The sequence below is a fragment of the Rhinichthys klamathensis genome, unplaced genomic scaffold, assembly GCF_029890125.1.
Source record: "Rhinichthys klamathensis goyatoka isolate OS25496 unplaced genomic scaffold, OSU_Roscu_1.1 h1tg000004l_1, whole genome shotgun sequence".
Taxonomy (NCBI): domain Eukaryota; kingdom Metazoa; phylum Chordata; class Actinopteri; order Cypriniformes; family Leuciscidae; genus Rhinichthys; species Rhinichthys klamathensis.
The window spans coordinates 7,118,423-7,190,511 of record NW_026606557.1 but is presented as its reverse complement, the minus strand read 5'-3'; the positions used below and the strand labels follow the sequence as shown (position 1 = coordinate 7,190,511).

The 72,089-nt window shown below is 39.3% G+C and overlaps 1 protein-coding gene across 1 annotated transcript; it reads right to left on the bottom strand.

Moving 5' to 3' along the window:
* Positions 1-20,747: 20,747 nt before the first annotated feature.
* Positions 20,748-61,510, bottom strand: shisa9b (shisa family member 9b). The gene is given in 5 exon segments (XM_056253295.1): positions 20,748-21,681; positions 25,701-25,853; positions 57,425-57,546; positions 60,647-61,176; positions 61,179-61,510. Coding segments are annotated over 5 exon segments (1,302 nt in total). The 5' UTR covers positions 61,278-61,510; the 3' UTR covers positions 20,748-21,283.
* Positions 61,511-72,089: the final 10,579 nt, after the last annotated feature.

The window sequence follows — 72,089 nt, the reverse complement described above, 5'->3', positions numbered from 1 at the left end:
TCGATCCACCTTGTTTTGCAACACGAAAGTAAGCTATTTTGTGTGAATGTGCAAGACTTCCGATTCATTTGGCGGTAAATAACCAAGAATAAAGTGCACTTGTAATGTTTTTTTTATGTATTTGTTCTCTGTTCATGTTTCATGCCCTTAGTTCATGTTTATTATGCCCTGTCTTATATTTTGAAGTTCATGTTTATTAGTCGTAGTCATGTTTTCTGTTTTTGTCATGTGATTCCCTGCTCCCCTCGTGATCCTGTCATTCGATCTTGTCATGTGTTTCCTTGGTTCACTTTGTTGATTTTATACATATATATATATATATATATATAGAGAGAGAGAGAGAGAGAGAGAGAGAGAGAGAGAGAGAGAGAGAGAGAGAGAGAGAGAGAGAGAGAGAGAGAGAGAGAGAGAGAGAGAGAGAGAGAGAGAGAGAGAATTTGAATTTTAAACACCTTTTATTACAAATAACCTAATACTAATACATTCAGTTCCTACCTACAAGAGTACAAAAAAACATACACATTCAATATATCAAATATAAAACTCATTCCAAAATATGTGCAAACTGTAAACTCTCATTAATTATTTCACACAGAGCCCCCTTATAACACCAAATCAATTCAAAAGACATAAGATCCCCCATAGCCTTATAAAACCGAAAGTCAATTAAAATTCTAGATTTTACTAGGTTAAGAAACACAATCTGCAAATTAACACTTGAATTGCGTTCAATTCTTATTTTTCTAGTGTCATATATCGCCTTCTTTGCTAGACCCAGCAAAAAATTCAATAATTGACAACAAAATCGACATCTCCGGATGTATTTAAACCCACAAATAAACGTTTCCAAAGAAAAAGTCTCATCAAAACAACCAAATAAACTCTCTAAAACCTGAAACAATGGTAAAAGCCTGTTACAATACACAAAAGCATGAAATATGTTCTCCTTCTGAAAACAGAAAGGGCATTCATCGCTAGTATCATGGTTTATGACTGAAACAAGTGCATTCACGGCAATCGCTCCATGAAGAATCCTCCACTGTAAGTCACCCACTTTTTTTGGCAAAGGTGACTTGTATAACGCTCGCCATTCCGGCTTGACATCCTCTCCTAAATGGAGGACAGAACGCCAAGGCGTATCAACTCTTTTATGCAAACACTTCTTATTCAGAGTTTTGACACAGTTTTTGTACAAAAATTTTCCAGACACTGGATTAGGACCCATTAACATCAACAAGTTAGGTTGTAAAAAAACACCTTCACATTCTTCGAAATCAGTCAACAGACACAAATCAGGAAAAGGGTCATTGCAGTCTGGAGTAATTAACCCTTCAGTATAATCTTCCAGCAGTTTAACTTCTTCTGACGTAAGTGCTGACTTCCATTCTCCAAGTAATTTGGCCGTTATGCGTTTCGATTTCAACCCCAACTGTCTGACGACCGCATCAACATTCTCAAAGTCCAGTCCAGCCAGTTTAAATAATTGTCCAAGCGTCAAAACTCCAGCATCAAGAAGAATATCACAAATTGCAGGGAGTGTCTTTCCATTTGACAAGTCCAAGCGCGATCCATGAACCAGCGGTTCTTTTAGCAACCAATGCAGTGAGGTCATAGAGCTGGGTCTCTGCACCTTAAACAATGACCAAACTTTAAACAGATTCCGATAAAAAATGGGCAACTTAGAAAAGTCCATCCTTTGCGGATTCAACCAAAACAAAGATCTCTCAAAGTCCAGACCTCTGAAATTTCGCAAAATAACACAAGCAGCATGTTTCCAGTTTGAGTCTATTGGCCCAGTCAACAGCCTTTGGGCAAACTGAAGCCTAAAGGCCGCTATTCTGCTCTGTATATGCATTAAACCATGTCCGCCTTCTTCTTTGGGTAAATACAGAACGGCTTTCAGCACCCAATGCATCTTGTCCCAAAAAAAATCAACTAAAATAGATTGTAATCTTGGCAATAAATCTCGTGGAGGATCTACACAATAAAATCGATGCCATAGAGCAGATGCAATTAAATTGTTTATAATCAATACTCGACCTTTATATGACATTTTAGGGAGCAAAAATTTCCATTTGTTAAGGCGACCTTTAAACTTCTCCACAATCCCTTCAAAATTCTTTTTCATAAACATTTCATCCCCTAAAAACACTCCCAAATATTTTAAGCCTTCCTTGGTCCAGGATAACCCTTCTGGAAGTGTTGGTTCCATATTGTCCCAACTTCCAACCAAAATTGCTTCGCTCTTGGACCAATTTACTTTTGTGGCAGAAATTTTTTGAAAATTTTTCAAGATCTCCAACAACACATTTACATCTCTCTGTCCATTAATTAGAATGACAATGTCGTCAGCATATGCCGATAACTTAAAAACATTTGTACAGCATGGGACACGTACTCCAGACACTTGTGCTCTTAATTTATTTAAGAGAGGCTCTATAGCCAAAGTATACAGCATTCCAGACAATGCACAGCCTTGTCTGATACCTCTAAATACTTTGAAAGGGGCACACAAATTTCCATTAATTTTTAAAATACTTTCGACATCATTGTACAACACTTTAATCAAGGAAATAAAACCATTGCTAAAACCAAAAGCTGTTAAAACATTCCATAAATACAAGTGCTCCACTCTGTCAAAAGCTTTTTCTTGGTCAATTGACACAAGGCCAAAGTCCAGTTTTAAGTTTTTACCTATCTCTAAAATATCTCTAATAAAGGAAATGTTATGAAAAATTTGTCTCCCTGGAACACAATATGTCTGATCGGGATGAATAATTTGACCTAAAACTTCACTTAATCTACTCGCCAAAACTTTGGAAAGTAATTTGTAATCTGTACACAGCAAGCTCACAGGTCTCCAATTTTTTATCTCATTTAGATCACCTTTCTTTGGCAATAATGTAAGAACACTTCTTCTACAACTTAAAGGTAGTTGTCCATTAATCAAACTTTCATTTATTACTTGCAATAAATCTGGGCTCACTTCTGTCCAAAACGTCCTATAAAATTCAACTGGTAGCCCATCTATTCCAGGTACTTTACCACCTTCCATACTTTGAAGTGCCTTTTCTAATTCCTCTAAAGTGACAGCTTTACTAAGTTCAGCATTTACTTCTTCAGATACTTGAGGCAGATTTTCAAAAAAACTCTCATCCTGCATTTCATCAAGCGTTAATTCACTCTCATATAATTTTTCATAAAAACTAACTGCCCTGTTTCTGATTTCAAAAGCATCTGACAACACATCTCCAGTCTCAGAACGTAAAGTGTGTATAAACCTTTTTTGCCCATTTTTTTTCTCTAAATTAAAGAAGAATTTAGAAGGTGCATCCATTAACTCTATATTCTGGAATCTTGACCTGACGAGAGCTCCTTGTGCAGTTACATCTAACAGGTCATTTAAAAAATTCTTTTTCTCTTTAAAACTCTTGATAACAGTTAACTCTCCAGTGACTTCAGCAAGTTCTTGCAATTCTTTTAATTCTTTTTCTAACATTTCAATTGCACCTTTTCTTTCTCTTGTGGCATTAAAGGTATAATATTGACATAACTGTCTCACTTGTGTTTTCGCAAAATCCCACCACTGCTGTACAGATTGAAAGGAAGACTTTTTTGATCTAAATTCAATCCAAAAATCTTTAAAAATACCTCTAAAAAAAAGATCACATAACAGATTATTATTCAAGTGCCAATAAGCACTTCTTGGCTTAATAGAAACCGCTGTCACATCACATTTTACTAGACTATGGTCAGAAAAACCAACTGGGATAATAGAACACCCCCTAAAAAAATTAAGTTGATGTTTATATCCAAAGAATCTATCCAACCTCGCTAGAGATATCAGATTATCTTGAACATGAGTCCAAGTATACTGCCTTTGGTTGAAATTAAAATTTTTCCACACATCAGCAATCTCATTAGACTTCATCAACTCAATGAGTCTCTTTCGTGATGGCATATGAGGCTCGACATGATTCCTGTCTGTTAAGTTCTCCGTACAATTAAAATCCCCCCCTAAAATTAAAACATCCTCTGTGTTACAATTTGCTAATACATGACTCAGCGTATCTAAAAAACACATTCTTTCAATTGCTCTGGTAGGAACATACACAGAAATAAATACAAAAAAACTATTCTCGAACTGGGCTCTGACTTTTAGCAGTCTACCCTTTAAAATCTCTTCCACTTGATATGAACAAGGAACAAAACTCTTAGAAAATAATATAGCAACACCTCCACTGGTGGAACTCAAATGACTTAAAATAGACAATCCATCAAACTCTCTTGCCCAATCACTCGCATTTATCTCATCACTATGAGTCTCTTGAGCAAATAAGACATGCACTTTTTTCTGTCTAATTGTTTCAAAAAGACGAAACCGCTTTTTACCTTCTCTTGCCCCATTCATATTCAGAGAAGCAATGCATATTTCTTCCATAAATGAGGAAAGAAAAAAGCAAATTAGACTCAACAAACACAACTCCACATACATGTGTTTTTCATTTTTCATTACAACTATTGGACTCTGGTTGGGCATTAAGCTTAGCAAGTATTTTCTTCAGACGATATACTTCTTGATTACTAAAACACCCTTCACTCCTATATATTCTTGCTTTATCAATGAACTGCAGTACATCAGGAAAAAACTCTTCGATACGAACTTTTCTCACATTCTTAGTTGCCTTCAAAAAAGATTTAATGTCGTCCGAACTATAACTCCTATTCGAAAAACCACTTAGCGGCAAACTGCACTCCACACTGCATTCCGAAAAATCACTTTCACTTTCTGTGTCTGTTTGGCTTAAATCGCGAACCGATCCTTTTTTTGCTTTCTGATCTGAAGAACGCTGTTCTAGCCTTCGCTTCAGTGGCGTTTTAAAAGCACAATCGTCCAACTCGGGCTCCATCACACTTTCAAGATTAACAGAAGGTTTGTCTACCGTGTCCGCAACACAGTCTCTATTCTCCACCTCCTTATCTTCACCCACAGTGACCACCATTCCTTCATCCTCCTCAGAACGATCCGCCCGCTGTACATCCACTGTCACTGTGACAGCCGCCGGCGCCGCTATCTGCACTGAACTCGGTCCAGGCACCTCATCATCTGCGACTATCGCAGCGACATTTCGATCTACATTTACAATGTTTCCATCTTCTAAAACCTGTAAAGGTCTCTCATTACTCTTATCCTGTCTACCTGGACACGCACGGATCATATGCCCTAATTCACCACAATTAAAACACTTCATGTTGTTTGTAGTGGCAAAAATTACGTAATTAAATTCCTCGTGTCGAAAATTTAAGGACAAATCCAGTTCATCAATATTATCTTGTAGGATCATATAAACATAACGCCTAAAAGACACTACATGTTTCAAGAGAGGAGATTTGGTGCCAATCGGAATCATCTTTATAGGCGAGACTGTTTTTCCATAACGGGCAAGCAATCCGATCAACACTTCATTTGGGATAAATGGTGGCACATTCGATAAAGTGACTTTTTTAGAAGGTGTAGACAAGGGAAGCACTGGTGTAAAAATACCGTTAATCACTATGCCGCTTTGTACTAACTGATTTGCTAAATCCACTGTTTTCATAAATACAACAACAGCGCTGTTCATACGGGACGCTGATACAATATTCTCATATCCGACCGCTTCTCCCACCGCTAAACTGCATCCCTCCACACCAGCACCTGAGTCTATTTTTACACCATGACGCCTTGTCAAAGAATTGAAACTCCCGCCGCTGCCTGGGGTAGCCATGCTCCCAACACGTGGGAGCCGACACCCCGTCTGACACAACACTCACTTCCCTACTTCACAACTTAAATCTACAAAAAACAAAACCAATAAACAACTAACCAAAAAATAAATAAATAAATAAGATAGAGAAGTATAGACCACTCGTACCTCACACAGCAGCCAAACGCTCGCTCACACTCACTCCGCCCACTCACCCGCACATGCGCACAGAGAGAGAGAGAGAGAGAGAGAGAGAGAGAGAGAGAGAGAGAGAGAGAGAGAGAGAGAGAGAGAGAGAGAGAGAGAGAGAGAGAGAGAGAGAGAGAGAGAGAGAGAGAGAGAGAGAGAGAGAGAGAGATACTTAGTAGGGATTCGGGAGCATGCATAACTCAACAGACATCTGTGATTGCTATAATGCTCAGAAAAAAAGAAACCTTTGCAAATAGAAAACGTTGATTATCTTTACAGAGTACACACACAAATACACACGTATTTTGCATTTAAAAACAGCTGTCTATCAGTGGGAAGTGAAAAATATAAGTATCGACCAAGCGGCAAACCTTCCGGTCTCTCTCTTGAATCCAACATTGAAGTGACTTAAACTGCAATTCATCGACTGGCCGTTAGAGACAGGCTCCAAAAGAAAGTCAATACCATGTTAAAACTTTATAGCAGAAAAAAAAATTTTACAGCCCGGTACAAAAAGTGGTTTTGGTCTATATAGCTAATTTTGCCCTTCATGAAAACTTTGAGGGGGGTGAATTTTTTTATAACTCATCCGTTTAAATTATATTGAGCCTTAAGGTTCTGTATAATTAAGGGCATGGCCCCTTGAGTGACAGGTGGATTGCCGCTGCTGTCACTACTAGCCGTTTGTCTGCAGTCTGTTAGTCGTCAAGGCCCTTCAGCTAATCCCACCTCTTTGCCAATTTTCATTTATCCACGAGTGGCGCACTCCTCCCACTTTGGGCTTCAAAAATGCTCTTCAGAAACCTACGGGTGACATCACGGACACTATACGGGCCCTATTTTAACAATCTAAGCGCATGGTCTAAAGCACAAGGCGCAATTGCACTTAGGGCGTGTCCGAATGCACTTTTGCTAGTTTAACGATGGGAAAATGGTTTGCGAGCTTGGCGCATGGTCCAAAAGGATTGTCCCTATTCATATAGAGTAATGGGTGTGTTTGGGGCGTAGCGTGAAATAAACCAACCAGAGTTTCATCTCCCATTTCCTTTAAAAACCAGTGGTATCGCCATGGCGGATTGCTATTTACATGGTGGAATTTGCAAGCAGAAAGACTGAACGCGTCTCCAGAGCGCAAACGGATCGACTCGTGCGCGAGGTTAAAGCGTGCAAGCAGATCATCTATAGGACAAGCTAGATTCCACATAATCTTTATGTCCACAATATTGATCTTTTACATTGTGATTCTTTTATTTTTAATATTTGGCTAGTTTGTGTGCTGCTGCCCTGTGTGTGTAATAGGCTGAATGTACCACGTTGTGGACCCGCCTATAGGTGCACATTACTAACGCGCTCTTTAAATAACAAAAAAAAATATTGCGCCAATTGACTTTAGACCAGGTTTTTGTTGGTCAATGGCACAGTCTATTTCAGTTGCCTCGAAAGGGGATCATTTTGACGACGTGGTTGTCTGTACGCGAAACACAGAGGAAAAGCTTTTCCGTTTTTTAGTACATCGTTTTCTTGAATGTACTGAAAGACCTCAACTGAATAACTTTTTTGAGAGCTCATGCTTTGAATCAGCGTGTCACATCGTAGGTTGATTCCAGGTCGCTGTAATTCTGGAGTGTTAATCAATTAAATGGCCCTTTAGATATGCTACAGTAACCCTTCATCCGCTCAGGTCTCTACATAACTCCATTAACTGTTGATTACTGTCTTACTTCAATATGCCAGAGAGTATTTTCGACCTGATAGGTCACAGATGGACAGTGTTACTTATTCTGTATACTCTGTATAAGCAATATTACCATAACAAAAGTGATGTTGCTTTTATACAACAGTTCTATTAACAAATAGTTGATGTTCCCAATCAGACAACTAACTGCTGTGTAATTAAAATAAACATTTCGATCAGAGCATTGCTCCACCAAAAATCAATGTTTTCGCTCTTGCTTTCCATCCCAGGAGCTTAAGCTTGCAAGGTTACCACAATGAGACGCCAGCAAAACCACAATCCATGACTCCCAGATGTGAACAGAACCATGAAATAACCTTAAATGCCAGAAACAACCTTGTGGCAGTCATGTATAATTATGAATAATTGCAGTACGCATTCACCAGCACACACTGACACATAAAGCAGACAAATTATCATAATTATAATAATTTACCGGCACACAGAGACACATAAAACAGAGTTCAATGGATGTTATTAAATGACCTTTGGTCACCTAGTGTCATAGTTTTATTTGTAGTTTGCTATTGCTTTGTTCATCTGTAGCATGTGAACCATATTTCTGCATGATTGGAAGTCAGTAGACCTGACATACAATGACGACCCTAATCCCCGCTTATGACTGAGAGACCATGTGGGATGGCTAGGACAAACTACCAATTGATGCAACAGAGGAGACAGAGAAGGAAAAGGAAATGCCCGTTCACATGTAGCATTTATTATAGTCCCGAATACATTACTGTTTCGCAAAAGCTGTTAAAGTTGTTCACCTCCAAGCACTCACAGGAAAAAAATATCTGATGTTAATGATAACGTACTGTACTACATAATGATATTCATTCAGCCTTTTTTTAGCCATGACAGCAAAAGCCTCAGTGCTCAGTATATACTCTTATATACTGCATATCAATGTAAATCATCATTCGCAAACCATACTTATACAGTCTGACAAAAAAATTTTTAGGACTTGATTTTATCCACCATAAACTGATTAAGGAAAAGAGGAACATTTTTGGAAAAATAATTGAAGAACATTGTAATAATTGTGAAAGTAAATACGATCCGTTTTGATGTCGTGTTGACTTTTCAAAATGTATTAACACGATAAAGCCGTATCATATTTGGGTTTCACTTTATTTGGATGGTCCCTTTAACGCATTCAGTTGACTATAAATAATGTTGCACCTACATTTCTACTAACTCTCACTAGTGTTTGTAGAGTATTAGTAGACTGGTAGGGTTAGGGATAGAACAAGATAGAAAAAGTTTATACTTTTTATCAAGTAAAAGGCCTTTTAGTATAATTGTAAAAATGTCCACCCTCAGGGCGTGATACATGTGTATTTTTGCTGTGAAATCATTACTGATTTGTATAAAATAAACGAAAGAGTAACTTTTATATTAGTAATATTTCAAGATGAACACTTACTGGACTAAAGCAACTTAGGTTTACTTGATTATGCATACATCACTTTTTTATTAAAAAAAAATCCTGTTAATATTATCAAATTCATCAATCTTTCTAGGAACATTTATTTGTATCTCTGAATCATCATTGTATTGGGTTCCATTATATATTTCTTGAACCCCGACAATGGAAACTCTGATTATAAAACAAAGCATTTAAATGTCATCTGAATAAGACATATTATTTGGAGTCATAGAGTAACAATGTATGTATATGCATTTTATGTACTAAGTTATACTGTTATAAAGATCTCACTGATTTACATTAGAAGCTATCAAAATCTTATTATTTGGCCATATGAATGTCAGAAACTGCACCAATTTGCATACTTTTGCTCAGGTTGGGCTTCTGAGTAAAAGTGGGGTGGTTTTTTTCCCCTTCTAATTCTCACCATATATAACTATATCAAACAGGCCATAAAAACAATAAATAAATAATGTATATTTTTTCTAGTGTTCAAATAAACTGTTACATTTAAAAATAATCCCCCATAAAATGCAATCCCGTCGAATGCAATTAATGTCTGTCGGTGGTAAGGCAAACTCTTTCCGTGTAAACTCACTTAAAGTGGAATATTGCCACAATTAATTAGTTCCATTATCCACTTTATAATTACCATGAGCTGCATGTGTGAAACATTTTAGGCAATCCTGAGAGTGCTGCAGATGGAGTGTGAAAAAAAAGCCCTGTCAAAAAGTCTCCAGAGTAAATGTAAACCTAGCAAAACATGACCAATGGCCTCCAAATGAATTCACATTTCATTTAATAAAGGAGTAGCAGTTTGTGCTTCCACCCACCCATCTGCTAGCGGGACCGGTGCCTGAGGGACCGGTCCACCATCACCATTAAGATGACATTATACCCAACTGGACGCTATCTGACCACAGAACAACACTTCTGTTCAGGGTTTTCAGAAGATAAATGGTGACAAAAGTAGACGCATTTCAGATGTATTGTTAAAGGTATGACTGGAGGCCATTTAAACAGTGAGAGACATGATAAAATGATGACAGATGTGATGATAGATGTGTTATTACAGCCTAGAGAGAAGTTCAGCTTTGCATCACATGAATAAATTACATTTAAAAAAAAGATTCAAATAGAAAACAGAAATTTTAAATTGCAATAATATCTCACAATATTTCTGTATCTTTGATCAAATAAATGCAGCATTGGTGAATATAAGAGACTTGTTTAAAAAAAAAATTAAATTATATTATGTAATTGGTTGAACTACTCATGTAAGTTAATATAAACAAAAAAAAAAACTTTCTTATTCCTCTCCTCATGCAGATTTTAGTCTAATCATGAATGGATTGGTAACACAGATATTTGTCATCCTTTATAGTAAAAAAAAATGGTCTTTGCCCATTTATGTGAAAACAGCATATCAGGAGACATCAAAATCGTATTGCATTATCGCACCCTCATGTTGAGAGTCTGTCACCAGAACATCCACTTTCCTTTTCTGAGACACATGGAGCAGGAGATGTATGATGTCTAAGGGAATACTTTTACCTGCTGTTAAAGAAGGATGAGAACAGTGCAGAAAGACCAATGGCAAGTCTGGCCTGCCCTAAATCACAACCTTCATTTATTACTCTAGAAGTTTGGTGTCTGTTTTATTCTATTACTGTAGTTTGGATTTAGTTCCAATCACACAACGGGTAGTAGTTCAAAGTAGATGAAAAACAAAAAGACAACTCAGATGTCTCAAAGGAAAGATGTCCTATTTAAGTCAAACTGTTTCCGTCACACCTCCCGTGATCAGAAACATAGATCGTACCATGGATCAAACACAAGGGTTGTTTCTAATTTTAGGGTTTGTTATGTTTGAATAAATCATGCTTGTCAATTCGCAAACAAACAATAACATACCGTTACAAAGCATTTTTTTTTTTTTTTACTTGTATGTTTCAGTATTGTTCACTTTGGCAAAAAGTTTGAATGTGTATTTCCCCCAATCACTGTGAGAGATCACTGCAGGACTCTGCATTAGGGCAAGATCTCTTGTATGTGTCAATTGCAAACCAACAAAAGTAGGTTAACAGCTGGAGATAAATGCGATAAATGCCCTTTTCCCAATTGTTTGAAAAGGAAAGTGTTCAAATGAGTGGCACTGGCCCATTTAAACGCACACCAAACATGGACATATTCTGAAGTTTTGGTGCTACTCTATCTAAAATAGTGTATGACCCATTTACTGACACAAAAGAAGAGTAAATGTCTGTCCGTATGTTGCCATTGTCATTTAGGGCATCTTTTTTGTGTGTCTCATAGTGGAAGAAATATCTGGATCAGATTTTCTGGTTTATTGTACCTAGACTTCTTGGTAGGTTACATCTTTGCATTCTGGGGCCCTGTCCCAAATGGCACACTCCGGACTTGTGGACTTCCTCAGAGTCCACACTTCGGTGACGTCATGTAGTGCAGACCTATAGGGCCCTTAGCGCGTGTCCGCATTGAGAGGTATTTTTGGGACAGACTCGATCGTCACGCCGGAAACAGGAAGACGGTCTGATTGTTGTTATGGACAGGAGCTACAGGTTCGGGGAAATATGCTGCCTATTGTTGTTGTGTTTACATATGACTCAGTAAAGCCCTGACATTCAGTTCTATTTATTTAATAAATCATAATACGATCGTATTATTCAGCTCGCTATTATTAGCCTATGTTTGAGACATCAACCACTGGTCGATGATCATAATGTTTGTATAATGTTCTCCTCCCATCCATTGTCTGATTGGCCTTTCGCAAGGATTCCTGGGTAGTTAAAGTGCGTGCATCTATGCGGGCTTCGCGGAACACCGCTTCAAGGGTACAAAGGGGGCGGTGCTGAGCACACTTCAGAACGTTAAAATGCTAAATGGGACGGCCTAAGGACTCGTAGACTCGGCGAGCACACGCAATTTAAGTCCGCATGAAGTGCGCCATTTGGGACAGGGCCTGGTTCATATATTTTGTGACTTTTTTTATATTTTATAGCTAGGATTGATAAATGAGGAATGAGGATTGGGCATAACACATTTCAGACTCAAACTGGGGTTGCTTGCCAGTATTTTTATCTGGTCGACCACAACATTCTGTCTACACACTCTTTCTCTATGCTTTCTTAATTTCAACTCAACTCAAACATACATTTATTGACCTACTGGTACATGATTATTAACAAGTTTCAGGTTGGTATGATTTTTCAATGTTTTTTTTTTTGTTAAGAAATCTGTTTTGCTCACCAAGGCTGCATTTATTTGATCAAAAATATAGAAAAACTAATATTGAGAAATAGTACAGTAAAACAGTTCTCAGTTGTTTTAAATTGTAATATATATTGTAATATATTTTAAAATGTAATTTATTCCTGTAATTTCAGCATAATTTCTCCAGTCTTCAGTGTCACATGATCCTTCAGAAATCATTATAATATGATGGTTTGCTGCTCAAGAAACATTTCTTATTATTAACATTATTGAAAAAAAAGTTGTGCTGCTTTTTTCCAGGATTCTTTGATAAATAGGAAGGTCAAACAAACCGCATTTATTTGAAATAGAAATATTTTGTAACATTATAAATGTCTTTACTGTTCTTCTGTAATCTGTAATCTTCAGGGTCACATTATGTTTCCCTGTGTTTCCTGTTTTTACTTTCAGTTTAGTTCTCGTCTCCCTATTTACTAATTCTTCTTACCCAGGTTACTGATTATTCCCACCTGTGTCTAGTTTAGTTGTCTGTGTATAAGTACTCCCCGTTTAGTTTAGTTCACTTTCGGTTATTGTCTGTTTTATAGTTTTGTGTGCGTTGTGGATTCTCCATGTATCTTGGGCTCTATAATATTAAAGTATCTACCCGAGTCATTCCAGTTTGGATTGCACTTAGTCTCGTGCAACCAGACCTTCAGACTGACGGCAGAAGGTCTGGACTCATCGCAGCTTTCATTGACCAAGAACCGCCCAAGGAGATGCCTGACCGACATGTAAAGCAACCAATCGCAGTTCGCTTTGTTCCGCGTCATGTTTAGGGGCGTGAAAATGTAAAGTCGATGTCCCTACAATAACAGACCGGTGTGCATATAATAAATGATTAATTCAAGAACGTTGTGCAAGTTTACTGCAACAATAAAGGTGTGAATTTCTCATACTTTTGAAAACCTGGCGCTCATTGTCACAGTTGTAAACACTATGGCCTTCTTCTTCCATGAGGGGGCTTGGCTTCATGATGGCTTTGTTTCCAGATGGAACGTTGAATAACGCAACACACACGTCTCTTGGAAATCCTGTAGAATTCAACCAAATTACGGCTTTGAAACTCATTAAGTGTTTCCCATTCCCTGTACCATATGCATCAGACGTTCAGCCAATGGTCTGTGGCAGTTAGATTGCACCTAACACTGTCACTTTTAGTCATTTTAAAATATCCTTGCTGAATAAAATTATTCATTTGACCAGTATATCATTGCAATTTGGAACAGTATAAAACTTTAATACTATAATACTTTTTCTGGGGTTGTTTTATCAGTGCAAATACTTTACGAACGCAGGCACACCAAAAGGTTTTGTCAAGCAACAAAAATGCATTTGTCATTTGGATTTTATCAAGAGTTGCATTTCCATTCGCCTTTCATCCAGGTTCAGTAGCCCAAGTCTCTTTCTTCTCCCATAAATGGACTAGACAGCTGAGACAGATGCCAAACAACAGAAGGCGCTTTCTTCTCTGACATGAAAATGCAGCTGTGGTATCGTGTACCTGTGGATCACGAGATCAATTAAACCTTCTGCTGGCAGAGGTAGAAAATGTGAGACCCCCTCCTTCCCTTCCGCCATTGAATCGTGGATTCGTTCTGCTTCGTTTTCAAGCACAGGGATACTTTGTCTTCCGAAAGTCAAGCGTTCAAGCAGAGGCATTCGCATGTGCCCTATTCCATTCTCTAATGCTATTCTGTACTGGAATCGCTGCTGCACAGGGAGACCCTGTCTGCAAGAGGGCTGGAAAATTAGCATAATTTCTAAACAGCGGTACCCTGGCCTTAATTACTGAAGGGTTTAATCAGCCATGATAATGAGGCCACACTTTAAGCAGGTGAAAGACACTTTTACACCTGAAACAGCATGTGTCATGGGAGAAACAGGACGCTGTTATGTCCTTGTCACTTTCGATAGGAACTTTAAAAATTACAACAGGCAGTCGCACTGTTGATACACAATTTTACCTCGGTTTCTGGGTTAATACTCAAGCGTCTGAAGCAAAAAATAGCATTGCTTTAGGACAAAACCTTTTTTATGCATTCAAAATTAGAATATATGTGCAGACGCTCACTTTCTCATGTCATTTGTTGCCCGCGAATTGAGTCGCGCCAGCTAATTCCTTCCTGAAAGGCTTTTTCGTCTCAAAGTTTTGAGGCGGGAGATAAGCCGTTATTGACCACCTCCTCAGAAAGGGATGGTTTGCGTAAGGTTTGTGTTAGCAGCGGGAGTCTGTCTGCTCTGAGGCCACACTCGGCATGTCAATATTTTAATCCCTGCATAGCTTCTCTCTCTGTCTATCTTGCTTTTGCTACCAAGTTAAATAGAACTCTCTCCTTTCAGTAAAGATTTGATTGCTGGGCTCTTCCACCAGGAAATATGGCCTAATAATTAATGAATTAAATCATTTAGATTCATTAAATCATTCTGATTCAAGTACTTCAGCAAACTTTTAAATAGAGTACTTATGGAAATAATGTACTTAAGTTTGAACTCTTAAAAATAAAGGTTCTTTATCGGCATCCATGGTTCTATGAAGAACCTTAAACATCCATGGAACCTTTCCATTCCACAAAAGGTTCTTTATATTGGGAAAATGTACTTTACACTAAGAAAAAAAAGGTTCTTATAGACCTGTTCACTGAAAGGTGTTTTGGGGGAACCCAAAATGATTCTTCGATGGCGTCGCTGTAAAAAGCTTCCTTATAAACCTTTATTTGAAAGAGTGAATGTAAAGTTTTTGGGCACTTTTAAAAAAAATCTATATTTTTTAGGATTATATGCATTCAATTCAAGCGCACTTCATTTTCACAAGCACATAATGAAATACTTTGTCTTACAATCTACTAGATTTTGTTCAGACTCAAGAGACTTTTATCTATTGTAGATAGAGTTGAAAAAAAGAGTATTGATGTAATTATTATAAATGAATTATCTTTGCACATTTTTTATTTTTTATTAATGTGTCCTCCTAAATGTTACTGTAATCAAAATATATTCCACTCCCTCTTGCAGTGACATGTCTTCTCTTCTCTGATGATGTGTTTACTGGCGTGAGGGCGGGACAACCTGTCACTCACATTACATCACCGCAAGAGCAAACCACAATCATCCAATCAATTCCCCATGGACAAAATCAAGTCCTAGCCTAAATTTTTTTCTTGTTTGAGAAGCCATTTCACTGGGATATACATCTCAATTGAGAACAAAAGACTGTCACAACTTCCGTTTGATGCCGACTTTAGACATCTATCCACTTCCATTCACAGATCCTCTCCTATGGCCTCATGGGATAGTAAAGTGTCCATCGAATGCACATTTCAGTCAGCGAGTGTACTTTTCACCAATACTGTGTTAATGAATAGTATGAATTTGGACATAATACTTGGCTCACATACTGTTTTTCGCTTACTATATAGTATGGAAGGAGGCATATTCAAACTCAGGAAATTACTTCTTTAAATGAGTTAAAGGAGACGGATCATTTTCTATTAAAGGTCAGTGAGGTATTTCTTCATAAAATGGCCAGGAGCACATTAGACAATAATTAAAGGCCTTTATTTCTGTGGATAAAGGGCCCGTACTCCTACAGTGAAGCAGCTGACAGTCATGTTAATGGTTATTATTGAAGATGAGCTGATTAACTATCATTTGGGAGAAGTCATGATTGAAAGTGTGCTTTTGTACACTTACTGTGATCACAGTTGGCTACAGCAAAGCCTTCAACAAAATCCAGATTAGTGCTAGTTCTGTTCAAGACATCAATGATGCAGATCTAAACCCTCACACTGTCTCGATCGTTTCCCCAAAAGAACAATTCTGGCAAGGTTTTCTGAATACCTCCTAAATTCCCTCATCCTTATCAGATGTACATGTCCTATTTCAAGAACATTTAAAGTAATACATTTATGTCCCTATTTAAAGGAATAGGTCACCTTGGATTGAAAATGCTGCCATGGTTTCCTCAGCCAACCAAATTACTTTCTTTTTGCATGAAAGCTGGAAAATGTTAGTCCTTGGGAAGGAGAGTCCAGTTAAACTCAACTCAGTTCAAAATATATGTTTTTTTGTTTTGTTTTTAAGTTTCACAGCAGAAAGTGAGTCGTTCAGGTTGGAACGACATGAGGGAGAGTAAATGATGACATACCGGTAATCTTCCTTTTTGGGTCTAAGAGGGTGATCTTCGCCAGAATCAGCTGGGTCTATATTACATGGAGAAAGCTATTTGTTAGCGCTTTCATTCATCTCGATCAGGTCAAAGCCATAGTGACTGTTCTGGTCTCTGTGACATCCAAGGCAGCACACAGCGTCCATTTCACACTTTTAGGACCCTTTCAAAAAAAGATATTGTCAGAATGTCCAGCTTATTTTCAATAAGGAAGCCAACAGAGCCATGCTAACAAGCTAAATCTTTACCCCTTGGCCAGATACAATATATTTATCCTTATATTCAAATGACACATTCTGTGCCTAATAGCCCAAATCAGAATGCTATGCCTCATCTTCATTGTAGGATAATACACATCTTCCCAGATGACAAAATATTCCGTGTTTGTCTAATATCATTTGATGTGTCTACATGTTAAACATAACCTGCATCAGCACAGCTAACACTTTCAATTCCTTAACTCAAAAATACACAGAATGTATAGAGAAGAGACATTTATTGTAAATAAGTTTTGTGATGTGAATGGTACAACAGTGCTTAAACTTTCAACTTCCACATAGAAATGTTACACAGAATACGTCGTTTGAAAAATGTACCTTAGTGTATTTAATGTGATCCACGGGCAGTATGTGACAAAGTTGTCTCTGTTTCCCAGATGCTTTGTGCATCGCCAATAAAGAGAACATTGAACAGTATTATGATGGACTGAATACTATATTGATACATTTTTAAATAAACCTGGATCACAAAATAACCCTTCAATAAATGACACTCAGGTTTCTCAGAGTAATTTGAGCTTGTGCAGGTATTAGTTTGGCGGGTATCATTTTAACCCTCAATGCTTCATCTATGTGATTCACAATATAAACCACTGAACTGGACAACTTGGTCTGATCAGCAACTGCTATGCTACTACTTACAAATATAAAGTTATTGTGTAACTATTCCGGCGTTATGTGAAGAATATGCCAATATCATATCATAAAAGATTAGTATTCCATTGGCATAGCTATTCCCAGAATAAATAACAAATAGTTAAATTAATAAAACAGTGGGTTTCTACTTGTCAAAACTATTTGAGGTATTACTTTTAATCGCATCTGTGTGCTTAAAATGAACCAGTTACAGATACAAATACACAAACTAACATCAATATCAACTGCAGTGGGAGTTTTTTAGACATTAAATAAAGGGCAAAATCATTTTATAACATCTGCCTGTACATTTCAATGTGTTTTCAGTGAGGGTTCACTCAACATCTAACCTTCATGATCACAGCATTAAAGTTGTTCTGCTAAGATTCAGCCCTTTTTGTTATGTATAATGTACAGATGACTGTTCAAGACTGCATCTGTTATGTACTAGTTCATCATGTCTCTATCTAAAATGACCTTGTGCTGATGGCAAATGATAAAAACATCTAGGACAGGTGTTCTTTCTATGCATTCATCTGAAGCCAACCCCAATCCTCTATAAAACTGATTAAAGGAAACAAATGTATGAATTGAAACATAAAAATGAGACCTAGTGTCTGTTAACGAACAGCAAGGCACAATGAGAGGTGGAAACAGCAATCAGTGATTAGACTACCCCCTATGTAGTCTCAAAGTAACATGCGGTTTCATACATTTCAATATGCTGAAAGCTGAATTCACTAAACAGTTGAGGCAGACTTTTCAACTACATGTCAACTTACTCTACTACCCTGACCCCTAACATTTAACCAACCTAACACCCTACTAATACTCTAATGAGAGTTAGTTGACATCTAGTTGCAAAGTTACTTATTTCTAAAGTGGATCATCGAAATAAAGTGTTACCGTCTGCTGTATATTGTGCAAATTGTGTTTACCACTAGTATCTTGGTCATATATTAGGATAACTCCTAAACTTGGGTGCTAAAACAATGCTAATTGATTAATCAGCGGGTGCAATAAATTCTTAGTAAATTATCTCCCGACTGCCATCCTCGATTATTTCACACATATCTGATTTCTATATCCCGATTTCATATGTTAGATTGTGCAGAATCCAGCTGTGAAGGTCTTTTTAGCAACACGGCGGATCTTGACATTATCTGTGCTAATCCATTTCTGTAGTGTTCAGAGATTTCAATGGAAAAGATATTCACTACGTGAATTAATTCCAAGAAATGTTGAGTGATCCTGTAGTGCGATCTGAGTCATGAGGTGACCTGCAGTGAAACACTCAGGTTTAATAGATGTTGAGTGGACTCAGAGACTGACAGACCAGCGGCAATTACGGGAGTATTCTTAAGTACTGGTTTGTCACAAGCTGTTTGGCAGTGACGCACATAGACAGTATTCAATGGTGTGAAGAAGAAAATCGGTTAAACTGGAGGAAGGGCTTGTATTATTTGCTGGAGTGTTTTTCTTTTAGAGGGAATTCTCAGGAAAGCAGAGGCCAAAATTGGACATAATACTGACCATTGCTACAATTTTTATTTCTCCTCCTAAATAATCAGCCCAAAATTTACATACCATTTACATTTACATGGAATCAAACTCTATTATCTGCGGATGTTACAATGTTTTATGTGGCTTGGGTGGTCGCACTAGATTTAAGAATTATTTTAGACCTGCGATGCACATGGGCAAAAGGATATTACGCAACACTCCAGGGCTTCTGTTTTGAATCAATTAAAAAAGAATATATTTATTTTTAACATTTCAAACTGTTAATTTAAAATTTAAATTGTGTTATTTAACGCTGACTTGCTGCTGCAGTGCTCCAATATTGTACAAATGATTCATTAATTGGTGTTATGCTTTGATGATATTTAAATGTGCTGTAAAATACTTTTTTTTAATATCACACATACAGAGTTGCTATTAGCTGACAGATAACACAATGTAGCATGTTAATATGACATTTTCTGTATTGATATTTTTACAGGTGTTTTAACTGTATTTTCAATTACGCATTACATTGTGCTGTGCTTTAAGGTAGAAGGAAATGTCTGTAAATGTTACAGAAAAGGTACTGGCAATTTTCTGAGAACATTTTTCATACAGTGTAGACTCTGTAAACAAATGTAACTGACTGTTAATCGAATTAACTCTTTAATAGCATTAAGAGAAATTAACCCCAATTTTGTTAACCCCATGTGTTGTTAACTTTGATAGCCGTAATAATAATACATTAAAAATTCAAGTCCTGTGTCCATAGCTTAACTTAAAGTTGAATTTAGATCCTCTAATGGTCAAACATCACTATACGAATTTGCAGGCTAGAAAGAGTTCACCAAACTTAAAAACAGCATAACGCGAACACAAAATCTAGTGTTACCACCCCTTAAGTTTACTACTTAGGCCTACTGTAAATACTGAGAATGAGTTTTCTACTTGCGAAATTAGAGAGCGTGACACTGCAGAAAGCTGTACTACTAGATATGTAAATGTCTTTTTATTTTCAGCATGAGTTAGCCTGCTAATTTTCCAGCTCGATTAGGGTAAGAGTAAATGACGTAGGTCAACAACATTGTAAGTGCACTGAGATAAAGCCACTTGTTTCAGAGCAATTAAAGTTTATGTGACCCACTTTATTCACAACCAGATACAGGGTACTTGGGATCATTTGGATGTAGGTGACAAAACACTAAGTTTTCGAAATTGAATGCAGCCTTTTGCCCTTATGCTAATTGAAATGGTTCACATTATGATGCTAAAAACAAAAGAAACTACTGAATCGGTTTTCAATAGCAAAACTGGGAATCCAACAATGGCAGTGTTTTGACAATCTTGTTCGGTATCATAATTAACCATTCATTTTTATCATATCTAACATTGAAAGATAATGAATGTCTATCATTAACCCTACAACACTTCCTTTTTCTACAGTCTACAGTTGCACTAAAATATTGGTTAGTACAGTGTGTGAACAGATCAGAGGAAAAATGGCGTAACAGAAAGGAGAAATACACTGACATTCAACATTTTCTACTGAAATATGACAGCCGTAAACAAGAGATTTGTTTATATTTTATGCATCTTTGTTTTTGAAGAAACACCATGTGCTTATATAATGAGTTCTTCTGTTGGAAAGGCACAAGCCCAGTGTTTTGTCAGGATATAGCGTGTTGCATTGCTACAGGATGCTTTTGGTGCACACGCTCTGGAAAGTCTCGATAGTTGAGATGAGAAGAACTAGAGACACGATTGTCCTCACATCGACAAGACCGATGTTCTGTGATTATCCGAGGAAGCTTATGACGTTATACTTCCTTGGTAACGTTCTGTTATGTACAAGATTCTGAGAAAAAAAAAAATATGTGTGTTGAGGACTATCTCACAAGCTTTCAAGTTGTTGGGAGTCATGACGGGGGTCCCATCTAGAACGTTTGATTGCATTGATTGTTTCGTGTTTGAACATGTCCTCATCATATTGACGGATGGCCTTGTAACAAACTCATCACTACAAGGCAGATTATCCATTTGCATTGTGACGGAATGGACACAGAAAGAGTTCATTTGAGTAATGTTACGCTTTCCCTTTCAAATGAGGCTGAAGTCCAATGCATGCCTTTTCCATGCACAACCGCTCAAAGACAAACAGCACACATACAGCCATGCAGATCTCAAGCCAGACCGTTCGGTCAATCCTTCCAGCAGGACGGGCTCCTAATCCACACTTCTTCCCCGGTCAGGCTTCCTTTGTTATCCTCGTTCCACGCATCCACTCAAGACCTGGGCTCGATAAGCCCGCTGTTGCGGCCCCGTTCACACGGTCACCTCAGTCTTGCTGTTGGTGACAAAGTACGGATGTGGAGGCAGGTAGTGCTGGCTCTGGGCGGACGTCAACTCGTTCACTTGCTCCACGGTGGCGCTGTGCCTCTTGGGGCCGTACGTCTGCCGGCGGCCCAGCGTTTCTGTCCCCTCCCAGCTCTTCAGCATGCCGGGGTTGGCGATAGTGTTCGAGCCAAAAGCCAGCGGGTGGGAACTGTGGACCTTGGTGCTTTTGGACTTGTGTCCGTTCTGCTTTTGGCAGGGCAGCTCTGGGCTGTAAGGGTTGGTGGGCTCCTGCTCCAGACTCACCGAGTGCATGGGAAGAGCGCCTTTCGCTGCCAGGTCGGCTAAGTGCCGTCTGTTAGTGTAGAAGTTTTCATTCGCTTTTTCAGCTGGAAAAGAGAGATAGAAAGAGCAAAAGCGAGGAAAATTCAACACTTCATTAGTCAGATGCAAAAAACAACAACAACCTGATTGCTGATTTGCTCCCCACCAGAGAATTACACATTTAATAGATCAAGGGTAATCACTTGTTTTTCCCAATATGAGCCATTTTTCTCAGAAAATACTTGACCCGATCGTTTTCCTTCTACAAACAACAAATACAACTGGATGTTTTTGTAGAGGTATAGTGACATTCTGCCATTATTTACTCACCTCCATGTCAATCTGAACCTGTTTTTTTCCCCCTCATTTTTTTGAAGAGCTTCACACATACAACATTTGAAAATAACCAAACATGTACACATACACTCAAAGGTTTGGGGTCAGTATGAATTAAACAAATAGTAATAATACTTTTATACATTTATTTAGAATACTGACTTTTTTTAATCATTTTGTGTGTATCAATATACAATATATATTTTTTTATTTGTTTTATTTTTACTACTGGAAAAATTCAGCTCTGCCATCACAGAAATATAAATATATATTGAACTAATTTAAACTGTAATAATATTTCACAATATTAGAGTATTAGTTTTAATGTGTTTTTGATCAAATAAATGCAGCCTTGGTGAGCAGAGGAGACAACATTTGAACAGTAGTGTACATTTTGGTTTTATCATCATACAAACCTATCATATGGCAGCAGAAGACGAGAAAATAGAGCATAAGTTTTATGTTTTTGGAATGACGAGAACGTGAGTAAATAGTGTCAAATTATTTTTGCACTATTAAAAACTTGGATTTGTTTACAAAAATAACTTGTAAAATGCAAATATCCAAGACTGCCTCAAATATTTATAAGAGCAGTTAATGTTCCATTGTGAATGGCAACCAAAATAGTTAGTCTGCAACATGTGAATGCTTTTCTTTTCGCTTAAGGTTTATATTTGTTACAAGTTAATGTGTTTCTTTGAATGCAAATTAGCCTGTATTGCTTTCATCATCAAATGGAAACATGCAGCTTTTTGCTCTTCCAAAAGATGGTTTGGTTAGGGTTTTTATTTGTCTGTTGAAACCACTTTTTTTTTAACCTGTAGTTATTGTATTGTGCACCAAAAAAAAAACACAAAAAAAATCTCACTGTCAACTTTGCCGCTATTACTGTAAATGTTATTTTTGGACAAAAATGTTTTCATTAAAACGGCAACCAACAGTTTCCTTAGAAAAAAAGGTGGTATAAATTTTGTTTGCTGCAAATACAGTATTCAACATTAAAGTGGATCAAAATAATTAATCAAAGTTGTCCTAAGACAAGAACGGGTATTGTTCAAAATTCATGTATAACTTATGAAAGGGTTTGATCCACTTCAAATGTTAACTACTGTATTTTTTTAACCAGTGCTAGTCGATCACTGACAGTGTGAATCACAACTTGCTAGGACCAGATCAGACAAACGAGTATAAACGATCCTAGCGTGTCACAAATCATTTCTTTTTCATAAATTCCATGCAATGTCGCTAACGGTCTATCACCTTCCAACTCGCCAGGCCTTAATTGGGACTGACTACACTCTGCATGAAATCCACCTCATTTCAGCATGACATTTTAGACTTTTTAATTAAATATCCTTCAGGTGACCTTTTTAACAGCATTGACACCTGAAAGAGTTACAACAAACCACAGATCTAAAACCTTCATACCATGAGGCAGAGCGCAAAATAAGCCAGCCGGCCGAGAGAAGTGCTGATCTTTGATGCGACTCTTTCATTAACATCAATGCGCTGAGATTAACGCACATCAGAGGAACTCAGGCACTTCGGCTCTCTGGCTACTCCTCGGCTCGCCGTGTGGCTCGTCTCCTGGGCCTCTCTCATTATAAACTGTCCTTTTTTTTGTTTTCCCAGGGATCGGTCTGCACAGACTGTACTTCAGTGGATTAGCAACTGAGCAGTTTCATCTGTGGCCGATTCATCACACGTCGCTACTTCTGCTGGTTGTTTGTCTACTGTTTGCTAGCTGTCATCTCACTGACGTCTTTCATAGGCTTTACTTTGATGCCAGACTAACTGATGTGAAAAGTAAAAAGTGACTATATTACAACCCCAATGTCACTACCACTGTAAAACACAACTTAAATAATTAATTAAATGATAAATGAATGAATTAAAATGATCACAAACCGTTTGAGAAGCTTCTAGAACCTTCTGGTTTCTGCTTTTAGGAACAAGTTAACAATGTCACTGGTGCAGTTAGTCATTTCTGAAGTACTTCTGATACAGTGGTGTGAATAAGTTATTACCCCCATGCTAAAGTTGCCTAAAAAGAGTAATAAAAAATCTTCTTTTGGAAATTGATCTTAATGCCTTAATTAGAAAAATGAGGAAAAATCCAACCTTTAAGGACACCAATTTTCTTTGTGTATGAATAATGTATCATAAATAAATAAATGTTCTTCCTTAAAATAAAGGGTGCATAAGTCAGGCCCCCCCCCCCCCCCCCTATGTTAAATTCCCATAGAGTCAGGCAGATTTTTATTTTTAAAGGCCAGTTATTTCATGGATCCAGGATAATATGCATCCTGATAAAGTTCCCTTGGCCTTTGGAATTAAAATAGACCCACATCATCACATTCCCTTCACCATACCTAGAGATTCGCATGGGGTACTTTCCATAAGATCATCTTTCAATGCAAATCAAACCAGCTATTAGGCTAACTGAAATAACACCATGCCAATCTCTAGGTATGGTGAAGGGAATGTGATGATGTGGGATATTTTAATTCCAAAGGCCAAGGGAACTTTATCAGGATGCATATTATCCTGGATCCATGAAATAACTGGCCTTTAAAAATAAAAATCTGCCTGACTCTATGGGAATTTAACATAGGGGGGGCCTGACTTATGCACCCTGTATTTTAAGGAAGAACATTTATTTATTTATGATACATTATTCATACACAAAGAAAATTGGTGTCCTTAAAGGTTGGATTTTTCCTCATTTTTCTAATTAAGGCATTAAGATCAATTTCCAAAAGATGATTTTTTATTCCTCTTTTTAGGCAACTTTAGCATGGGGGTAATAACTTATTCACACCACTGTACTTAAGTGACTGGGAAAGAGTAATGAGAGTTTTCATCTCTCCTGACATCAAAATCTGAATACAGAATTTCTAAAATAAATAAATAAAAACGCTGACCCCCGGTTTCAGAGACAAGACTTAAGCCTAGTCCAGAACTAAAATGCATGTTTGAGCTGTTTTAACAGAAAGCAACTTGCACTGGCATATCTTAAAATATGCCAGTGCCATTGTTTTGTCTCTAAGGCATGTTTATAAAAGATACTTAAATATCCTAATTGAACTAAGGTCTTATCTAAGCCCTGTTTGTGAAACCAGGCCTTAAACTGCCAGGACATGTTTCAAAATTAACAATTGAGCTGGTTCTTTTGGGTTGGACAATTAATAACAGCAAATATATTCAAACTCATATAAACATTCCCGGTATTAAAGCCATTTGAGCTTGTCAGGGTTTGCTAAAAAAAATGAAGTACCATGACCATGCATTGGGAGAACAATACTGTAACAGTGCACTAAGTAAGTGACCCTAAATATTGACATATAGGACAGACATTATGTCAAGACAAGACCCCTACGATCCAGATCTAGACCACCTAACATCCAGCATGCCAGTCCAACAACCAGATCTCAGACCAAGACCACATGATCAAGAACTCTGACTAAAGGTGGCCATTCGGAAGACTTTCAAACATTAGTTCTTGTATTTTAGAGTAATGCACAACAAGAAAAGAATGCCATGTTAAATACTTGATGACTTGCTGGGATTTACATTTGTAATTCCTGACAATGGTAAATTTATGGAAGCCAGATCTCATATAGATAAAATTACATCATTTTTAAAAATGAGATATAACATTTAAGAAACTTAGAGTTTGTTTGTTTTTCAGAGGAGAACAGGCTTTGATCAAACCCATATACAGGCAGGTTTAAGAATGCCCGCTTACCCACAGCCTTGAGCGAAGCATACTTGTTGAGCTCCTTTCCAGGTTGAGATGGCTCATAGGGGTGGGCTACAGGTACCTGTCCAAGCGAAGGGTATTGTGTCATGGCTTGCATCAGAGATGAACCAGACCCCACACTGTTCATTTGGGCACACTCTAAAGCAAAGAGACACAAAATAGAGACGAATAACCGATATGAAAGGTAAATAATTTTTCCATGAGTGTTTTCTTTCTAAAATAAAAGCGATACCTCAAGTGGTGTCATGCATCTATCCATCTATTTAATTGTATTTATTTATTTATTTATTTTTTGAAGGTGAATCAGTGTCAGTCCTGGCTCATCTGGTGCTCTTACTGACATAAAACATGAAGACAGACAGGACTAAAAAAAAATTCATATCTTTGTAGTTTTTCATATTAGAGCAGGAATTGTTAGTTCAGTGACAGAAATAGAAACGAATAAAAGATATGAGTGGTAAATCACACTCTGTTATCAGTAATAGTAGACTGTTGGAAGTTTTTGGCTTACTTATAATACATTTAAATAATGTATGTATGCATGTACTATATGTATTTAAAATGTAGCTTATGCATATACTGTATGTATACACACACTTTAATGACACACTGACCAATTTAGACCAACAATGTGAGTGGGTGATTTCTTTTCAGTTACCAACAATAACCATACAGCTTAAAGCCATTTTTTTTAGAAGTAGCATTAAAAATCCACTTGAGGGGGCACAAGCATCTGAATGACTATGACTCTTTAAGCATTACTTATTGTTTGTGTGAGAGCATTACACACATTATTCGGGAAGGCTAAATGCTGTATGAGAATCTGTTGTTCATCTACACATTATCACCCTCAGAAGTCTTTCTCAGTGCCTTTTCTTTTGTTTAAGCTCATAGCAGTTGGGATACCTCCCATCAGAGACCGCTAAATTAACATTTAACAATATCTTAAGCTGCTTGAGGCCTGTTGCATCGACCCATCAACACAACTTGTGAGTTTTCTCTTTGGTGATTCACTCTATACCCCCAGGAAGCAGATCATTAGTCATGGATTTCTGGAGCTCCAGCCAGGCTCTCCTGGGCTACTAATCGAATCCGTTTGAACTGCTAATGTCAAAACATGTTAATGCCAAAAGCACTGGCAAGCGATGGTCACAATGGAAAATTAATTGTTTGTTTCACAAGTTTTCACACTTGATTACAGCAAAGACTTTCCTATTGAGGGTCGCAGATGGTGTAAATCATAAACGCTTTTCTGGAGATTGCATTAGTAGACATCTGGCCAGCTGAATGGGGGCGCAGGAGCATGGCAAATTGACTGGCCCTTTGCCGGCTGGCATGAGGGGCCAACCAGATGTTGTGGGTATTATCTCTAACCACTCTGATGAGTCGAATGAGACAGAGAAAGTACAGCCAAATGTTGGAAAGGAATTAGGAAAAAATACTGTATACTAGCTGTAACGGGCACCATCCGTCCACTTCTTTCATTGTGAATGAGTCTGTTTGTGTCCGTGATGGTAACTGCTGCCTGATCTTTTCCCGTTCTTCAGATGCGTTTTAGTTGTTGAACTCTCCTTAATCTGTTGTTGTCTTGGAAACCTCTTTTAAGTCTATTTCTTCTAGCTGGATGGCTGTTCGCTACAAGATTGTACCATCTGTATCACAGGACTTACCGTAGGGCTCTTCCCTTAGCACACACTTCAGGCACTAAAGCCAAATATCAATATATCAAATATCAATGTTGAAAACAGTGCTGCCTTATATTTTTGTACAAACAAAATATATCAGCATTGCTTGAGGAAAAGAAAGTGCAGAAATTGAAATCTTTTGATCAATTTAATGTGTTTTTGAGGAATAAATCTTTATCGTTAATCTTTATTAAATCTTAATCCTACTGAGCTTTTGAACGGTAGTGTATTTGGCAGAGACTTTCATCCAAAGCAACTCACACAGCATTCAAGATATACGTTTTATTAGTTGATGACCTTGGCATTGCTAACATGCTCCACTGTTTGAGCTGCCAGGAAAGCAACAGTAAAACGAAGCGGAAATGAAGAGCATGTTTGTGTTGATAACGACACTACTATTTCTCATTTCAGACACTTCTGACAATCATCTGGTTTTAGTAATATACATGAAATTAAATATAGGATTCAACAAAAAAAATCATTTATACAGTTTTTTATTACATTTACACTTTTAGGTAGACTGGTTCACACGACGCCGTTCTCTTACGAGAGTATCTCTCGTACTGCGTAATAGCTTTACGCTAGGGGAAAAACTCTTTTCCGCGAGATATTGAAGCCAAAAATTATCCTTTAATTTTTTATTAATGCAAAACGCTTTGCAGCAGCAAGCAAACATAGGCGAAACAGCTCGCGCGCCTATTGGTTGCTCTGCAGCAAATGCAGCAGCCTATCGAGAGAGACTCTGCGTGACGTAATGACCAATGGGGGCAATTCGCGCCCATATCGTCACGTCCCGCCAGAAGGGGCGTGGTCTCGCCCTATAAATATGCTCGTTAGGCTGATATAGTGATGTATGTCTCGAGACCGGTCTTGGTCTCGAGACCGGTCTCGAGACCACTTTTACGTGGTCTCGGTCTTGTCACGGCCTTGACGGTATTTGGTCTCGGTCTTGTCTTGGTCTCGGACCTCTCGGTCTTGTCTAGGTGTCGCTGTCTCAGACTGACATAGTGGTCAGGGGATTGAGCAATACAATACTACAATATCCACGACGATATCCACAACGGATTGAAGCGCGCGTCCGAGTGAAGACAGTGCGGTGCGCGCGAGCCACGCGAGAAAACACTGTATCCGCGCCACTGATCGCAGCGGCAACGAGCACTTTGATCACTTGATTTAAAAAAACACATATCATCAGGGTGCGATTTGTGAAAAAAACAGAGGGGGGGATGTTTTGAAAAAGTTTTATTCATAAAAATAAATCATGAACTTCATCACTGCATTTGCAGGAATTGTAAAATCTTTTTTCTTATTAACTCATGAAGTAGCCTAACGCAATATGTTTTACTCTAATAGCTTATCATGTACAGTTTTTGATATATTAATATTTAGTAAAAGACATATCAGTGACATGATGGGTTTTACCTTCATTCAGGAGATTTTGGGTAACTGCACAACTGACAGATGACTTTGAGCGCACCGCCAACGGTGTGTGTGTGTGTGTGTGTGTGTGTAACCATAGCGACAAAAACGACCAACTTTCGGATCCTGCACTTAAGCCTATAATTTCGTTTTTAAAAATATAATTATGTATTTAAAAGTTGCAGAATGGATTCATTTGGAGACTTCGAAATCCGCAGAGATAGGCAGGCAAATGCAAAACAACATTTGACAAGTTATTGCTTAGCTTCAACACTAATGTTTTTTTTCCCCTCCGGTCTCGACTTGGTCTCGGTCTTAGTCTCGACTTGGTCTTGGTCTCGACTTGGTCTGTCTTGGTCTTGGTCTTGGTCTTGTCTTGGTCTCGATACCATCTGGTCTTGGTAGTGTCTTGGTCTCGGTTTAGGCGGTCTCGACTACAAGTCTAGGCTGATACAAGCTGATTTTTACCTCTTCAGCGAAGCACACGCATCGCTGGATCCGGAGTGAGAAGCCGCGCCGTCGAAGCAAGCCTTTCAGCGGGACGAGCTCTGGAGTCGCTGGCCTCGCCGCCTTCAACTGCCGTACCTGCTGCGCTTTCCGGCGTTATATATCCTTTCAAATACTCTGTGTGTATTTCTCTGTTGAGAAGTGTTTGTTCGCTTACTTGACGCGACTTACACTTCTCTCACAAAAAGAGCAGCGTCTTTTTAAAGATGCCTTCCTGTGGCTCGTGCCGCGCCCCGCTCAGCGATGGAGATCGACACGTCATCTGTGTTTCCTGTCTGGGTGAGGATCACGCGGCTATCGCGCTCGCTGACGGCGGATGCCCTCATTGCGAGCTTTTGCCCATGGTGACTCTGAGGACGCGCCTGGCATCATTCTCCGAGCCTTCACCACAGCCCGCCGTGACGCCGCGCCGTAAAAAGCGCCGCGCCCAGCGCGCTCCCGAGCTATCTCCAGCCCGCCAAAGCTCGCCGGTTCGCCCGCCTGCTTCGCCGGCTTCGCTCGAGTCGCTCACTGACGGACAACGGCCGCCGCCTGCCGCCGCGTCCATCCACGAGCCTGACGAACCCTCCGAGGCGTGTTCTCTTCTGGCGTCCGATAGTGAGGATTGGGCGAGCTCTGTGGATCTCCCCTCCGCTAGCGTTTCCCGCCAGACCACTGGTAAGAGAGCCGGCATTGAGACTGAGCTGATGCGTCTGCTCTCTCAGGCCGTTGAAAGCATCGGCCTCGATTGGGAGGCGCCCGCGCAACCGCCGCGCAACAGGCGAGCTCTGTGGACCTCAGCCTTCTGTCCGCGAGTCGTCAAGGAAACGGGCCAGCATTCTACCCCGCCCCCCATGGGCGTGCGTCACCGGCAAATGAGAAAAGAGTGTGTTTTAGTCCCCGCCGAGGCCGGATTAATCTCCATTTCTCAAACATTTCTCAGCTCCTAGTTTGAGCGGCTGAAAATGTCATTATTGCAGCAATGAGCCTGTTGTATAACACGCACACCTGCATACAAACGCCGACACACACAAAACTGTGATGACGGTCTCTTATCTGCTTGCGCTAGTGTAGTTCTCCCTGTGGCCCAGTGGCGGAACCTGAAGCTTTCACGCGGGAGACCCGTGTTCGATCCCGGCTCTCGCAGCAGATAAAAAAAAAAAAAAAAAAATTTAGTCTCGCCGTGGCCAGACTTCCACCGAAACTTTTCGCTCGTTCAGTTCCAGATAATGCGACTGTTCCAGTGTATTTTGCAGTAAACAAGCTGGTACCACGGCCCGCTTGCCTGCACATAAAGGCCGTTTCCATGGCGACCCAGAAAAATCATTGTATTTCTGGTTTTCCGGCCACAGCCGATGGTGTTATAAGTGTAATAAAATGCTCACAGCCCAGTGTTCATTTCTACACACAAACACAGCCCGCCACGGTACAGGGCTCGCACAATTGTGCATTAAATGTAGTGAATGTGCCCACAACCCAGTGCCCACATACACTACCACGGTTTCTGTAAAACGAAACCAACACAAGTCTTCCTAGCCTCCTAGGAAATTGACGGTGTTTCAGTCTCGCCGTGGCCAGACTTCCACTGAAATTTTCGCTCGTTCAGTTCCAGAAAATGTGACTGTTCCAGTGTATTTTGCAGTAAGCAAGCCAGTACCATGCCCGCTTGCCTGCACACTAATGCTGTTCCCACGGCGACCCAGATAAATCACATAAATGGTGTATTTTCTGATATTCCGGCCACAGCCGATGGTGTTATGAGTGTATTGAAAATGCCTACAACCCAGGGCTCATTTCTACACACAAACACAGCCCGCAAAAATGCAGGGCTCGCACAAACAATCCGGCCACGGCCGATGGTGTTATGAGTGTTGTAAGAATGTCCACCCAGTGCCCATTCCCACACCCAGACACAGCCCGCCACGGTGCAGGGCTAGCACAAATAAACTCGACTCAGGTCGATTGTGCAAACAATGTAGTGAACGCGCCCATGTCACCATGCCCGCTCACACTACATGCTGCGTGTCCCATGGTTTCTGTAAAAACGAAACCAACACACATTCAGTCGGCCATGAACGACAGTGTTTTCAGTGTATTAAATGTGCCCGCAGCCCCGCGCCCACATTTTCTCACAGACACGCCGATTCCCACGGGATCTCCCCCGCTCGCTTTTTCTGCACAATCTGCCATAAAAAAGCTGAGCGCGGCCAGGTCGCCCGCTGTGATCAGCGCGCCCCCCGCCTCGAACGCTGTAAACACGGTGTTGTGTTCCCAGTATGCCCAGGCTCTCGAGCTGCCGTTTTGTCGCGGCCAGAGCCCGGATTTCATTCTGCCTCTAGCTATTCACGCAGATGCGTGGTCAAAGCTTCCCGGGGTTTCAGAATGGGTGCTGAACACTATAAAGAGAGGCTATTCGCTACAATTCGCTCGACGCCCGCGCCGTTATACGGCGCGCGTCGAAACTACGGTGAAAAACGAAGTATCTCATCTACTTCGTGCCGAAATAGCGAAACTACTGAGCAAAGGGGCTATAGAACCTTTATCTCAGGCTCAGAGCGAAGGGGGCCTATACAGCAGATATTTTCTGGTACCGAAAAAGGATGGGGGTCTCAGACCCATTTTAGATCTGCGGCAGCTGAACAGAGTGCTTGTGAAGCGCCAGTTCAGAATGCTTACGACCAGGAAAATCCTCGCGCAGGTGCGCTTCGGGGACTGGTTTATGTCGATAGATCTGAAAGACGCCTATTTCCAAATACAAATAGCGTCCCATCACAGGCGATTTTTGAGATTCGCCTTCGAGGGCCAGGCATATCAATACACAGTCCTGCCGTTCGGCCTGTCCCTAGCGCCTCGTACATTTACGAAGTGCATGGACGCGGCGCTCGCGCCCCTGAGACTTCAGGGCATGCGAGTTCTGAACTACTTGGACGATTGGCTGATTCTAGCTCGATCACGATCGGAGCTCATAGAACACAGGGCCGCATTGCTCGAGCACCTCGAGAAGCTGGGCCTCACAGTCAATTGGGCGAAGAGCTCACTGTCTCCCAGTCAGAAAATTTCCTTTCTGGGAACCGTGTTGGACTCGCTGTCCATGACAGCACGCCTGTCACCAGAGCGCGTGCTAAATATTCAGCGCGGCGTGAAATCCTTCCGCCACGGCGCGATAGTCCCGCTCAAAAGGTTTCAGAAAATGCTGGGGCTGATGGCCTCAGCAGCCTCTGTACTCCAGTTGGGCCTGCTCCGCATGCGCCCACTGCAGATGTGGCTGAAGACGCGGGTTCCACCCAGGGCATGGACAGCGGGTCTGTTTCGCCTCAGGGTCGACCTTCAGTGCGTTTCAGCTCTGAAACCTTGGAGAGAAACCGACTGGTATCAGTCAGGTGTAAGTCTGGGGACCGCTTCGAGCGTGAGGGTGGTGTCTACGGACGCCTCCACCTCGGGGTGGGGAGCGCTGCTCGAGGGCAGACCGCTAGCTGGCCTGTGGTCAGAACGGGAAAAGCTCCTTCGCATAAACTGCTTGGAGATGATAGCAGTCGACAAAGCGCTACGGCGTTTTTGTCCCCAGATAACAGGCCACCACGTCTTGGTCCGGTCGGACAACATGTCGGTGGTGGCATACATAAATCGCCAGGGCGGCGTCAGGTCACGAAACCTTTACAGGTTGACGGAACGCCTCCTGGTTTGGGCTCAGCACAACCTGCTCTCACTGAGAGCGGCGCACGTGCCTGGTCACCTGAACGTGGGACCAGACAGACTGTCCAGGAACAACGTTCCAGCAGGGGAATGGTCGCTGCACCCGCAGACGGTCCAGCTGCTGTGGAAAACGTTCGGCAGAGCTCAGGTGGACCTATTCGCGTCCCAAGAAAACGCTCATTGCCCGGAGTTTTTCTCGAAAAGCAAGGACGCGCTGGCTCATGTTTGGCCCCGCTGACCCCTGTATGCTTTTCCTCCTGTCTCGCTCCTGCCTCAGGTGTTGGAACGAATCAGGGAAAACGGATGCCCAGTGCTGCTTGTAGCCCCGCTCTGGACGAACCAGACGTGGTTCCCTGCCCTGATGCAGCTGACCAGCACTGCCCCATGGCCTGTACCATTGAGGAGAGACCTCCTCTCTCAGGCGGAGGGCTCGATCTGGCACCCTCGCCCGGAGTTATGGTCCCTGCACGCATGGGCCATCAACGGGTACCCGCTAGCCTCCCAGAGGGAGTGCTAAACACGATCGCGCAGGCTAGAGCTCCGTCTACCAGGCGGCTCTACTCCTCGAAATGGTCTGTTTTCTCTACATGGTGTCAGGCCCAGAGCCTTTCACCTGTGGAGTGCGGGGTTGCGGAAGTGCTTTCCTTCCTTCAAGAGCTACTGGATAAGGGCAGGACCCCATCCACGCTCAAAGTATATGTGGCGGCCATAGCAACGTTTGCAAAACCGGTGTCTGGCCAGTCGCTTGGGAAAAACGACTTAGTCGTGCGTTTCCTTAGGGGAGCTCGGAGGCTGAACCCTCCAAGGCCCCCTTCAGTCCCGACGTGGGACCTTTCCACGGTCTTGGAGGCCATGAAAGGCGCCCCGTTCGAGCCAATCCAGCTGGTGGACATGAAACACCTGTCGTTCAAGACAGTGTTTCTCATGGCTCTCGCTTCAGTGAAGCGCATAGGGGACCTACAGGCGCTTTCAGTAAGCGCGTCGTGTATGGAGTTTGGGCCTAATGACTCAAAGGTCATTCTCAAACCGAAACACGGGTATGTCCCGAAATCCCTCAACACGCCGTTCAGCGCCCAGGTCATTTCCCTGTCTGCCCTTCCGGTTCTCAGTGAGGAGGAGGATGCAAGTCTCTTCTGCCCCGTCAGGGCATTGAGAGCTTATGTGGCACGCTCGTCTGTTTTCAGACAGACGGAGCAGCTTTTTGTTTTGTTCGGCGGGCGTTCCAAGGGACTTGCCGCCTCAAAACAGAGCCTATCCAGATGGATAGTGGATGCCATCGCGCTCGCTTACTCTGCGAAGGGCTTACAGTGCCCCTTGGGTGTCAGGGCGCATTCCACGAGAGGCGTGGCCTCTTCGTGGGCATGGTCTAGCGGGGTTTCCCTGCAAGATATCTGTACGGCCGCGGGCTGGGCCTCGCCGTCTACATTTATAAAATACTATAACCTGGAGGTACCCGCCTTACAAGCTAAGCTTTTGGCGGTCTAAATTCAGTGCTATCTGCCCCGCTCTGCGGCCCAGATGCTGAGTTTACTGCAGCCCCATGAGTGTTGACTCACGTATGGCCGCCCAGATCAGGCTGAATGCTTTCACCCTGGCTGCGCGTTTGATGGTCATATAATAGCCCCGCTGGGTGCTTTTTTATAGGGAATGACACTTCCAGCCTCTCTTCCTTTACTCTATGTGAGTTTATGGTGATTATGCACTACATGAGCCCTGGGCTTCGGCCCCTGGGACTTTGGTGTTGGATCCCTTTACGCACGGCGTGTTGCATTGTGTTCCCCTAGCGTAAAGCTATTACGCAGTACGAGAGATACTCTCGTAAGAGAACGTACTCGGTTACTAACGTAACCTCGGTTCTCTCTAGAGAGGGAACGAGTACTGCGTATCTTGCCGTGCGTGGAATACGCTCTGGTTCGCTTCAGCGATAAAAACCAGCTTGTATCAGCCTAACGAGCATATTTATAGGGCGAGACCACGCCCCTTCTGGCGGGACGTGACGATATGGGCGCGAATTGCCCCCATTGGTCATTACGTCACGCAGAGTCTCTCTCGATAGGCTGCTGCATTTGCTGCAGAGCAACCAATAGGCGCGCGAGCTGTTTCGCCTATGTTTGCTTGCTGCTGCAAAGCGTTTTGCATTAATAAAAAATTAAAGGATAATTTTTGGCTTCAATATCTCGCGGAAAAGAGTTTTTCCCCTAGCGTAAAGCTATTACGCAGTACTCGTTCCCTCTCTAGAGAGAACCGAGGTTACGTTAGTAACCGAGTACGTTTTCGGGGCCTGAAAATGCAAACTTTTGAAAATGGGTTTCAAAGTGCAAGTTTGTGAAACCGACACCCTTTTCATGTCCGTGTAAACTGTAGTGTAGCAGTAAGAAATATGACCACAAGTGGTTATAAGAATTACACAAATCAACACAATATAACATTTTGTCATCATGAAAAATGTAAGGTTCCTCACAAGAGACTCAAGGATGATAAATTTTTTTGAAGCCTTTGTGTTCAAAGGATTTTACATTTTCTTAAAGGAAGTGAAACGGGACTTTATATCAGAGGAGAACATTCTAAAATTGGTTCTGGCTTTGTGAAGATGAAATTGACCCAGAAGACAAAGTAATAATACAGTATTATAAAGATTAACATCCTTAGAGTGAAAATCGGACAAAAAAATGATAGATTATGTCATTTGTGTCTATAGGCATGTGCATTCGGCTCGAGTGCACCGTGGTAAAAGAATACGTGTGTGCCCAGGCGTGTCGTCTTTCATAATAAAGTGGCATCACCAACTACTTGTCTGGCATGCATAATACAGCGTTATTAGTCGTTTTCGAGGTTCCATGTGAACCGGGATCGTTTTGATAACGTTGTCCTCTGTACAAAGGAAAAACGTTTCCATATTAGCACATAGTTTTCGTGTACGTACCCTTATACTGAATTCAAGCTATACATTTTGTCACTTCATACATTCCCTGCGAATCAAGGATGATATGTGATCTTTGTTTGAGCTACAGGAACAGCCTAATCATAAAACATTTAACACATATGTCTACCTGTTCAGTTCATAAAGCCAATACTAATGATGAGTTGATTCACCTATGTTACATAAGAAAGACATTCAAAATGTGCAGTATGGTGGTAGAATTGGGAAACACCAGCCCGATCTCACGGCAATTCGCACGAATTTTACGAGGTGGCTAATTCGTACTAATTCATACGACCTCAATCGTACAAATTCGTACGATTTTTGCTAATTCGTACATATTTTACGAGTTACCAAATTCGTATGAATTCGTACGAATGACCTACCCCTGACCCCGCCCCTAAACCTACCCATCACGTGGGTTTAGACAAATCGTACAAATTCGTAAGACTGAGGTCGTATGAATTAGTACGAATTAGCCACCTTTTAATCACTCGTACGAATTGGTCGTGAGATAGCGTTGGAAACACTGGTCTAGATGGATCTAGATCATACACCTTCCACTGATAAATAAGATCTTTCTGTGTGCTGAACAACAAGCAACAGTGAGATGTTACATACCACTGCTGATCATATGAATCCTAGGGTTTTATTATGGGGTTTTTCAATTTGAGTAAAATAAAATAACTTGATACTTGAAAGTTTTGCTCTACAACGTAAATTACACACACCCATATCGAAAACGCAAATTTTGAAGCTGTCATGTTAATTTTTAAAAGTTGCCAGTTAGCACCAGCATTTAAAAAAAATATATATATTTCACAAAACATCCTGATTGGATTCAGAACGATGATCAAAACATAGATGGAGTAGATCGGGTCCATCAACACCTCCAAAGCTTCACAGTCCTACACCTCATCCTGGGTCAACATTATACTTCAACAATACTTCTATCACTTCTTACAAACAGATACATATTAAATCAGTTAATTAAGTCTCTTAGTTAGATATGTCTCAGACACTACAACGGCATTTTGTCTTCATTAAAATCCACCCAGTGTGTTTTTAAGATGTCTACTTAAACTAGATGGACTTGTATTGGTTGAAGTCAATTTTTTTTCCATTAAAGGTCAGATAAAAGTGCAAGAACCTGTTAGAAAAAAAGTTTCATTTTGAAGAGTATTTTCTGTGGTAATAATTAAGAAACTGAGCAAATCACATCATGTTTTGATTCATATAATCAATCGCCTAGATAATTTGGAAGTTTAGCTCATAAAGGAAATGACTGTAACCATAAAGAAAATAATCCCAGACAATTAGAATCAGTTTGACAGTTCAGACTCCAGTCTCCTAAACATGAAGCTCCCATAAATGCATCAGTTACTGTAATATGCTTATAAACCAGGTGTGCAGAATATCTCATTAAATGTGAGGAAATTAATTACACTGTGATCCATAATCTCTTAGGCAGTAAGATTAATTCCATTTCGATAATCAAAAGAGGGGATGGAAGCAAGTCATTATGCAGTGGAACTGTAATAAAGACAGGGTAAAGGTCCATTCGCAGAAAATGAAATGCCTGTCCTGCGGTTCCTGAATGATTATTGAGTGTCTCCAGAATCAATCCTTCAGACGCTGAGCTTAACCTAACGCAAACTGCTTCTTCACACCAAACTCCTGAAAGGCTGTTTCTGCAGACTCAGTCTAACTCGATTGTGGCATCCACGAGGTCTGACCGAGCAGCTGTAGGCATGGTGGCAGGTAATGGTTTTTAATATCTGCTGACAGTGACGAATTTTCTTTTTGACAAGGTCATTAGTCAAACAGAGCATGATACTACCTCCTGCTTATTAGTATTGATGCCGAGAGACACGTGTGGCATTATACAAGACACAATGCTGATTTACAATTGATTCACATTATTACCATTAACCCTGAGGTGTACGCTTCATATTTGGCCTATAGAGCTGGTTGATTAGATAGATAGATAGATAGATAGATAGATAGATAGATAGATAGATAGATAGATAGATAGATAGATAGATAGATAGATAGATAGATAGATAGATAGATAGATAGATAGATAGATAGATAGATAGATAGATAGATAGATAGATAGATAGACTTGAACATGCAGACTGTTTAGCAACACAACACACCAATCATATTTTATTCTATAAATATAAATACTGATTTATCGCCCAGCCCTAATTAGACCTCATGCCTTTTACACACAGTCTGTGTTTCTTCACATAGGTGTTCCAGTATTGCCAAGCATTGATTAGCAGTGTGTTTATCCAATATGCAGCATGTGAGAAGCCTAGTTTCTAACATCATATATTGACTGTGGTATGTCCTAATGAATATGTCCATCCTGTGTCTAAATCAAATATTTAACCAGCTTGAAAAAGCACCGGAAGGTGGAAAGGAGATGATTCCTATTATTTGTGGCCCACAAACCATCCCATCTTTCAGATAATTGGATTGGCTCACTGCTTATACTGTACAATCACACCCTATGAGGACACACCAGAAACGACATGGGAATAACTAGCCTCTGATTCCTCATCTGTAGAGAGCTTTAATTTCTTTGGCCTTCTTTGTAGCGTTGCCATGCAACCTCCAATCCAGTAATGAGTAGGCTTGATTTAGGATGCAGTAAGGACAGCGGTTCATCTTTCACAATTGTCTGGTCCCTCATTTGGGTGGATACAGTACAAAGTAAATCTTTTGTGGAGGACAATCATTCCATGAAAAAAGATGATAAAACTCACACACTGCACAAAATCTTAATCCGGATTTGTGTCTTGTGATTTTAAGGGGAAAAAATATATAAACATCCTTAACTCTTTCCCCACTGGCGTTTTTTAGAAAAGTAGTCAGCATTTTCACAAAACTTTCATGGCCTGTATAATTTTATTCTAGCTTCATTCTTTCTTTTTATTAACCCTTGAATGTGGGCAAGTTTCATACAAAAAAATACAAAAAATCTTGTTTTTATCAAAGACTTTGTCTAGATCTGATTCAGAACGATGATCAAAACACAGATGGAGTAGATCGAGTCCATCAGCACCCCCGAAGCTTCACAGTCCTACACCTCATCCTGGGTCGACATTTCATTCAGTAACTTTAAAGGTGCAAAACGCAAGTCTCTGAGTTTTTGCAGAACTACGCCCCCTCTGGCGACAAGCGAAACTGCAACCAATTCTAATTGTACATGTATCTAGCTTCCGCTAAAGCATTACACATTTTGTGCATCGTCATTTGTTGTCATACATAGATTGGCCGTATCAAATATTAGAGACTGGGCTATATCTTACCGTTTTATCAAGAAAAAAGCCAACTGAGGATCCCGTTTGAGACCAAGAGCAGACCGGAGATCTCTCCATTTGTTGAATGCCTTCCCGAGGTGACTCTCGTCTTACTCCAAAGCCTGTCTGACTCCAATTTGGACCTTTTGGTGGCACTAGACAAATTTTTTCTTTTCTTTACTTTACGTGGAGTTTGCGTTGGGGTTTGGAATGGACTACAAGCCGGTCTCTTTGAATCCATCTTCTACCTTTGACGCACGAGTTGTCTTCGCTGATGCGGAGAATGGCGGCGCCGGCGAATACACAAACCTGCGAGACATAGCCTGGTGAGCGTGAACGCGCATGACGTCACGCCCAGTCTCAAATTCGAGCCCGAATCCCTCTTATATATTTTACTGTACAGGATTATAGAGGCAATCTCAGTGCGCAGAGAAGGGCTCATTCAGCCCATCAGGCAGTTCTTTAAGCATGTATAGGATAGAAAAACAGGTATTTTTAACATAAAAAGTTGCGCAATGCACCTTTAAAGCTGCAGTCCGTAACTTTTTTGGGTTAAAAATTATCCAAAATAAATTTTTGAGCAAGTACAGAACAAACCAGGTGTTCAAAACTATATATATATATATATATATATACTGTATGTACACAGAAGAAAGTTAGTAAGTTTTGTTATGGCTTAGGTGTTTAAATAAGTTTTGAAGCATCCATGACCAAAGATATCAATTGCCATGGAGTTCAATGGGAATCCTAACAGATTGTTCTCTCCTCCTTGGCTGGTCAGGAGCAACAGTAAATAGCAAACAAAACTGATTGTATTTGGCTAAAAATAGATTTTCAAGTGACAAAACTATAAATGCTGGACTGAGCGTTTCAGAGAGAGAGAGAGAGAGATGGAGAGAGAGAAAGCGAGTGGCCGTTTATCTGGGAGGAGATGTCAGCTATGCGTGAGATGTCACCCAGCTTTGGGTTCTCATCGTTTCGCTCTGCCAAGAAGTCTGATTGGAATTTAGCCCATTTTTGAAGAGAGCACTTAATGAATATGCCAGTTTTAGTTATGTTACACGCACAGTTCTATTCCCTTCAGATTCAGAAGCCTTATCTAACATCGCTAATAAATGACCGAGGTCAGCTTTTGGGGAGGGGGAGGGGGGGGGAGGGGTTGCATGTGACATTTTTGTCAATACGTAATGGAAAAACATGCTTCGGTGCATATTGCAATACGAGAAACATTGACCCTAGGATATATGTTAGTAAGACCTGTGATGAATTTTTCATGAAGAGAACAATAATCAATATACCTGCATTTCTCCAATAAATAATACATCTAATATTATCCAAAACATCTTTAGATCACTGGTTTTTGGACATAAATAGGCACTTAAATTATTCTACATTGCAAATGCACACACAAATTCAGATTCATATAAAAAAAAACATGAGTTTGTTTGTGTTTATAATCTGCATACTTTATGAATTTATGGCATATTTTAATTCCTCCTTTAATTTTGCATCTGGGATGTACTTAAAGTACATTACATAGCACAAACAGGAGGGGGTTTTTAAAGTTCAAAAGGACCCATCCAAATCCAGTATTTGTGGACTCAAGTTTTAGTTTGAAGGAGCCCACTTAATGCTGCATCTCAATGATAAAAAGAGATAATGAATACAGAAATTGGGCTAATTACAGCCTTATTTCCCACTGGTAATCAAAAACAGATATCAGTGCCAAGCTAATTACTTTAGAGAGGGGCATGAAAGTACATGTTGTGTCTGATAAAAAAACAGTCTTAACTAAATCGGATGAAGAGACACATTTGACATCAGAAATATCCTCCTTTTTCTGTAAGACACCAATAATTGAGATTCTTAGCTCATATCTTTCTAATGGAGACGTCAACAAAATGTCATCAATAATAAGGTTGGCCGAGTGAAATGAAAAATAGCTTTTATGTCCTTTTTGAAACCTCTAGTGCCTATTAATTGCAATGCCATTAAAAAGGGGAAATTATCCTTTATAGGGTTTGTAAGGGTAAATTTATAACTAAATTTTAATTTTTCAGTCAACTATCCCTTTAAAGTAGAAGGACACAAAAAGACCTGCTCAAATGAGTCAAAGTGAGTCAAAAACAGACACAGATAGTCTGCAAGGCCTCATTAAAAATGCAATAGAGTATTTTGGGATCTAAACACAATAGTGACTTGGGAAGGGCACAGACATTGTCACACAAAGAAAACTTTGGAACCGACCTAAAAGCTAGAACGGAAATAATGGATTTATCATCTTTCCACTACATTCGCCTTTCATATGAATGGATGTGGATATCTTGCTATGATATGTGTATGTATGGGACATTTGAAAGGCTGGCTGGTGTCTGTCTGTGGTTCTTCTAATTTCAGGTGTGTTATGACCTTCAGCATCTCCTGTTACAGATGGCGGGCCAAATGTCTGCCTTAAAATAAACCCAAGTTTTTTTTCCAGTGCAGAAACATTTTTACTGGCAGTATTAGCTTAAGCGGTATTTTTTACTTGTTTTTCGGTAAAAATCTGTACATCTTTAAAAATAATAATAATTTTACTTAAGCACAACTGTGTAAGAGTTTTTTTTTTTTTTTACGTATTAGCCTAAACAACAGTTGTTACATTTATCTTAAGCATGTTTCGATATTTTTACTGGAAAACCAGATAAAAATGCTACAAAAAAAATTAAAAATCACCCAAAAATGTAAATACTGTCATCATATACTCACCCTCATATCATTCCAAAACTCAACATTTCAATGGCTTTCTTTCTTCTGTGAAACACAAAAGAAGATATTTTGAAGAATGTTGGTAATCAAACACTTTTGGTAACTACTGACTTCCATTGTATGGATAAATCAAAAAATAAAAAATTTCATGTTCCACAGAAGAAAGAAATCATACAGGTTTGTAATGACATAAGTAAACAATCAAAGCAATTTGAAGTTATTTAAAAAAAAAAAATCTTAACCCTGTAACAAGTTTTAGAGCAGAAACATTTTACTGGCAGCTTCAACTTCATATTTTGTTTGCTAAAAAAGAAAAAAAAATCCCTTTTTTGTTTTGCTTTAAGCATAAATCTAACAAAGATAGAAAGATTGTTTCAAAATTATTATTGTTATTTTTTTGCCAATTAACAATTATATTCTCTGACATACACTCTCTTAAAGTCACCCAGTAGTCAATAATTTAACCCTTAAACTCATCTTTGATCACAAAAATTATTCATGCCTTAAAATAGCTTGAATGTAACTCTACACCCTAGCCTCATTTAGTATACAAAGTGCTATGAATATGCAAATTAGCCCCGCCTCCACTCACTCACACCAGCTCAGAGATCCACTCGTTGACGTGATTGGTTACAAGGTAGTGTGTGACGTCAGAAACACCAGCGATTTCAAACCGCGCTTTTGAGACTGTCTTTGGTTCACTGCGTTTTTTAGGGAGAAAATACTCAGCAATGGTGTTGAATTATGAGTTTACACATGGTTTGTCTTAAAACACATTAAACACACCACATAGATATAAACAACATTAAAAGCTTGAAGAAAAGTTTTTAATATCTAATAAAGTTTTTATCTCAATAAAATGTATCTTGTTTTAAGGATCTGTAGGCTGGGGAAACAAGACAACAATGTTGATTAAGAAAATGGATTTCTGCAGTGTGCAAGTCTTTACTTTCAAAATGACAAAAACATGATTGGAAAATATCCACAAAAGCCTGTGTAAAAGCTTTTTCTGGGTGCTGAACAGTGGAAATTTGGTTCAATCTCCACCACCACTATATCATAATGAAGGCTTTGTGCACCTACACTGTGTTGTTAGGTCTTTCTTAAATTCCCAGAAGCCATTTCTGTCATGCATGAATACCCTTTCCATTCCTTGTTTGGTATTTTTTAAAAGCTTATCATGTGATTCAACAGCATAATGCCAGAAGAAAACAAGACAAGCTCTGACTTTGATTTCTTCCTGATCTGCCATTACATGACTCATTACGCACTCAACACAACTCCACACGTGGGCAGCCATCTTAAATTTGGAAACCCACATCTGCATATTCATCTCTTCCCAGAAAATTTGGATGTTGTGCTGTCAGTGGCCCATTGGTTTAGGATAAGTATGCCACATATGGACACAGACCCCAATGTGCCTCATAGACTCAAACATGGATGTGGACTGCACACATCCCACCACATCATCTGACATTTGATATAATGAAAAAGGACCCAATGTCTTATTTTGTTTTTCAGATACTTGAGAAAAACATTAGATGACACTATTTCCTAAAGCTTTAAAAGTTCCCTGCTTTGGGTCTGACAGGCTGACGAGACCTCAAACTCTAGCCTTACAAGCCTCAAGTTGTTTTTATTTCCCTGGTTTTCATCGCCAGTGCTGTGCTCTGTTCAGTCAGAGCAAGAAATGCCAGTAAACACGGTAAATAATAGAGTATTCGGTAAATATAAATAAGTCTGTGAGCATATTTTCTGCAACTCTTTGGTAATCTTGCCTTGTGGCGGCCTTGGCATACATGTTTCATTTTCTGGCACTCCTTGAACTTTTAGCCTGTCTTTTGCCTTGGTGTATTCCAGCAGAACAATGTGTCCACCGCAGAGAGCTCCTTCAACTTAACTTATCTTAACTTAACTTAACTTAACTTAACTTAACTTAACTCTTGGTTTCACTTTATTTGGATGGCCCCTTTAACACATTCAGTTGACTACAAGTAACGTTACACCTACATGTCAACTAACTCTCATTAGAGTGTTAGTAGAGTATTAGTAGACTGGTAGGGTTAGGTTTAGAATAAGTTGACGTAGTTGCAAAGTTATTTATAGTCAGTAGAATGTCTGTTGGAGGACCATCACAATAAAGAGTTAGCAGATATTAAGCAGACAGTCTACTAATACTCTGATGAGAGTTAGCTGACATGTAGTTGCAAAGTTACTTATAGTCAACAAAAAGGACCATCAAACAAAGTGTTTCCAAACTCTTAAGCTTAGCTTAGCTTAGCTTAAACTCTTAGCTTAGCTTTTAATTTAACTTTCTGCCATGGCTTAGAAGACAGGTTGATATTGTGTTGATCAACAAAATGTTAAAGTCTCAGGCTACAATTATTGAAAACGACCAGTATTTCTTGAATTATGTTGCAAACAAATGCAATTTTCCAAAATTCATGCCTGCCTATACCACATCATTAGTTTGGTACTGCCTCATGTGGTTATTATCCATAAATATTCAATATCCCCACATCCTCAAATTCAATAAATATTAATGGACAGAGATCAGCACCGCATTACCCATTACCCACCTTCAAATATTCCCAAAGTTATTAGTACTATTTGCTCCTCTGTGGAAAATGGCTTCACATTGTACCGATGCAGCTTTGAGAGACAGACAGACTGGGATTGGGAAAAAATGGATAACAGCAGAAGCATGTTATTTGATTTTCAATGTGCCACGCCACAGTGACCAGAGGGCATCACATGGGAATACAAAATGTGAGACATAGTATGCTACATAAAACTAATGGAGCAATCAAAATACCTTGAAAATGCCAAAAGCAACTGCCTTGTAGATTTAGATAAAAGTTTACAGTTTATTTGTTGACAGATGCTATATGTTTTGCATCAAACTGCGTTTTCAAGTGTGGCTTGAGTGTTCAAATGATTTTGGGTTCACATCACTGAAATGCCATTACACGTTGTTTCACTTAATGGTGAGCTCACGCTTTAACAAGAACATATTTTTTCATTGATGACGATAAAATGCATAACACATTTGTAAATTTAGTGTTGTTTTGGAGAAAAGGCCATTTAAGGTCACTTTTGTGCGCTAATTATAACTTAAAATTTTGCCGACGAAATCCAGTAATTTCCATAGGAGTCCACGGATTGGGGAATTTTGAGAGGTCGAAAGATTTCCCCACGCAGATTGGGTTCAAATTGGTCACAGATTCACTGCGTTGACCGGTGACTTCTGTCTGAGCTGAGCTTTATACATTGCTACACTATTTACAGTAGACAATGGATCATTTTGGTTGCAAAATTTCACCAATGTGACTGCACCTTTACACCATTGCCATCTCCACATCGCGGCTGTTCACATTTATAGTTCTGCGTTGGTGTGTCTGCACAGTTCTGCGTCGTTTACAGCCAATCCACTAGGTGGCGGTGGCGACTACAGGAGTGTAAGCATGTTTACGCAGTGAACATTTAGGCCCTGTCCACACGGACACGGGTATTTTTATAACCGTGACTTTTTTTACGCGGTTCGGCCGTTCGTCCACACGAAAACGCACTGAAACCGAATATTTTTGAAAACCCCTGCCAGGGTGAGGATTTTCAGAAACGGCGGTTACAGTGTTGTCGTGTAGACAGTGAAACCGGGGTTTTTGCCTTGCGACGTCAGAGTGTGCGCGTTATCCGCTGTGTTTGACGTCAGATTTGCGCTTCTGATTGGCCAACTTGGCTTTACGGTTAAGGTTTATATCGCCGCCTGCTGGCGTGGCATGCTCTTGATCGCGCTTGATAGCGTGTTTTTGCGTTTTCATGTAGACGGAGACCGAGCATGTGTGGACGGGATTTTTTTTTAAACGCTGTAGGAAAAACTCTGGTTATAAAAATACCCGTGTCCGTGTGGACAAGTGTGAAGCAATGCTAAAACATTGCAGACAGCTAAATGACAATATCAACACAATTCTTAATGAATTCCCTATGTAATTTTTGTGTTTCTTTCACACTGGGTAAATTTGTACTCACTATAATGAATTGACGCAGTAAATAAACACTAACTACAAGCAACCCGAAGACGACACACTGAAAATAAGCTCAAAATCAGCATACATTAATAAACTCCTCAGTTTGTCTGTTCTGAAGGCGCTCTAAATGCTTAACATAATTATAACCTGATTATTTTTATTTTTTTTCTCTCAGTAAACGCTTCAAACACTCAGTCCAGAAACTCTGGGAGATGAAATGCCCTCTGGACTAAATTCTGCCACTGAAGAATGTAGACCAATAAAAAAAAAAAGTGAAGTGGACCCATTTCTTATAGCGGTGCCGTAAAATCCAGATTGGACTGACCCATTTCAGGAGTTGTACATCACCACTGGGCTTACATTTTGAGTGAGAGGAAGTGGTCTGACATCCACTCAATGACATGGTTTTTAAGTTGAGAGAAAATTCTTCTCCCCTGCTTGACCACCTGCGGTAAAAAGAGGCCATGCTCCCGTAAGTGCTCCAGTTGCGGAGGGAGGCTTGTGCCATGGACAAATGATAGGAACAGGAACACACAGACACCTGTCAGTCGTCTAGTATGGCAGAGGGATGGCATGTTGACACCGTGACAGAAATGCTTAAATAAAAACACGGACAGACCGTAACGGACAAAGAGATCTTGTTTTGTTTTGCTTTATTTTACATTACCCTCCTTTAATTGTTTGGAGTCAGTGTAATGGTTGTGAAATTGGGCTTTTTGAAATTACATTCTTTGAAATGACATTTCTCAAGATGCTATTTTTTCTAATGATGCAGTCTTGTTTACAGACAAAGTCTGCATTGATTTGGACTTTGAATGCCCTTCTGTCATTATAACTGTGCTGTTCTTCAAACACAAAGTGAAGAATGATTTTCATGCCGTTTATGACGGATCTGCACTTGCATAACAATAACAGCTATTGTAGGGTGCCATTATTCTTCCAGAATACATTTGAACTAATACTGGAAAATGTACGCAGCAATAATCCACATTTGGAAAGCAATGCAAAAATCAAAAATCATATGCCTACAATTAGCGCACTGGGCTGTTCAATGGGTGATTATTCTCTTTTTTAGTTCCGCATGAAATATAAAAAGCATTTTAAGAAGAAATATAAGAAACCTACATAATTAATCTGAACTGGCACATAATAGTGTGTGTATAGTCTTAGTTGAGCTATGGGAAATTATTAAGAATTATTGATTCAACTGCCCCACACTCCACTTTTCGTCTTCCATTAGTTCCTATTAGTTTACTTAATTTTTCCCTTTACAAATTCTCCATCATATGTAACAAGATGGCAAAATAACCTGCACTGAAATGAATAATATTATACTATGTTACTATGCACACGGCGTGAAATTTAACAAGATAATGAATTAATAAAATATGGTAACAATCTTTTTGTTTTTGTTTTTTGGTCCATGTGCAGCGCTCTGTATATAGGTGTATATTACAGTATAATAATCTGCAATAAATAAGTCGTGGGAACAAATACTTAATTCATGGCCACAATACCTATATTTTCCTCCGCATGTCGTGAGTAGGCTCCGTACCAAAACAAACTGATAGTATAAGACTGAAATGACCAAGGTTACCATCTTGTTCGAAATAAACCAAAAAGATCCTCTTTTCTGACCAGCCGCTCTTTGGCTTCGTCAGAAGGATATGCAGAAGCCAAGTTTCAGAACACAGAATAGGCAATGCTGACGTGTAAACGTGGGTGGTCTCATGTCAATTTTATGGGACTCTGACGGATTTTAGAATGTGTAATTTTTGCGTCTTAGTTTCAAACAGATCTTAAAAGATCAAATTGGATTCCCAGTGACGTGACCTCTTTAACATGAAGTGGGCAACTGCTCCTCTACAATCATCTGTGGCCGTTTTCAGCTCGAGCTGTGGGAGTGTTTTTGACTGATGGTGGGATGTATGAAGGTCTGAAGCAATCCACCCCCTATTGTGACACAGCTCTCAAAGAGCCAATTTGGGCCCGATGAAAAAGCAGCCTTTCTCAGCTCTCATCTTTTCAACAGTTGCTTTAGCAGTGTGAGCTCCATGCTCCCTCTGACGAGCCAGACGCGCGATTCATGTCACAGCTCCAATCGGGGTTTATTTATATGTTTTGCTTGTTTTTGATGGTGTGCAGGTTTTTTTTTCTAATTATAATGTGTTAACTTAGAGCCTATGCGATCTGAGAAGTCCACACCATTGCTTGCCAGTCATCGCAGCCTTCCTCGGATGCCGCTGATTTACATAGCCACCTACCTGTCAGCACGTCGACTGGCAGGAAATAAACTGATAATTATTCTAGAGGGGGAGGGGGGGCATTAGAGGGAAGAGGGAACTCTGTTTAAGATGCGATAATTGATCTGACTGCCTGGGCTCTATCCGTCCCTTGCCTAAATTCATTCAAATCAATAACAGTAATTTCAGCTGCGCTCTCAAACCATCCCCTGATATATCTCAGCCACCAGAATTGAAAGAATTAAATGGCCACTCATTTCTCAGCCATGTTCAAATTACTGCATTACAAAAAAATGACTGTGGTATAGTGAAGGTGTCAGACGATGGTAATACCATGGCACTTTGATATAGAGTCCAGAAGTGAGATCACTAGTGAAAATGCTTCCTTTTTGCAATTCATTGATTTTTTTTCTTCATTATAAACGTCTCAGGTTACGACTGTAACCTATGTTCCCTGAGAACAGGGAACGAGACACTGAGTCGATGACGCTTTGGGGAACGCCTCACGCGTGACAGGTGTCTGAAATCACAATCAAATCACGGCAATCACATTGACCGGCGATAGCCAGTGAATCATTAGCGTGAATGATTAACGTGCGACTTGGAAGTTTAAAAGGGCGCCTTGCAAGAGTGACAATCACCTTTCGTCTGAAGGGAATGTTTGGTAGGCAGGCCCCGAGGCATGGCAAGGAGACGCAGTGTCTCGTTCCCTGTTCTCAGGGAACATAGGTTACTGAGACGTTCCCTTTTCGAAAGGGAACTCGCACTGCATCAATGCCGCTTTGGGGAACGATATACCCGCGCCGCCATGCTAAGTGGAGTGCATGCCCATGCATTGGCAGTGACAACTGTCCGAACCAGCAATTCAATGAAACGCTAGAACCACTCACCCTCAGGTCACACTGGGCTGTCAGTGACAGCATTCCCTACGGTCATAGCCCAAGCTATATGTTCCACAGGAAACCTCCATAAACATAGTTTAATGAAAGGCCTACCTGGGCCTGCTCAAGGGCCTAGGACCACAACTTCAAATAGAAGGGGTCCCTTCTAGGGAATGTGGCAAGGAAACCCGAAGGAACCCCAGCCAGTCACTATTCGGGGACGTACCACCCGAAATGCCACCAGGACAGCCTGACCTGGTGTCACTTACATAGACACTTCAGTCTGGCCACTTCCTGTCTGTCCGAAGACAGAGCCTCTGGACACATGCCTTTAGGTAAGGCATTCAACCAAAGGGACTGCGAAGCTGGCAGTGAACCACTCGGCCCGGATCTCAGAGACGGGGTATCCCGGAGAGCATGACTCAGTATAGTGCTTACAACCCTTGCTAGCAAGGGGAGTTTACTCTGCTCGATCCACGGATCTACCCAGTGTTTATGTTTCACTGGGCCTGAGGACTGATCTAACTGGGAGGCCTCACGAGAGGCCTACGACCGTCTGACCAGACTCAGGAGACCGCAAACTCATAGTGAACCTCGGTGAGGGGAGCACGTGGTCCGCCTGGTAGGCAAACCAGACTGTAGTTGGCTCACCTGAGCTGGTGGCCTATGGCCGGGGAGAAACCGATCGTCAAGCCGGCCGAGCGCGTTTTCTCCCCTAGCACATAACATCCACCAGCTCCGCATACATGGGGCTGAGAGGGCTCAAGATCTACCTGATTGTCACCCTCATCAACCATCTCCTGCTTGCCCAGAAAGGCACTCGCTGCAGGAACAGTAGGACAATAATCCTCGTCATCCACCTGCAGGTCACCCTCGTCAGCCGTCGAATCGTCTGAGAGGTTTACACCCCTCTCTAGTCGATCAGCAAGCTACATCTGGGAACCCCATGATGCACGTCGCCGCTCTGCCTCAGCATGAGCGGGACCTGAACCATGAGGTACAGATGCTGAGTCCTCTTCACTCAAGAAGAGGGCCAGACAAGAGCGGAGCATTTTTAAAGAAAAACGCGCACAGGAAGCTCCCTCGAGAACCTCCCGTGCGTGCTCTTCACCCAAGCAGAAAACACACAGTTCATGTGTGTCACCCGGCGTCAAAAACCTTGGGCACGGGTCAGCTACACTTCAGAAAACGGTCAGCCTTCTCTTTGCGTTTCATTTTTAAAATTTTGAAAATGTTCTCACCGTAAATCCTCCTTGCGATACAGACAAACAGTTCCTGAAGATGAAAAAGGTGATTGTCATGTTTGCAAGGCGCCCTTTTATACTTCCAGGACGCACGTTAATCTTTCATGCTAATGATTCATGGGCTGTCGCCGGTCAATGTGATTGCCGTGATTTGATTGTGATTCCAGACACCTGTCACGCCTGAGGCGTTCCCCAAAGCGTCATCGACGCAGTGCGAGTTCCCTTTCGAAAGGGAACTATGAGCATAACATTGTCTGTTTAATAAAAATAATATGAAATCAAAATCCCAAAACCGGCTGCTTATTCACAGGTTTAAATAAAATTTCCAATTCCAGATTTTCAATGTGATCTTTATGCAAGTTTGTTTCTGCCACGGAATAAAAACTAATAATAAGGTCATTTTTATCTCACAATTCTGACTTTTTTTAAAACATTGTGTGATATAAACTTGCAATTGTGGGGGGAAAAGTATATCACACAATTCTGAGAAAAAGAAGTCAGAATTGCAAGATATAAACTTTTAAGCTATATCCCACAATTCTGACTTTATAACTCGCATTTGTGAGTTTTTATCTCACAATTCTGAGGAAAAATATATTGTGCATTCCTAGTCTCAGACTTTAAGTATCTTAAAAAACCACTGCAGCTCAGTACCATTTCCTCACTGCCCTCCCAGTGACACATTTTTGGCAAATATTTAGGAAACAAAGTTTGTGACATGATGAAACTATGTGACAAGTGTCTGTCATATTGAGACTGATATGTGGTAAAATTCATGAGCAGGTCATTATTTCAATCACTTGCGAAATTTATGCATCTGGCATAAATCTTCTAGCCATCTGATTCCATTATGATGCTTTATTTTGCCATATTTTTCAGCTGTATTGTTTTTTTTCCATGCATGGGGAAGAAAAACAATGGTCAGCAAAATCTTTCACCATCTCCATGGAAACAAGCTGTGCAGCAAACCAGGTAAAGCTGTCTGTGTAACTAAACCACAGCTGAATTCAAGGACTTTTGACAGGAATATTCACTCCAGGTAAAAATTTCTTCTGTTGTGTTTCTCTACTGTAAGCACAGCATTATCATAATACAGATTCATCAGCTATGACTTTTTAACTCAGCTGCAGTCTTACGAACTCCACACGATATTGCATTTCCATTCATTTCAATGCCACTTTCAGCTCTAATAGTTATTTAGTCCTATAAGCTCTAAAAACTGCTGTAAGCTGTTCTATTGTGTAAACAGAAGACTGAAAGTTGATTAGGTTAACTGGCATAGCAATGAGTCACCGATAGTGTCTTTGCCCAGCGGATTCTGAGTTTAAGCAGATTCTCATGAGTAAAAGTGTGCTGTACAAACACTGGCTCTGGGGTGAATTAATTATATATCATTGCTGTCACCTGTTTAAATAAAAACAGTCTCTCAGCTTGTGCTGGTAAATGTTTGGGCCTGAGCTTTACAGCAGAACTCTGTGCTTCACAGACTAATTATGCAAGTTTGATCTGTATGGTAATGGAAAATTATAGTGGTTGGCCAGTAAATACATAAAGCACTCAAGCCAAACCGAGTTTCTTGTGCTTGGTTAACCCGGATTGCTGGATTTGGACTATGAATTGCATTTCAGTGACCGATTTACTCATGCTAATTCTGTTTTCCCAGTCACCAGATGACTCAGGTTTGTCAATACGGATATCAAGCGTAATGTGTGTGTTGTGGAACAGAGATATTTTGGGGCTTTTGCCTCTTTATTAGGTAGATACAGTAGAGAGTGACAGGAAATGTTTGACAGTGAGACAGTTTGAGGAGGAGGAGACGGACCATTCATAGAAAGATATGCCAAATAAGGAAGTCCCAGCTTTCAGTTAAATTAACCAGTTGCCTCAACGACCAGGGAGTCCAGATTTGGCTAGATTCGTCAGACGGCAAAAATGTAGCACCATTGTGATCCTAATCCAAAGAGGTTTTCTTAACCAGACAGCACTGTGCTGCTAAGCTGGTAGGCTAAGGTATTAGCTTGCTAACTGAAGACAAAAACGATTAGGAAATAGACCTATTTACTTTCGCCGTTTTAACTCAATATTGATATGCAAAATGTAATTTAAAAGACATTAATGAATATATTTTCATGATTAAGTGCAAATACGCCGAAAAGTAATTTTAGAGTGGTTATGGACATTAGCATAATCAATCGGAAAATATTGTTTGTTAGCCTGACTTGATGGTTGAATAATGAAAAAAAAAAAATGAAAAAAATTATGTATTAAACATTTAAACATTAAATTGATCAAAAGTGACAGAAAAGATATTTATAATGAAACAAAATATTTATATTTTAAATAAATGCTGTTCTTATGAACTTTCTATTCATCAAATAATCCTGAAAAAAATGTATCACGGTTTCCACAAAAATATATAGCGACTGTTTTCAACATTGATAATAATAAGAAATGTTGCTTGAGCACCAAATCGTCATATTATAATTATTTCTGAAGGATCATGTGACACTGAAGACTGGAGTAATGAAGCTGAAAATTCAGCTTTAACATCACAGGAACAAATTACATTTTATAGTATCTTAAAGTAGAAAACTCAGGGGTGTTTCCTCCGAGGAGGCAAGGGAGGCAGAGGCTCCTAAAAAACGGATGAGAAAATATTATATGCATATATATTACAACACAAATATTACAAAATGGGACATTAAAATGTGACATCTTCGTGTCTGTGACAGACAGTGTTTACAGGCTTGATGGCTGATTATCTGAAAACAAGTTGACCAATAAAAAGAACAACTGGACATCATTTCACAAATAAAATGTGTTGTTTAATTATTACTGCCTTTAGACAGTATTTTGCAATAAATGTAAAACTGCTTAAAGAAACTAACTTGATGAGATTTATACTTGGTTTTAATAAACAGAACTTTAAAAGCATTGGTAATGTAAAAATACTAAATAGAAATGTGTTTGATTTATATGATGTTTATTTAACCAGGACAATGTGACAACATTAAGTGTAATTGGGACATGAATTTACATTTTATTTTATATAAAACAAATTTATTTTTAAACTGTTAGGACTTTGCCTCCTCATTGCAGAACACCTCTGCACGCCACTGCTTAAACTGTAATATTTCTCTCAATGCTCGGTGAGCACAAGAGACATCGGTAACACTTTACAATAAGGTTCCATTAGTTAACATTAGTTAATGCATTAGTTAACATGAACTAACCATGAACAACATCTCTGTTCAGCATTAGTTAATATTTGTTAATGTTAACTCACACATGTACTAATGCATCAACTCACATTAACAGCACGGTTAGTTAACATTAATTAACACATTAGTTAACATGAACTAACCATGAACAGTGCCTGTAAATAGCTTTACTGTTTTGTAAGGTTAACTTACTGTACATATTTACATTAGTTTACGTAGCAGTTGACACACACCAAGTATGAACATTTCTAACTCACCATGTTACCCTAAATGTAAAAATACTGTTGTGTACCTTATCAACACTCTTTCATATATATATATATGGCATTGATTTGTTGGTAAACATAATTCTACAGCCGAAAAATATGTTGTTCATGTTTATACGCACTTTACTATCATTACTTGCATTCAAATAAGTATTTTTTAATGCATTGAGTGAAAAGTGTACACTATTTCAACATTAACTGATGTGTTACTTATATTTGTAGACTCTTCATTGACATGACTTACCATTAATATAGCATTTATTAATGGAATTTATAAACCTTATTGTAAAGTGTACACTATTTCAACATTAACTGATGTGTTATTAACATTAGTTTTCCGCTGTAGAATTATGTTTACCAACAAATCAATGCCTTATATATATATATATATATATATATATATATATATATATATATATATATATATATATATATATATATATAAAAGAGTGTTGATAAGGTACACAACAGTATTTTTACATTTAGGGTAACATGGTGAGTTAGAAATGTTCATACTTGGTGTGTGTCAACTGCTACGTAAACTAATGTAAATATGTACAGTAAGTTAACCTTACAAAAGAGTAAAGCTATTTACAGGCACTGTTCATGGTTAGTTCATGTTAACTAATGCATAATGTTAACTAACCGTGCTGTTAATGTGAATTGATGCATTAGTACATGTGTGAGTTAACGTTAACAAATATTAACTAATGCTGAACAGAGATGTTGTTCATTCATGTTAACTAATGCATTAACTAATGGAACCTTATTGTAGACGTCTTTATAAAACATTAAAAATCTTACTGACCCCAAACTTTTGAGCAGTAGTGTACATTTAGGGTCATACTGTATCTAAACGTCTCACCCACATGAGCAGAACAGTGTCAGGAACACATGATTCAAACGCTGTGCTACGTCTCTGTCACTAACTTCTACACTATCTTCACTCTTCTTACCCTTCATGAATGACATGGTTCTCGAATGAAATTTCACTGCTTTACTTCTTGAGTGTAACCTTGTTTAACACAACAAGGCCAAGCCAACCCCTGGTCCCAGTGTGGCCCCGGTCAGCACTCCTCAAGTAAACACTTTATTGGTTTTGTGGCCGCAGAGCCTTGAATTTGAGCAAGCCAGAGGTTTGCATGTTTTCCCTGCTTTGTTCAGCGAGACGTCTTGAGTTCCCTGCAGATGGCCCTTCTCTCATAACGTTCTTTCTCCCAAGCGTTCGTAGAGACGGCTCTTTAGAGGAGCAGCACCTGCATGACGCTTCGCTGTGCTCCGCTGCACTTTCAGCAGAAAGCTCAATCACTCAGCCAGCCTGTTAACATACACTCCCCATTGCCTCTCAAGTGTTGTTGCAGAAAAAACATGGGTGTGCACTACAGATTTCACTCTCTCTCGCCCTCTTTTTCAGAGCCGACAGCTATCTATAAGTGCCCGGTTTGTTTTCTTTCCACAAAATCCCTTTCTTCAATCTCAGAGAATGGCCAGAGACCAATGGAAAAAATCAAGCCTGCATTTTGTATTGTGATAACAGCCGAAAATCAACAAAGAGCTTTTCACTTCCATCAACATTCAGAAATGACTCTCCCTGTCCACTGTTAAAGCAACAGCTGTCAGGCCACTGAATTATAATGTGGTGAAATAAAAGCCAACCAGACTTTTTTTTCAGCAATTAAGATACATAAACATATCTTACCAGGCACGTCGGAGTGTTTGTGTGAAACACACGGGCTATAAAAAGAGCATACGACATCTGCTACAACTGCTTTTCTGACTTTCATTAGGAGGCTATCAAATAAAGTGTGACTGTTTGACTCGACGCGAGGCATATTGATCTAAACATCCGGAAGACAACTGGGACACAGATCGGGAATCCGTCAGCACCATGGCAACACTGTGACATGCCACGGGACGATGTTAGTAAATCAGCGCTGTCTGCGGGCTGAAGTTTATTGAATTAGACTTCCTATCTTGTAAAATTTCATTTGAATCATTATTTACGGAGGAAACTTCACTGCGATTGTTTTTCATCACAAATATCTTTTGGCAAATGGCTTGAAAGACAGTGTTTAATATGTTTTGCCTCAGCTAAATTAAGGGAAGTTGTATTTCAGCAATTAGATACAGAGGCCTTGCTAGCTAATGAATAGCCTACAGTAGTGACCATATTCACAATACAGTACAGCCTCGAATGACTTATTATTTTAATAAATGGTTTCTACATATTAAAAATATCAAGAACACCCATGCAAAATCTTTCAGTGCAGTCCCTGACAAAATAGAGTGTTGCAATGCAACAAAAAAAATAATCTGCTAAATAATACGAGCTTTGATATGGTGATCAGCTTGTTTCACATAACTGTTACTATATCATGTCTTGGACTTCGTATTGACCAATCACAAGCCAGGACCAGAACTACGCATTTTATATTGTATTGACCAGTCAGCATCCAGGACCAGAACTATCTGTTTTATAATATTTCTTATAGGGCTGTCAAACGATTAATCACATCCAAAATAAAAGTTTGTGTTTACATAGTATATGTGTGTGTACTGTATATAATTATTTTGTATATAAATGCACACATGTATATATTTAAGAAAAATATGTTATTTTTATATAAAATGTTTATATTTATATCAAATATACATTATATATAGGCTACATTCAGTCTATATACAGTATATACATGCAAATATTTCTTAAATACACATGCATGTGTGGGTATTTATGTATTAAAAATAATTATACACAGTACACACACATATACTATGTAAACACAAACTTTTATTTTGGATGCGATTAATCGCGATTAATCGTTTGACAGCCCTAATTTCTTATTGACCAAGCAGCATCCAGGACCAGAAATATCCATTTTATAATATTTTTTATTGACCAACAGCTAAACTATACGTTTTCTATTTTGTTGTATTGATCAATCAGCATCCAGGACCAGAACTATGCGTTTTATGTGATGTCATATTAACCAAATTTTTTTTTTATATATATATATATATATATATATATATATATATATATATATATATATATAAAAGAACTTGGCACACTTGCCAAATGAAACTGGATATTTTAAGGTGATAATTCGCTATAGTTATCATATTTTCCTGCACATTTGTATTATTTGCATGAAATAACAAGCATGAGTGAGGTGAAAAGAGAGAGAGGGAGATAGAGTTGTGTGTGTGTGCTTTCTGTGTGTTAGTCAGCCACTTAGCCTGTGGTAATTACTATCTCAGCATGTTAAATGATCACTATAGATGCACACAAGTGCTACTGCAGCCCACCGGACATGACAAAAATGGGCTTCTCTAACTACTTCCCCTGTTCTCAGTAGGAGTCGAATCAAGCAGGCGAAGATATTTACTGATGAATAGCCATAGGACCGCACAGCTGCTTCTCTGGGGTGAAGAAGATGCATCTGCGACTATTGGATTGTCACAGCGGAGAGTGTTTTCCAGAACGAGCTAAACTGAGCCTTAAGTGACATGGATTCGACCTGTTGTGCATGAGCTCTGATGGTGAGGAACAGGTTTACTTACGCAGGTTGTTTCCTGTTGCTCTGGCCTGCATGTTCTCGTAGTGTTGTCCATGCACTGCCAAACTCTCCTCCCTCTCCACGTGTTCTCCTGGAGCTGTCTGGCGCATCACCTGGGCCAGGGCTCTATGGAGAAAAGCTTTGTTTACTCATCTTACAAAGAAAACTGTAAATTGATGTCGAGCAATTCAATAGATATTTATACTGTTCTTGACAGACATTTCCTCATCAAAAAGTTTGTTCTGTAAATTTGAAATAAATGTTGACAAAGAGGGATTACAACGATCAGTTATGTTAGACCGAAATGATAGTGTGGTACATTAAACACACCATAAAATAACTTGCAGCCGCTTTCTTTCCTGTGTTGACGCATTTCCTTTTGAAAAAGGAAAACAGTTTTTTTTTTAATAGCCAATAATAAGTTTTAGTTTCAGATTCCATGAATCTGATTTGCTACATCCCGACAGGTTGTATTAGTGGGAGGGACGTTCTCATTCTGGAGAGCATCTGATTGGATAAAAATTTAGATACGCCCCTTTGTGCAAGATGAGTCATGAATATTTTTAAAGGGATGGTTCACCCAAAAATGAAAATTCTGTCACTTATTACTCACCCTCATGTTGTTCCAAAACCATAAGACTTTCGTTCATCTTTGGAACACAAATGAAGATCTTTTTGATGAAATCTGAGAGCTTTCTGTCCTCTCCACCACACAAATGTGCTGCGTAACACACAAGAATGAACCTCATTGGTTCTTGCTGAAGCTCAAATGTGCTGCGTAACACGAGAATGAACCTCATTGGTTCTTGCAGAAGCTCAAACGTGCTGCGTAACACGAGAATGAACCTCATTGGTTCTTGCTTAAGCTCAAACGTGCTGCGTAACACGAGAATGAACCTCATTGGTTCTTGCAGAAGCTCAAACGTGCTGCGTAACACATGAGAATGAACCTCATTGGTTCTTGCAGAAGCTCAAACGTGCTGCGTAACACTAGAATGAACCTCATTGGTTCTTGCTGAAGCTCAAACGTGCTGCGTAACACGAGAATGAACCTCATTGGTTCTTGCAGAAGCTCAAACGTGCTGCGTAACACTAGAATGAACCTCATTGGTTCTTGCAAAAGCTCAAACGTGCTGCGTAACACGAGAATGAACCTCATTGGTTCTTACAGAAGTTCAAACGTGCTGCGTAACAGAAAAATGAACCTCACTGGTTCTTGTTTGAGGTCAAATGTGCTGCGTATTTTTATTTTTGGGTGAACTATCCCTTTAAGTCTGTGTTCCCAGAAAATAAATGTTTAAGTTGTGTATATCTGCTAAAAGACAGCTTTACTCAGCGTTTAAGAGTAGCATATGCTTGACCTAACAGACATGATCTAAAAGCTACGAAATTCCCATTTGGGTTTCCTGGTGTCTTTAAACAACATCATGCACATAAAACTGATAGATTAATTCACATGATGCTTTGAAATGGTAAAAAAAAAAAAAAAAAAATGTTTTAATAATAATAATAACTTTTTGCGGAGATACATTAAACCATCATGAAATTCATTAAAATGGTGCACAAGTCAGCACGGTGACATATTCAAAACGCACTCAATTCAAATGGTGTAGATGCCTGGTTGTGGGAGGTGGATAGGATACTATGGCCCATGTGAGTTTTTATTGTGTTCATGCCTAAATAGAGTGAAAGATAGAATGAAAGGTCAGTGCACGAATAGAATGTCCTTGAAATATTAGCATCATTAGACACAGATCAGTGTCCATTATCCTACTAATGTCACGGACACCTCTCTACTGATGTTTAGATGAGTAAGCGCATATGTGTGTGTGTGTTTGTTTGTTTGGAGTAGACGCTTTTTCAGACAAAATCTGTGCCTCACCATGGAGATAATTAGAGACTTACAGAGATGTTGATGAATGTTTGCTGATCAACAGATGAATTAGACCTGAATGCTAGTCAGTATATTTTGTAGTACATCTGCTTTCAGCTCTCTCTGATTATCAACACTTTATACTGTGTCTTCAGGGGAAAGCATGTCTGGTCTTTAGTTTTTAATAAAAAACAAAATTCTTGATTTAAAAGAAATTTACTTTGTACGTTCCACCACTTAAATATGCCTATTAAACCTTGAACCTCAAACAAATGCCTGTCTGTGAAACTATTCTGCACTTCTGTACATGTCAGTGTTGCAGACTGCGTGAAGGATAAATAGATAGACAGGACAATGAAGCCAGTAGAAGTTGAAGAAAAACTAGCACAAGGTCATGGTGAGAGATAGAGTTGTGTCAGTGTAATCCTTGAAAGCCTTGAGCTATGCCGAATGACATCCCAGAGGAAAACTGTCATGCTTAGACGTTTGCTCATTGAAGGCATAAGCATTACATTTCATTTTTGATATCAACTTATACACAAAATAAATAAATCTCATTAGGACAAAATAAAAATCATACACAACTGAGGTAATTGTTGATTTACAGTCTGATTGTTGAGCTAATTAAATTAATTCAAATAGCAAAGCTCTGATAATTTAGGAAGAGTGTGATAAATATTTGAGTTCTTAATGAAACCTGTATGCTCTAAGAGAAAATGTATGAAAAGCTGTCACTATGTGCTTCTTTAGACCCTTTGTACCTTCTTTAGAACAAATGTAGGACATTTGATTGCAGATTTTGGAACAGTTTGTGATTGTGTCAGATCTCTTCTGAAACTCTTAAGTAGAAACAAGAAAGCGACTTATGTAAACAACTCTCAATTTTCTCTCTGTTTAATTGCATTGTTGTCTACAAGAAACAGTTGAGGTATACAATCTCATTCGCATTTTTCTTTCCCATGGAATAAACTGTTCCACTCCACAACAACACAAGCAATTTACAACTTCTTAAGGACAAGACACGAATGCATACAGTCAGTGTAAAGCTGTAAAATGTAGATTGCATGGTTATTTGGTTAAATCCCATTTGATTTCCTTTCTTTCCTATGGGATAAACTATACAGATTACAATTTACAACAGTTTATAAAAATTACAAAGGATAACTAAAAATGATTATTGATGCAGTCAGAGTGTATTCATATGTAAAAGACAGCTCAGGCCTAATTTGCTTTTGAGAGAATTTTAATTTTTTGTTTGAAATCCCATTTGATTTTCTCCGTCTCTAAACTGCGCAGCTCCACCACAACCACGCAGACAATATGCAACAGCGTTTGAACTTGTATCTCTCTTACCTGGACATGTTCTCTCTGTGAGGTCGATGCGCCTTCTCCAAGCCAAGTTTGGTGAATATCCCAACCAGCGCCATGATAGCAACTACTCCGCATATGATATACACAATCAAATTCGTTTTATCCTTAGTCGGATCGTGTTGGTCCATCATCTTCGGCGGTGGTCTGCCCGTCATGGACCACGGCGGGGTGTCGTAGTTTTTGCAAGTGGTCTGATCTAACCTGGAGTTTTTAAACTCGCAGCAGAACCTGAAGCCACAGGTCCCGCAGCAGTACAGGTAACTACCCGTCCGACACACGAACGGAGGATCCCACTGACCCATCACATCATAATAGCCCCGACATCTGTCCTCCGTATGAGGGGTCTCAGAGAGACCGTGTTCCCCGTCTCTAGAGTCGTTAGACCCTGACGCTGTCACCAGACCATCCAGGTTCTTCCCAGGTTCTCCTTCCGCGTCGCACACAAGAACTTTCATCAAAAAGTAACCCAGTAGTAAGCCAGTGCTTTTCATCCTGCGCTCTTCTCTTCTCTCCTCTTCTTTGCCACGGCTGAACGGACGCTGAAAGACAGAGTTGGGTGTCTTTTGTCATGAAGTGTCAGGACGCATATCTCCATCAAAAACATCACCGCCATCCGAGATGATCATGTTTGATGATACTTCAGCCCCACGGTTAGTCTATAGAGGTTTTGAAGTATGCAAATGATTGAATATGGAGATTTCTATCGTATTAAGTGTGGCATTGCAATAAACACTAGCTATACTGTGTTTTGTCTACTATTATATCTTATCCTAAACAACGGCGTTCTTGAGCACTCGGGAGCGTGGAGCGCCTGGATCGCAATGAGCTGCGGTTGAACGGAGCGCTGAGTGAGACTGAATGCGTAATGATGAGAGAGGAGGAGGGGACCCAAGTATGGGCACATGGAAGGAAGCAGCAAAAGAATTAAGAGGAGAGAGAGCAGAATGTGTCAATCAATATTTAGTCCTGTGCATGTCATTCTCACATAAAGTAGCCTACAAACATGTTGCGCGTAAATGAATGCGCAACTCATACGTTACAAATAGCCTATAATGTGCGAATGTCGTTCACGATCGACTAGCCTTTTTAAAACAAATATTTAAAGTTTTTATATATATATATATAGGCCTACCACTTTTAAAATGCAACCATGCACCATCAAAACTTCAAACTCAGAATTAGCCAGGCATAATTTGGTTCCTAATGGGCAATTGGGCATTGAAGTAAATCGTTGGACCTCGCAGCTGGTTTGCACGATATTAGCCCCGTGTTACAATATAAACGTCTAAAAAATTTTTTACATAAATGTTTAAAACCTTGAAACCCCGCCCCTCCTTTTGTTTTGGTTTCTTCAGGGAGTTCCAGACAATGGGTTGATTTTATGCGCAGCCATTTTAAAATCGGATTGACGTTTAATGAGCGTTCACATTGCGATTCAACAATGCGACAGGATATTATTTAATTTAAAGGAGAGTTGGCGATTTCCAGTAACCGAGCAAAAAAAAAAAACAACAGCGATGAAAGTCGAGCAGCAGCTACCAATAGGAGTGCAAAGACCGACAGCGACCTGGCGACTTCCAGTGAACGAAAGGTAACGTTCGCCAGTAGGCCTGATCACTTTATTGTTTTATATATCAATGATATTGATATTGTACAACTTTAAAAGATTTTGGAAGTTGGTATAAACGAAGTGTGCCTTCAGAAGTTGAAGGTGAATTTATTTTCACCAAATTATGCCTGGCTAATTCTGAGTTTGAAGTTTTGATGGTGCATGGTTGCATTTTAGCAGCAACATGGCTGTAAAAATGAAACATTTTTCATACTTGGGCAATTAAACATTTAGTAATTAAACTGGATCAACACATACAAATATATTAAATATCAATATGTGATTCATTATCAGCACAGCCTTAGGTTGTAGGTTGTTCGTACAGTTGTCAATTTTGTCATAGTGTTTACAATTATGGATTTAGAGATGATATAATTTTTTTAATTAAATTAAATGCAAATTCTATCTAATCGAAATTTTCCCATTTGAGCCTCATTTTCATCCCAAAACAGTGGATTACTTTTCTGCACCCTGTAATGCAGTGCTGAGTGACATACCGCCAGTTATATCTCCCCTTGATGTTTTATGAATTTGTTTATTTGTCATATAACGTAGAATCATTTTTCGTGGGTCATTCTGGGAATTATGAACACATGATCTGTCTGAATACAGTTCACACTATTAAACTTGCCAGCTAAATATAATTGAGACTAATGCAGTGATAAGATTCAGCCAGTTCAGTCCATTCATTGTCAAGATGCAACTAGACCTTCAAACCACAGACAGACTTGCATATCTCAAAAGGGGTAATATAAATAAGTTGTATTGTGTTATATTCTGGTTTAATCCCTTGTTTTGTATGGTCTGTTACAGAATTATATGATCACTGAGACACAATCGGTCCTAATGGGCATTTGGCACGGCAAACAAGACCACAGCTCAGAATAATCTAATTACATACTGATGTAGATGAACAAGCAATCTGCATTGTCTTTGGGAGGACAAATAGACCTGCCTAAGGTGGCAGAAATTGTAATTTATGAAAGGAAAAAGAAGCACTAATGAAATTACATAAAACAAGGCTCGTGGCTCCTTTTCGAATATTCATGTTCTGAGCAAATACATAAAATCTCATGAAAACAGCAGAACTGTTGCAGAAATGAGGATTATCAGAATGCATGAGTCAATGAGGCCATCAGTAAAGTACTTGAGAGACACTAAGGGATCACTTGGTCTTGTTATTGCCATGGTAACCAGGTGCATAATGGCCTAATTTAATTTTCCAGGTCCTATTGACTTAGAAGAGTGATTTTCAAAACATACAGAAAGCCGGGGAAGAGTGCCGTCTTTCTGTTTTGTTTTTTTTCAACCCTTTTTTTCTTCTACAGCATGATGCTTAAAGTTGTAAAAAAAAGGACCGCTGAAGCTGAATGACGGTTTGCGCAAGAGATGCACCCCATTGTCTAAAGGTCAATACATAGTGAATTATCCCATTTATTCGGTCGTGCATCCCAGCAGGTTCTTTCTTTCTGGAGAGCACAGTATATGTCTTTCAGAAACTAAAATAGAGATTTTGTCAGCTATATTTTCATGCATAAAATAGCATCTATCTATCTATCTATCTATCTATCTATCTATCTATCTATCTATCTATCTATCTATCTATCTATCTATCTATCTATCTTCATTCATTATTCATTCATTCATTCATTCATTCATTCATTCATTCACTCATTCATTCGTTCATTTATTCACTCACTCACTCACCCATCCATCCATCCATTCACACGTGTGTGTGTGTGTGTGTGTGTGTATTTGATGACAGTGGGGCCCAGAAATCTTTGAACACTTTGAAAATTTAGAATTTGGAATGCAATTCTGGAAACAACATTTTAAAACGACCATTGTGATGTAAAAAGTACAGTCACTTTGGATAAAAGCATGCTATCTGAGTACATGTACATTACTGTAATAAGAATGATTTACAGTAATATTCTGCACAATTTCTAGGTCAGTAATCAAATAAGAACTAATACTACAACAAATAAGTGACTTTTTTTTGAAGACAGTCCGATATTGTTCTTCCATTGAAGCTTAAGATACTGTTCGTTCGGATCATTTTCAAATCATTCAGATCATCAGGTTTTATGTTCTTGTGAAGTTCATGGAGCTTGTGTTCTGCTACCACTAGAGGGACACAAGAGGGACAAACCAAATAAAGACATTCATGTTAATCTTTCAGTTCAACTTTTCAGTCAAATTGATAATGTGAATACAATTTGTAATGACAAATGTTGTATTGCATTAGGGAGAAATTCATTTTAAAGAGAAGTAATTTGGTTTCAGGGTGTTTACACGACAACGGTCCTACTAAAAACGGAAAAGTGTTTCCTTCGCGTTTTTCGTGTATAGACATATAGTCAAAATGATCCCTGTTCTCGCTGATCTGCGAAAATGACTAAAAACACTGTATTATGCATGCCAGGCCAGTAGTTGGCGACTACTGCAGTCGTTACTCTTTACAGCAGTCACTTTGTAAAGAAGTGCTACTATAGACTGAACTTGTAATTCGCATGCTTATGTCACAGTTTTCACAAATTCGCATTTTTGTAGTTGCACGACAACGGTGTCGTTTTCCAAAACTTTGAAACCAGTTCTCAAAAGTTTGCGTTTTCATGCCCCCCAAAACGCTGTTGTCGTTTAAATGAACGGCCAAAACGGATAAAAAGCTTTACGTTTTTGATTGCAAACGGTGTCGTGTAAACTTTTGGACCCCACTGTGTTTTTTTTACTGTGCCATTTGCATCCTCAGTTATTGATTTGTTTTTTTGTTTTTAGTCCTTTGTTATCACCATCACAATGAAGAGCCTTGATCATGCGTAAACTTACGCAAAGTTTGTCATAGATCATTTATTTTTGGAGCTGGTGTTAATCTGAAATTTTTTTAAAGCACCATCTGCCACCTGAGATATCTTGCTCATTTGCTTTTGATGTTAGTCCGAGCCACAGAAAGCTTCTTTATTTGCAATTGGCTGTCATGGGAATCATGTCTCTTTTCTCTTTGTATCTATAAAGACGGCTGTAAATAGTTCAGTCATTCCTCTGGGATTTTATCAAAGTTTATTTAGAGAGACAAATCTCTGCTCGAGTGTCTCGGAGAGAACAGCTGGCAGCTCCTGATCAGACCATTGCATTGAAAGAGCCCAGACTGCGTCACTTTGACTTAGGAAGAATAGCAATTGGCGAGCAATGAACCATCACGCTCAATTTAACATGTCAATACTTTACTTCTTGGCAAGACTGTTTTAGATGCGGCTGTATATCTTGAATGAATATAGTCACCGTAGGATTTATGGATTCTGGCTGCAGTAGAATAGAGCTGTGCGGCCCTGAGAAAAGGTCACCTGACTGATAAAACCAAATATTTAACAAGTTTTGAATCATTGTTCTCAGACAGTGTGTTCACAGACGTTGCTATATCAGTCATTCCATACATCAGTTTAAACCTCTTATATGCCTTCTGCTTAGGTTAATTCATTATAAAGTGTATTTATGCAAGTGTAAAACAGAGGGGAATTGAGCTATATTGTGAATGATATAAAGCTGCAGATTTGCAAAAGTTTGTAAGCAACTTAAATTTTCTTAGAAATACAGTCATTTATTGCCAAAAAATAGCACAAAAAAAATTTTCACGAGAGTAATTGAACAAAAAAGACGTAATTATTCCTTTTTTTTAAATATAAAATTTTTCAAATAAAGTTTTTAAATGTAAGCCTACATAGACCAAAGTTTTGCTTTGACACGTCAACCATGTCACAAAACATTTTCACACGCATACATTTTTTTCTATAATGATTGTATACTATATTATGGAAGCTTGTATCCGCCATTGAATAAAATAAATAAATAAATAATTGCGACTTTTTATCTCACAATTACGAGATATGAAGTCAGAATTATGAGAAATAAAGTCGCAATTGCGAGATATAAAGTCGCAATTCTGAGATATAAAGTCGCAATTCTGAGAAATAAAGTCGCAATTGCGAGATATAAAGTCGCAATTGTGAGATATAAAGTCGCAATTCTGAGAAATAAAGTCGCAATTGCGAGAAAAAAAGACAGAATTGCGACTTTTTATCTCACAATTCTGACTTTTTTTCTCACAATTGCGAGTTTACATCTCACAATTCTGACTTTATAACACATAATTGCGAGTTTAGATCTCGAAATTCTGACATCTTTTCTCAGATTTGTGAGATATAAACTCGCAATTGCGAGTTATCAGGCCAATTCTAAGGGGGAAAAAAGACTAACTTTTTCCCCCTCAGAATAGTTTATATCTCACAATTCTAACTTTACAACACGCAATTTCGACTTTATATCAATCAATTCTGACTTTATATCTCGAAATTCTGACTTTATATCTCGCAATTCTGACTTTATGTCACGCAATTCTGACTTTATATCTCGCAATTCTGACTATGTCACGCAATTCTGACTTTATATCTCGCAATTCTGACTATGTCACGCAATTCTGACTTTACAACACGCAATTCTGACTTTATATCTCGCAATTCTGACTTTATAACACGCAATTGCGACTTTATATCAATCAATTCTGACTTTATATCTCACAATTCTGACTTTACAACACGCAATTTCGACTTTATATCAATCAATTCTGACTTTATATCTCGCAATTCTGACTTTATAACACGCAATTGCGACTTTATATCAATCAATTCTGACTTTATATCTCGCAATTCTGACTTTATATCTCGCAATTCTGACTTTATATCACGTAATTCTGACTTTATAACACATAATTGCGAGTTTATATCTCGAAATTCTGACATCTTTTCTCAGATTTGTGAGATATAAACTCGCAATTGCGAGTTATCAGGCCAATTCTAAAGGGGAAAAAAGACTAACTTTTTTCCCCTCAGAATAGTTTATATCTCACAATTCTGACTTTACAACACGCAATTGCGACTTTATATCAATCAATTCTGACTTTATAACACGCAATTGCGACTTTATATCTATCAATTCTGACTTTATATCTCGCAATTCTGACTTTGTCACGCAATTCTGACTTTATATCTCGCAATTCTGACTATGTCACGCAATTCTGACTTTACAACACGCAATTCTGACTTTATATCTCGCAATTCTGACTTTATAACACGCAATTGCGACTTTATATCAATCAATTCTGACTTTATATCTCGCAATTCTGACTTTATAACACGCAATTGCGATTTTATATCACGCAATTCTGACTTTATATCTCACAATTCTGACTTTATATCACCCAATTCTGACTTTACAACTCGCAATTGTGAGAAAAAAAGTCAGAATTGTGAGATAAAAAGTCACAATTACCTTTTTTATTTTTCATTCAGTGGCGGAAACAAGCTTCCATACTATATAACATATTACAGAGAATGGCAATTCTTTTACAACTAAATTTACATGTATGTACATTTTATTTTATTTTTAAATACATTGATTTAAAAAAAATATTTATTTTAATATAACTATAGAAAAACAACACATATCCCACACTTTTTTTTATACACAGCCACTTTTCCCATAGTCTGGAGAGCTGCAGCCGTCACTCCCCCAACCTTCTGTCAGGCCTGGCTGATCTCTGTCTTTGGCCATGTGGAGTGTGACGTGAGCCCTTGATCACTTGCTGCTTGCTAGAAAAGGACACCAAGCTGTGCGTGACTCTCCCTTGTGAAGAGGAACCAGACAGTGACTCAGTTTAATCATTTGATTTCAAGATATGTAACAGCATCCCACAGAGAAGTATTTAAAGTGAAAATGTGTGTAAAGAGATTGTGGAGATTGTCTCTTTACATCATCAGTGACATCATTATCGCCAGTACTACGCGTTTGATTCTGTCTGGTGTTTGGATTTTAAATTCTTCTTATGCCTCGTGGCTTTTACCGAAATATTCTGTGTTCAATACAAGATAACCTCAGTTTACAGCATTTTTGGCATAATGTTGATAACCACACAAATGAATTTCGACCTTTCTGCATGAGGCAATGGTGATGCATTTAAACCGGGACAATTTATAGAGGATTTAAAGCGGGCTTTAACACTTGAGCACGCTCTATCTCGTCTGATCTCAGATGGTAAGCAGGGTCGGGCCTGGTTCGTACTTGGATGGGAGACAGGCTGGGAATACCAAGTCTGCTGTAAGCTTTTGGTTAGAATCTATAATATAATAATATTCAATAACCCTAACATTAGTGTTTCAATCCATATAACTCTGGACTCAGACTAGAATCAAGATTGTTTTTTTCCTCAGATTCTTGTAGGACTTGACTCAAAGATTCAATTCATCCAGTTTTGTTTAACCCCCGGGACATTTTTCCACCGTTTCGGCAAAGCACGTAAACCGGTTTCAATATCATAAACTCATGAAAAGAATGGATTTTTTGGTTGTTTATTTAAAAAAAAAAAAACATAGCTGTAGTGAGCAGGCATTCAGCACACAAAACGACAGTGACATTGAAGGGGATTGTGTGACAGAGGAGAAAATAAATCTGCAAATTGCATTTGTTTTCAATTCCCATATCCAGCCTTGCTTTAGCAGCTGGCTTCTCAAGATAAAACAAACAGTATTTGCACGTTTGCAAAAGCTTGTAATGCCCCTCTAGTAAACAAACCAAAGATTTTTGACATGCCAAAATGCTTAGCTCTCATGAAAGAGTTACTTCAATACTATAAATACGGTGATCCCCGATTTGAGCTCATGGCTGGCAATTGTACAACAGTATATACAGTAGGGGCCAAAAGTTTAAGACCACTAATGAAAATACTTCCATCATTGAAAGTAGAGGTTAAATGTTATACACTCACAAGCCACTTTATTAGGTACCTGTTCAACTGCTTGTTAACACAAATATCTAATCAGCCAATTTCATATCAGCAACTCAATGCATTTAGGAATATAGACATGAAGAGGATCTGCTGAAGTTCAAACTGAGCATCAGAATGTGGAAGAAATGTGATTTCAGTGACTTTGAACTTGGCATGGTTGATGGTGCCAGATGGGCTGGTCTGAGTATTTCAGAAACAGCTGATCTGCTGGGATTTTCACGCACAACCAACTCTAGGGTTTACAGAGAATGGTCTGAAAAAGAGGTCAGAGGAGAATGACTGGTTCAAGCTGATAGAAAGGCAACAAGTAACTTGTTACAACCGAGGTGTGCAGAAGAGCTTCTCTGAATGCACAACACATTTCAAGGTACACATTTACATTCTTATCAGTTCTTGCTTTCCCTGGGAATCGAACCCATGATCTTGGCGTTGCAAGCGCCAACGCTCTACTGAAGACACACCAGGTGCCTCTCCTGGCAGATAAGAACAGAAAACTGAGGCTACAATTCGCACTGGCTTAAGACTAGACAATAGAAGATTGAAAAAGCATTGTCTGGTCTGATGAGTGTCGTTTTCCGCTCCGACATTCCGATGGTAGGGTCAGAATTTGGCGTAAACAACATGAAAGCATGGATCAATCCTGCCTTGCATCAACGGTTCAGGCTGGTACAGGCCTGGACTGGTAATCTGGCATACCGGGCAAATGCCCGGTGGGCCGACGTGCTTTTTGGGCCGATACATCTCATACTTTTTTTTCTCTCTCTCTTTTAACGGCTCATAAAACTCGTACATCGGCGGCCCATTCGTTTTCTTTTCTTTTGCTTAATTGGCAGTGCTGGGTTAGTGCCCATGAAACACGTAGATCAGCGGCCCATTGGTTCTTTTCTTGATTGACACTGGGCTGGCCCAATCACATCTTTAAACACCTCCCCCTCTGGGCTCTGCGTGAGCTTGCAGTGTGTATCTGTCAAAATAGTCTGTCTGAGAGATGGAGAAGAAACGCAAGGATTGTGCAGAGAAATAGCGTGAAAAATAGATACAGGCCCTTCAAGCAGACGCTGTAAAATGTGTCAAAATATATGTTTTCTGCAGCAGCAGGACCTTCATCAGCTCCAGTGATGATGAGGATAGTGAGGAGGATCAGGACAGAGATGAGAAAGTGCCTGCGGTAAGCAAGCAGAACTACTTTCAACTATGTCATGAGTGTAGGAACCCATTACCCAGTTACGCATTATTTCCACATCTGCATAGTTGATGATCAACCCAATTTACTCAATTTAATGAGACACGTTTGTAAACCATGTTTTCCGCCAAAATAAGAGCTTGATGCAGTTTTCGCCAAAATAAAAGATCATGAGTTAACCTCTTTCAAGGATATAAATTAGTACAGAACTAATTATGAAAGTTTCCTTTATTTTTCAGTGCATTTGTTTTTACAATATATGGCTATTACTGTCATGGGATTAATATTATAACTATTATTAGTGTAATGTAGACAGACACTGTTACTAAAAGAGGTTTGAATTTTGCTTTGTTTAATTTGCACACTGAATGGGTTGGAGTTTTTAATTTTGTAAAACTTAAGTGCACCATATTGATGAATTTAACATTAAAATGCACAAATTTTTCCGATTTTGTTTTGTCCCAGTTCAGCCCTGGGCTGGTATAGTGGTGTAATAGTGTGGGGAATATTTTTCGGCACATTTTGGGCCCCTTAGTACCAATTGAGCATTGTTTAGGCAACAAGAGCCTAAACACAACTACTGACCGTGTCCATCTATTTATGACCACAGTGTTCTGATGGCTACTACAGCAGGATAACGCACCATGTAACAAAGCTCAAATCATCTCAAACTGGTTTCTTGAACAAGGCATCTCAATATTCTCAAATGGCCTCCACATTCACCAGATCTCATTCAATAGAGCACCTTTTGGGTTGCAGTGCAACGGGAGATTCACATAATGGATGTGCAGCCGACAAATCTGCAGCAACTGTGTGATTCTATTATTCCTCAGAGATTTTGGTCCATATTGGCATGTTTACAGCACATTTTTTAATCTATACCATGAAAAATTAAGGCAGTTCTGAAGGCAAAAGGGGGTCCAACATGGTAGTAGTGAGGTGTACCTAGCAGCTGGTGAATGTAACTCTCTCATTATGTGTAATAAAAGAAAACATAAGATGCTGTATATGTTGCACAAAAACAGTGAAAACTGGCAAAGATGACTTTGAAATAATTCAGTTTGCCTGTATATGGATCGGGGGAATACATGGAATCTCGTTTCAATCTTAGGTTTGTCATAGCTCTTGCGCATATTGTCTCTAGAATTCATTTAGATAAAATCTCTTGTCTGATATATTGCACCTGAGCCAAAGTTCAAACCTTCCTTCAGTCTGCAGTACCAATATTATTCCACTCAATGGGTTTTATTTGATGTGCTGTGCGATGTTGCTAAGAGGAAACATAAAACAGTTGAATAAATGATTGGCATTACTCTTGACTACACAGTCTCAGTCAAGATAGCCAGCTTATGAGATGCATTTGTCATGTGCATATAAACTTCATATTTCAAAACTGACATTTTATTGTCCTAGTGCGTGTTTATGGTGTTATTATCGGTGCATGATTTTCCAAAGGAAAAAAATGACTGTTGTCTGGAACGACTCATTTTCCACTGATTATCCTATTTCTTAATCTTTTTTATTGCATTTTATTGATCTTATTGTGAATGATTACTCCGTGTAGCCTAATATGTTTCATTTTTATTTATTTATAACAATTCATTTTATTTTTATCAATTCCATGCCATTTTAATTGCATATCCTTTTTTACTTAAAAATGTCACATTACAGAAGTCAAATTGGTTTAATTCTGAATGTCTTTAACACATTCTCTAACATAATGGGTTTTGTATTAAATTTTGAAGAGAAGTCACAGACAAAACATAATGCAGAGTAGTTTTATTAATCACATATT